The 72,089-nt window shown below is 38.4% G+C and overlaps 5 protein-coding genes across 6 annotated transcripts in view; 3 read left to right on the top strand and 2 right to left on the bottom strand.

Annotated features, from left to right (window-relative positions):
• ikbkg (inhibitor of nuclear factor kappa B kinase regulatory subunit gamma) overlaps positions 1–5,007 on the top strand; it is a 13,861-nt gene extending 8,854 nt beyond the window's left edge. The window contains exons 10-13 of the mRNA XM_017487130.2: positions 415–505; positions 679–822; positions 3,422–3,590; positions 4,269–5,007. Of these exons, the coding sequence (XP_017342619.1) occupies positions 415–505; positions 679–822; positions 3,422–3,590; positions 4,269–4,408 (544 nt within the window). The 3' untranslated portion in view covers positions 4,409–5,007. The remainder of the gene's footprint in view (positions 1–414; positions 506–678; positions 823–3,421; positions 3,591–4,268) is intronic.
• A 1,821-nt stretch (positions 5,008–6,828) lies between these two features.
• ssr4 (signal sequence receptor, delta) lies at positions 6,829–9,761 on the top strand. Its single transcript, XM_017487134.3, has 6 exons — positions 6,829–6,986; positions 7,322–7,440; positions 8,803–8,877; positions 8,970–9,059; positions 9,203–9,268; positions 9,373–9,761. The coding sequence occupies exons 1-6, from the start codon at positions 6,935–6,937 to the stop codon at positions 9,475–9,477; spliced, it is 507 nt and encodes a 168-aa protein (XP_017342623.1). The 5' UTR covers positions 6,829–6,934; the 3' UTR covers positions 9,478–9,761.
• Positions 9,762–11,732: 1,971 nt separating this feature from the next.
• Positions 11,733–19,197, top strand: sephs3 (selenophosphate synthetase 3). The gene is made up of 8 exons (XM_017487131.3): positions 11,733–12,119; positions 13,448–13,551; positions 14,041–14,148; positions 15,610–15,764; positions 16,176–16,266; positions 16,377–16,476; positions 16,999–17,211; positions 17,308–19,197. The coding sequence occupies exons 1-8, from the start codon at positions 11,837–11,839 to the stop codon at positions 17,586–17,588; spliced, it is 1,335 nt and encodes a 444-aa protein (XP_017342620.2). The 5' UTR covers positions 11,733–11,836; the 3' UTR covers positions 17,589–19,197.
• A 9,381-nt stretch (positions 19,198–28,578) lies between these two features.
• avpr2ab (arginine vasopressin receptor 2a, duplicate b) lies at positions 28,579–49,289 on the bottom strand. 2 transcript variants are annotated; one of them, XM_017486376.3, is made up of 6 exons: positions 48,858–49,289; positions 41,157–42,961; positions 37,986–38,231; positions 37,533–37,679; positions 36,140–36,779; positions 28,579–31,718 (listed from the first exon to the last, which is right to left on the bottom strand). In XM_017486376.3, exons 2-6 carry the CDS (start codon positions 41,496–41,498, stop codon positions 31,516–31,518), a joined length of 1,578 nt encoding a protein of 525 aa, XP_017341865.2. In that variant the 5' UTR covers positions 41,499–42,961; positions 48,858–49,289; the 3' UTR covers positions 28,579–31,515. The 2 variants fall into 2 exon arrangements, with proteins under 2 accessions (XP_017341865.2, XP_017341863.2); XM_017486374.3 differs by having other exon boundaries at positions 41,157–41,507; positions 48,858–49,288.
• A 20,836-nt stretch (positions 49,290–70,125) lies between these two features.
• Positions 70,126–72,089, bottom strand: part of LOC108275983 (isocitrate dehydrogenase [NAD] subunit gamma, mitochondrial) — a 15,705-nt gene continuing 13,741 nt past the window's right edge. Inside the window, exon 13 of the mRNA XM_017487208.3 lies at positions 70,126–72,089. This exon is cut by the window's right edge and continues 658 nt beyond it. The gene's annotated coding sequence lies outside the window, so the exon portion shown is untranslated.

Genomic DNA, 72,089 nt, shown 5'->3' with positions numbered 1-72,089 from the left:
AGAAGCAGCATAAATGGCTAAAACGTTGTTGACATTCATGCTTGTGTAAGAATGAATGTCGAGGTCAACAAAAATGATTGAGGTCTTGTCCATATATCGTACAATAAATTGATGTAATTATTGTGACATGTCTAACTGTGAGTAACAAAATTGCTGGATGTGCTTTCAAAATCTGGTAATAGATTTCATATTGTCAGCCAATTAAATAAAAAGGAATTTGGTCCCTTTTTTGGCAAATCTGTCAAATCCGATCATCCCAATACTGGTCCAGTACTGACTCAGTGTTGAATCAGTGCATTATTTCAAGCATTTTGCATGCTGTCCTTCCACTAGGAATAGCATCTGTTCATATCCACCTTGATGAATATTGACTAGTTTAATCTTAATTCCATCTTTTTGTTTATTCCCTTCTAGGAGGAAGCTAGCTCAACTCCAGCACGCTTACACCTGTCTCTTCCAGGATTATGACTCCAAACTGAAAAATGAAAAGTTAGCCAATCACAGGGTGTGTGAAATAAGTTGGCCATTAATTTGAATCCTTTTTAAACTAGTTGTGGTTGGCATGGTTAAATGTAAGGAAACTGGTTAGCTCAGATGGTCTGAGTGCCAGGCAGGAGAAGGAAGTGTTTAAAAATGTTCTTCTCTCTGTATATGTATACGTGTTTCTTTCTGTATTAGAGTGGAGAAACAGAGACGCTTACTCATAGACTAGAGGAAGCTGAGAAAGCTCTGGCCTTGAAACAAGCTCACATCGACAAACTCAAAGAAGAAGTGGAGCAGCAGAGGACCTTACAGGAGACCAATGAAGTGCTCACAGCACAGGTGTGTATCTTACACAAATACACATGCATTCCTCATTGGTAACTGTAATGTTTTTGTTTTTTCATGTCATCTGCTTTCCTCTACCTTGATTTGTGGGAGAGAAAGCCTCATGTGCTCATTTAAATATTTTTAAAGTCTCTCACAACTTATGAGAGACATTTAATAAGCATTTACCAGAGGTAGATTCAGGAACTTTTGAGCTAGCAACTACAATTTAAGCATGCTGCTAAAGCTTCTTTTCCCATCTGCTCTATGCTGGAACAGATACACTTCTGTATAATCTGCCCTGGAACTTAAAAAACAAAAACAAAAATAATTTTAGACCTAACAAGAAATCTGAAACCCACCCAAATGACTTCCAACAACAACTCCTCTACATTAGAGAAATATATCCGTCACACACACACATATATATATATATATATATATATATATATATATATATATATATATATATATATATATATATATATAACACACACACACACACACACAGATGGATCAAAATCTGAAGACCATGTATGATCTGCATTCATGAGCAGATCGTCTTAGCACTGGACTTCATAAAGACTATGCAACAGGAAAACTTTCTGAAAATACAGATTCAAAATCATCCCTCAAAAAAGACCACCCAACGCTTGTAAAGAGTCTTTGTATATTGCTGGATCTGGAGGCCCAAAATTTTAATATCTACATCTGCTGGGTACCAAGACACTGTGGAATCCTGGGAAATGAAGAAGCAGACACTGCTTCAAAAGAAGTATTATCAGCGGATTTCATGAAAGTGTCCAATACCTCCCACTGACATAAAACCCATAATAAACTTGTATATTAATAAAAATGACAAACTGAGTGGGACCAATGCACCATGAACGAACTCCATGAAATCAGCCCTATTGTTGGCGAAAGAAACGTTTCTCTGTTTTCAAATCGCTGGGACCAGATCGTCTACACCCGCTGTCGAGTTCATTCCAGGGTGACACACAAGTTTTTAATATATGGAGAAGACTCACCAACATGTACCTTCTGCCAGAATCCATTATCCTTGAAACATGTTTTATTGGACTGTTCTGGTCTTAACCCCGTGAGAAACCTTTTTTATTCAGTCAACACTCTGAAAGAAATTTTTAACAAAGTCAAAACCTATTGCAGTTTTAGAGTTTTTAGGAAAATTGGATTTTAAAAAACTTACATAGAATTCCTTAGACATTTCTCGCCATGAAAATAGCCATAGAAGCTGGCATTGCATTAAAAAAACTAACAAATGTTCATCTGCTCCCCAGCAACATAAACACACTCAACAGCAGTGGCGGAGTCTGAATAATAAAGTGGACTCTTTTTGCAGTGCTGTTTTTACCCAAGCTGGGAGGCAAAGCTGCACGGTGTACTTGTATGTCTTTCTAGGGGTGTGGTGCAAACGGTAAAAATAGTAAGATTGTGGTTTGCCCTTGCTTGTCTCCTGCTGCACTGCTACCGGCTAGTTTGATGGAAAGTTACACTGATTAAGGCTTTAGCAGTTCTACAGTCATGAAAAATGTTTGCAGGCACAAATAGTGTGCGCTTATGTCTCAGTGATACAGAAATGTCACAAAGTGCAAAGCTAAGCCAGACCACAAAGAGAAGGTATGTCCTAAAACAGGTGCTAATAGTGACACAGTTTTAAAAAAATGTTATGTGGGTTATTAGGTACATGCATGTATTGGGACTTTAGGTTTTGATGCGTAGTGTGAAGTACTGTGTAGACTATCTTTAACTATCTTTAGAACTGTTTGCTAGACACTTTAGTATAACTTGTAAGAAATAATATGCAAAATGTTCGTATTTGAGTCAAAGGCTAGCTGGTAGGGCGTAAGACTTGGGCTCCTGTGCTTTTGTGCTGTCTTGGGGAGAAGTTCAAATCTCACTGATGAGGGCAATGGTGAGAGTGGGGAGAATGTTCCTCTGCCTTGGCAATCTGACGGTCCTGGCTGTCTGTGAACTAATAGACAATAGTCATATTGTAAACTGGTGTTGTAATCATCATATTCAAGCTCAACTCTATGTAGCTGATATGTAGTGATATTCATCTTCTGCCTGAAACTCCCAGCTAATAACAGGATCCTGGAAACAACCAAGTATAGACATATCAATCATAGTTGAGGTCATAAGTTTATATGTAGTATCTGCAAAATGTTAATAAGAAAAAAATAAATAACCGGGATCATAAAAATTGCATTTTGTTTTTTAATTAACCCTCCTATTATGTTATGGGTCTATTTGACCCTTTACCACATTTGAGATGTCTGAAATGCTGGTTACTTTCATTTTCTCTTTGAAATGTTTTGACCTCATTTAGGGTCATGGACTTATGCTTGTCCCAGACAAGCCATGATAAAGGTTTACTGTTTTAAGCTGTTATTTGCTGTTTTTGTGTGTATTTAAACTGTGGAAGTCATTTTGACCCATAACATAATGGATGTAACTCCCTTTTTTCCCCACTTTTAATTAGCTCCATTGAGTAATATACACCCTTCAATAACAGCTGATTCATGGGATGTTTGTGAGACAGCAATACATCCAAAATACTTCAAGCTCTTCATACACATGTCCTCTTTCTCAGGCGGAGATCTTCAAGTCAGACTTCCTTGCAGAGAGACGAGCACGGGAGGAGCTCAACCAAAAGAAGGAGGAGCTGCAGGAAAAACTGAACCAAACACTGACTGAACTCAATCTCCTCAAGCAGGAGAAGATGCAGCAAAGACACATGGACAGCTACAGACCAGCACCTGGTATGCATTTTAATATCTCATCTGCCATCTCCCTCTAACCCTATGCAAGCGACAAGCCCCTCGTCTCACTTGGAGTTATTGATATATACATACATACACACATACACACACACACACACACACACACACACACACACACACACACACACACACACACACACACACATATATATATATATATATATATATATATATATATATATATATATATATATATATATATATATATATATATATATATATATATATAAACTGTTTCTCATTTTAACTAAAAGACACTAGACAAGTAACAACATGCCTAAAAGTGACTATAGTATCAGTTGCTACCTAGGGTAGTCTTAGGCAGCCTATTTTGTTTAGTACAAACTTTGTTGTAGATTTTTATTTGATGACTTCTACATTATCGAGTCAGTACAGCAACATTTTAGATTTCCAAATGTGTGTGTATGTATATTTATATATGATGTGTATATATAGAGCTATTAATACCATGGTCTGTCTGAATACTCGATTCTGATTGGCTGAAAGGTGTACCTTAAAAGCATATAATACATCAGTAGTTCCAGTCAGTTTAATCACCGTTTTAAATGAATGTGCTGCCTATAAACAACTATTCCCATAGTAACATACAGTTACAGTTGCAAACTGGCCTATTTTTTTCTTCTTCTTCTGTGGTAGCAATATTGCCAGGCCCTGGGATACCACAGCCGAATCGCAATGCCCCCGAGATGCAGCCTGAATACCAATGCCCTAAGTGTCAGTACAATGCTCCGGACATGGACACCCTGCAGATTCACGTCATGGACTGTATCCAGTGAGAAGAGGAGAGCCGCAGACGGAAAAATAATGAGCATGATCTACAGAGATGGAATCCTATCACAGCAACTTCAGCATAAACAATCTAAGCACAGATGAATCAATGAACAGAAAATTTTGTAAAAGAACAGGCCTTGGCAACTGACCAAGAAAGAAGAAACCAGGCAGTTGCAACAGACATTTTATTTCCTGGCGCCAGAACTGTCCGCAGTGTACTATTTGACATAGTATATTAGTTATCCTTTAGAAAAGATGTGTACTGCCTCTCTGTGACAGTGTAGTGTAATGTACTGCACGCGTTTTTGATGTACGGCACAAGTCTATCAGTGACAACAGTCCTTTTATAAATGTGCTATTTGTCTCTCTGAATGTATGGGTTCTGAATGTATGGATTCATATCTTCGTGTGTTAATATTGTCTATAATCTTGCTTGAATGTATTAAATACTTTGTACAGACTATTATGGAGAGATTTAAAGATTAAAAACAGAAGTTGAAATTGCTTTCTGCAGGAATATTACTTTTAATGCAGCTGAACAAATTTGCTGCAGATTTAATCTGATTTATTGTAAATAAAATAGGTCCCTGACCTAAAAACTGCACGCAAGCCTCCCTTGAAGTCGTAACGACAAGTGGGAGCTTTGGAAATACTTTTGATACCAGAGTTTCAGTCTTATTGCTGACATTTACCCTTTCATCATGTTAGAGGAACATCATTGTCGATGGTAATATAAATACAACTTACTCAGTAGTCACTGCTGTGGCCAGTGGTGTCCATCTGTGAACATCGGTTGCATTATGCCCATACTTAGAAAAAAAAAAAGGGGGGGGTGGGTGATAAGAAGATCCCAAAAAATATCAGCTAAATAACTAGCTAACAAGGGCAGTTACAATGAAAAAAAAAAAAACTAATTAAGGCTCCTTAAAGGGAAAATACAAACATCTGAAGAATGTGTCTCTGTCTCTTTCTCCTTGTATGTGTGTGCCTTTCTAGGTCTATCACTTTGTCTTCAATTCAGATCAGTGTGCTGTACTGGCATGACTGTTACAGCTGTGAACGATATTGCCAAAGTATTGAAATGAAAATGAAGTTGTTGGGGTTTTTTTTGTTTGTTTGTTTTTTAATAAATAGGGGAAAAATTAAAATAGTGCAATAAATAAATAAATATATAAATAATCAATCAATGCAAAGGTCAATCAGGTGTGTGTGTCACTTGTCCTTCAGATCCTTACAGCCTGAGACGCTCCTCTGTCTATTCTGAGTAGTCTCTCTCTCACTCGCTCTCTGTTTTCAGTTTTCATGTGCTTTACTGGCATGACAAATAATTGTACATTTGTATTGCTAAAGCAAGTACAAAGGATGCATAGTGCAAAAACAGGAGAAATAAAATAAGATACTAATAGATTAAAATAAACAAACAAGCAAAAATAATATAAATGTACATAAATTAAGGACAAAAAACTATAGAGGATCATTGGATAAAAGATGAGTAAAATTACTGAATAATAAGTGAATTTACTAATAAATGTAAGACTCTCTCTCTCTCTCTCTCTCTCTCTCTCTCTCTCTCTATATATATATATATATATATATATATATATATATATATATATATATATATATATATATATACTAAAGAAGACAATCATAACAACTACAAGGAGACACAAGGGCGAGACAGATCACTCACTGTCCCTCATATTATGGCAGGCCAAAACATATTGTGGAAGGGAAGTTTCACTTCCCTGATAGCGGTGTTCCGTGTTGCCAGCTCTCGCGAGACAAATAATCAACTGCAGCTTCAAAAACAAGCCCAATATTTTTATAGCCTGTTGAGCCTGCAACATATTACACTGAAACCACTCGCAGTTTAAAAAACAAATACAGAATTTATTTTATTTAGAAATAAAATCATCAAACGGCAGCAAAGTTTATAGTGAGGACAAGCACTTTGAACTCATCTCTGATCACCTGCCAGCAGAATATGATTGGAGAGGTGGTAAAGGAGATTGCATTAGAACCATGACTAGTTTACTATTAGTATATATGAGAATGTTATGCTTGGATTATTTATGTATGTATTTATTTATTTATGTTTATAACATGTAAGAACTGTGGGAGGGAGCACTGTTATTATTGGGAGGCTGTGAGCAGACAATGTCAAATAGCGACCATAAATGTAAGACAAAATGAATAAATAAATAACTCGCTGTCAGATTTTCCTAACAGGCATATTTTTTAAAAATGCAACCTGTGACCCGTGATTTTTTTTTTTTTCAAGCGACTTCAGAAAAAATACTCCGAAAGTCGTGTGTTATAAGCGGACTTGGCAACTCTGGCGGTGTTCGCGTGATTAGCGGTGTCTCTGCAGTAGCGGCAGGTTCCGGAAGAGGGCGCTCTCTAAACGCGCTCCACTCCATTCACAGAAACATGACGTGTCTGTGTGGATTTGATTGGCTGATCCTCTAGCTGCTCTTTCCTGTCTGAAGTTGCTCGCTTTGGGTTCTCGCGACCAACTAAGAAGCAAAATGAGGCGAATAATTGCAGCTGTTATGGTTCTTTGTCTGACTCTTTGTGCAGGTGGGTATTATTCATGTTGGTTAATTTTTGTGTGGGAGGTTAGTGCGCTGTTTAGTTTGACTTTTAAACAAGCCATGGCCATAACTGTTAAAGTTTTAATGTTTTTATGTTTAAAGTTTTAATTAACAGTCTGTTTAATAAAGATGTTTATATTATATATTACCTGTAGTGTATAGTACAGTTCACTAAACGTCCTGGATGGTTGTAATCTGGATTACAGTCTCGTGAGTTTTTGATCAAACAGGCTAGATAATTAGAGTAGGGAAATGCTAGGCTTACTAAATCTGAGGTCTTCCATGGCTTGGATAAATCATTCAGTGTCTCTCTCCTCCCAGCTGACACTTGCACAGAGCCGGTGATCTCCACCTCTTCATACACAACAGCTGATGCAGTGATCTCCTCTGAGACCGTCTTCATTGTTGAGCTGAGCCTGGCATGTGGAAATGGAGCACAGGTAAAAAGCTTCACCATGTTGAAAACAGCTGTACACATGACTAGGAGTTAACAATTCATCTGAATTTGGTTTACAGTATTAATAATGAGTCTTTGTTGGTCACATATACACAGGAGATTTAAGTCAGAGCGCAGGGTCAGCCTTGATATGGCGTCCCTGGAGCAGAGAGCGTTAAGGGCCTTGCTAAAGGGCCCAACAGTGGCAGATTGGCGGTGCTGGGGCCTGAACCCCCGACCTTCTGATCAGTAACCCAGAGCCTTAACTGTCAAGCCACCACTGCACCACGCACCCCTAAACAAACATTTCTCCAATTTGTTTATAATATTAGGTTTCCTTAAACCAGTGGTTACCAACCCTTTTCCTGGAGATCTCCCCTCCTGAAGGCTTTAGTGCCAACCATAATTGTGTCCACCTGACCATCTAATCATTGGCAGTAGAAGTTGGGTGATAGATTTTGGTTGTAGATGAAACCTGCAGGAAAGTAGAGCTCAAGGAAGAAGGTTGGTGACTACTGCCTTAAACAGTGCACTTCCAGGCTTCATTGTGAGAATCCCAGCTGACATTTGAATGATTTTCTCTTATGTTCATGAAGTTCTTCCCCTCAGGTTCTATGGTGGCCTGTAGAGTGTCTGTCAAATGACTGACAGGAGGTGCATCCCAAACATAAACAAGCATTTTCCAATCGTGTTTTCTCAGCAACTTAATACACTTTTGCTGAACCCACTGTTTTTTGTTTTGTTTTTTTTTTGTATATGAAGAACCATGTTCTTCATATCCAGATTATTTGTATGAGTAAGGAATAAATAAATTTTAAAAATCTCCTATTGTACCTTTTTACTTCCAAGTGCATTAAATCTGCTTACATGAAGTGTTGTCCAGAAAATCATAGGTTAAATATTATACATGGTGTATCAAAAGTCTCCATATTTAGGGGATTATGTTTACCCGCACCACATCCGTTGTGCCTTCATCAGTGGATGTTCGTGGACGTCGACTTCTTGGTTGGTCTGTGACACTTCGTCCTTTTGAATTTGTTAATAAGTTTGGCAACAATGTCTTGTGAGATTTGCTTGCCTTGTTTCCTGTTAGTCCATCACAACCTTGCGACAGAATCCCGATCCAGTCGTGAGAATGATTTCAATACATTGTTTTGTCAAAGGCATGCTTAAAGGATATCTGAAAAAAAGAATATACAATATATAAAATAGACTTAAGTATGAAACATTTTGGAAGATGTTTCGCTAAAATTTTTTAATTTCCCCTATATATGGAGACTTTTGGGACACCATATAGTCAACATTGCCTAAGCAAACACTTCATTCATGGTCTCGCTTTCTCTCTCTCTCTCTCTCTCGCTACTAGAGTGTTGCCCTCTACGCAGATGTTAATGGCAAACAGTTTCCTGTGACCAGAGGTCAGGATGTTGGAAAATATCAGGTACATAATACCATATTTATGTTCACATTAAACCCATTTAAACATGACTGTTGCCTGATGCACATACAGTTCACCTGACTGTTTTCTCGCAGGTTTCCTGGAGTGTTCCCCACAACCAAGCCAGCTCAGGCACTCATCAAGTGAAGTTCTTTGATGAGGAGGCTTACAGCACCCTGCGGAAGGTGTGGCAAAATGATTTGAATCTTTATTTTCAATATGTGACGTATGAAAGTGTTTTGCTATGCTAGAAAGAATTGCTAAGAAAATGTACAAGGCCACCATTTGCATAAATAGTGCTTATGACAACCATTTTGTATTATTTCAGGCCCAGAGAAATAATGAAGATGTAGAAGCCATCAAGCCTCTGTTTTCTGTCAATGTAGAGCACAGGGTGAGTAATGTACCTCATTTGAAGACACAAAGTACCACAAGTGTAGTTGTATTGACATTTGAAAGATGTCTTTCAATTCAAACTCTGCTTCATGTGTATTTCAGGGTGCATGGAACGGTCCTTGGGTGTCCTCCGAGATCTTAGCAGCTGTCATCGGCATTGTTCTGTACTATTTTGCTTACAGCACCAAAAGTTCAATTCAGGCATAAATATCTCAAGTGCAAAAATTGTGAAAAAGCAACTCAGTAATGTAAACATACTTTATAACCAGGTTTTAAGCATTTCTTGTACCAGCAAGTGCTCACGTCTTAAGTTTTATAAGTAATTTGTTCCAGCCAGGAGAATTTTTTTTTTTTTAATGATGTAGTTGGGAGAAGCCTGAGTAATAACCTGTGTTATTAGATGTGTACTAAATGTACTGAGGACACATTCTGGCTTTTGGAATGTCTGCTTGTCAATGAAATTCATTGAATAAAAAGAAACATTTTTAACAGTCAGAATTATTTTTTCTCCTGCACATGACCACAACCTTGAAAGCAGTCCTGCATATTTTAGATTATAAAGTAATAAAGCTTTATGTAAACTCATGTTCAACTGCTTTTATTTCCAGCAAATATTTTAACATGTGTAAATACTTGTATTAACATACAGATTCAACAACCGAGACATAAACTGAAAAAGTTTCACAGACATTAGAAGAACAGAAATGGAAAAATGAGTCCCTGAACAAAGGGGGGGGGGTCAATATTAAAAGTAACAGTCAGTATGTGGTGGCCTCCAGCTGCTTTAAGTACTACACTGCATCTCATCCTCATGGACCGCACCAGATTTGTCAGTTCTTGCTGTGAAATGTTACTCCACTTTTCCACCAAGGCATTTGCAAGTTCCTGGACATTCCTAGGAGGAATAACCCTAGCCCTCCAATACAACAGGTCCCAGACGTGCTCAATAGGATTGAGATCTGGGCTCTTCCCTGGCCATGGCATAACACTGATATTACTCTCTTACAGTACGAGTCATATGGCTGCTGGCATTGTCATGCTGGAGGGTCATGTCAGGATGAGCCTGCAGGAAGGGTATCACATGAGGGAGGAGGATATCTTCCCAGTAACACACAGCGTTGAGATTACCTGCAATGACAACAAGCTCAGTGCGATGATGTTGTGACACACCACCCCAGACCATGACGGATCCTCCACCTCCAAATCGATCCTGCTCCAGAGTACAGGCTTCGGTGTAACTTGCGTTCCTTCCGTAATAAACGTGAGTCTGACCATCACCCCTGGTGAGACAAAACCACAACTTGTCAATGAAGAGCACTTTTCACCAGTCCTGTCTGGTCCAGCAAAGGTGGGTTTGTGCCCATAGGTGACATTGTTGCCAGTGATGACTGGTAAGGACCTGCCTTACAACAGGCCTACATGCCTATTGAGGACAGTCCGAGCACTGATGGAGTTCCTGGTGTAACTCGGGCAGTTGTTGCTGCCATCCTGTACCTGTCCATCAGGTGTGACATTCGGATGTATGCTCCTGAGCAGGTGTTGTTACAGGTGGTTTGACACTGCAAGGACGACCATCTGTCCTTCCTGTCTCCCTGTAGCACTGTCTTAGGCATCTTACATTGCAGTTTATTTGTCTGGCCACATCTGCAGTCCTCATGCCTCCCTGCAGCAGGTCTATGGCATGTTCACGGAGGTGAGCAGGAACCCTAGGCATCTTTCTTCTGGTGTTTTTTGGAGTCAGTAGAAAGGTCTCTTTAGTGTCCTAAGTTATTGTAACTGTGACCTTAATTGCCTACCGATTGTAAACTATTCTTGTCTTAAGGACTGTTCTACAGGTGCATGTGCAATAATTGTTTATGGTTCATTGAATAAGCATGAAAACATCGTTTAAACCCTTTCCAATAAAGAGCTGTAAAGTTATTAGGGTTTTTACAGAATTATATTTAAAATACAGTCTCCTGAAAAGGCACGTTTCTTCTTCTTCTTTTTTTCTTTTCTTTTTTTGCTGGGTTTATTTTCTTCTCCCTCGGTCCAACTGGCAAGTGGTATGGCGTCCGAAATAGATGGACCATACCATTTTGAAAAAAGATGAGAGGGTGGGGCAATATCAAACATGTTCAAACATGTACCAATTATGTTCTGTTTTGTCTGATGTTATTTTGTCAAGTGGGTTTTTCCGACGAGTTTCGCTAACAAGGAAAAAACCACTTGTGCTGAATACATTGTTTGCTAATTTAAAAAACCGCAATCGCATGTTAACTACCTGTCTCAGGCTTGAAATGGTATCGACCCAAAATGGTTTCTGATTCAATCCCAAATGGCTACTTACTCCCTAGATAAGTACTCTACATAGGGTTTTAAATAATGGTTTGTACGCCCTTTGTAGTAAACTAAGTTCCATATAAAAGGCCATTTGGAATACAAGCTTATACACAACAGCCAATATGCTGCAACCGTTTTTACATCATCCATATTCACTTCCTTGTAGGAAACGACATTTGTTAGTCCACGCCGTTTCGTTATTTTGCCGTGTGAATGAGAGGCGACTAACAGGCGAGAGCTAGCCATGTCCGGTTCGTCACCGTCGTCTGTTTCGGCAGGACACTCGGCCTTTTACCCGGCCGGCTACCAGGCTCCAGAAACTCGTGGCCTGGACCGCAATTTTCGGCTCACGGCCTTTTCCGATATGAAAGGATGAGGGTGCAAAGTCCCGCAGGAGACACTGCTCAAACTCCTGCAGGGACTGGAGCCCGAGGTTCAGCCGGAACAGGACGGAATGGGGACAGGAGCCGGGGACGAGGCCTCGGAGTTCGGTCAGCTAGCTCCGGTCTCACATGGTCCCCGGTTAGGTGAGTCAGGCCACACAACACCCCGCTGCACGGACAGTGTGAGGAACTACCTAGCTAACTGTACTGTAGCAAGGGACTCAGTTGTAATGTAGGTCCTCTAAATAACCATTTATCCGTTTATTGTACTAGACTGCCAGTTTACTTACTAGAATAAAAATATAAATCTAGTTATCCTGCTATCAGTGTTGTATTGTAGCAGAGGCTGCTTTATTATTCCTCCAGGTAATTATGACCGGAGATAAGTTCTTGAATATCATAGTCTTTATTTACTTTTTACCAAACTACTTAAACAACAACAACAACAACAACAAAACATCCAGAGGCGAAACCTGGAATTCATTTGTTAATTTTTTCCCCTGCTGGAAAAAAAAACCCCAATTGAAACCATCACAGAAATTCTAATGGTTTCCACTACAAACCATCAGCTAACCATTGAAACTATTACCATTATTGGTTCTTAATGGTATCCATAGACATAACATGCCACGAGTAGAAGGCAACAAATTACCAGTAGAGACCCACAGTGACCACTACAGTTTCCAATACACTTCCCGTTAAAACCATTACAAATTCTGAGAGGTTGTCTTGTTGTTGTTGATTTCAATGAAAAGAAAATACAGAAAATCACCTCTCCCTTCCATAATAGCAACTTTTAAATGCAAAGTTATTCCTGTTTTTTTCCCCTTTTAAATATTATGTATGTATTTGTTTATTGTCCCTTTTTTGTGTTATTTGTTTTGTTTTGTATTCTTAATGGACATGAGAAAGCTCATGTCCTGTAGTTAAACTGCCATGTGATTGTGGAATATAGTCAGATAATGTGTTTAGTGAAGCCTCTCAGCTTAATGAAATACAAAAAATTGACATGTCTTGTGCATGGACTAACTTTAAGTCTCACATGTAGGTTTTTGGGATTACTTGTAGTCCAGTTGGGGGGGGGTGTTTAATGTCAGAAAATAACAAGATTTAAACTGGATCTGTATTCTTTCTAAATGCAATTATATCTATCTACAAAAGCAAGGCCATCATTTATGTTAGTTTTGTGCATGAATATATGAATATTTTGTTCTTGTTTGTGCTGACTAGTACGATCCAGCATACCTGAACCATGCCCGGTCGAAGAAATAAATCTAACACTCAGCTGGACAGCAGCTTGCTTTATCTAAGCAAATCCACTTGTTGTTACTTCTTGCAGCTTGTAGGAAAAAGCTTATGACTATCATTATCAGGAAGTCACGACATTTCAGAAGACGTTAATGAGTAACCAGGGTGTAGCATATCTATGATGCAAACGTGTTGTTTCATGTTCGGTCATGTTTACATTGTAGGCATTGGGATGGATTCTTGTGTCATTCCCTTGAGGCATGGAGGTTTGTCCCTGATCCAGACTACAGATTTCTTCTATCCGTTAGTTGAAGATCCTTATATGATGGTAAGTGAAATCTGCTGCTTTTGCCGTGTTTGTTCGACTATGCACGTTCTCTTCCATCATCTATTAACATTGGTTACTTATTTAACCCTTTCTCTCAGTACACTGGTGTTCTGACGTTTTCAAACAAATCAGTTTAAACAAATTAATTATTTTATCGCCATTACAGCTTTTTTTGGAAGTAAAACATACAACTGCCACAATACAATTATAACATTTAAACCTAGTAGGTTGGGGGGGAAAATATTTATGAAAAAAAACTGCAAATTCTTTAAGCGCTGTGTGTCTGCTTTCATATGAGCCATTGATCACTACTGTGGAGTGTGACATCACAAATAATTTCAATACTGAACACGGGCACCACCGAAACAGGTGGAAATTCCTGTTTTTGGGCCTTTCGCTGAAAAGATTTGATGTTGACACTTGCATCGTGCCGTTTTCTGCACTGAATATAGTAGTCAGTGCTAATAATGCTTTACGATTCTTTTACAGGGTCGTATAGCTTGTGCAAATGTGTTGAGCGATCTGTACGCCATGGGAATTACTGATTGTGACAACATGCTGATGCTATTGAGTGTCAGTCAGCGGATGAGCGAGAAGGTGAGCCCTCCGTCCAACCAACACACACCACCTGATACATCCATACATCCGGATTATTTTCCAGGCGAAGGCACAGATGAGATTGTTATCCATAGACAATAATCAGAGTAATATAAGATCTTGTTGGTGGTGGAAACCATGATGCTTTGCATAATGCTTCTGCACGGTGGTTATTTGCGAATGCAAAAAGAAATCCCCCACTATGTTCTGTGTTAGGTGCTCATAGTTAACAGTCAGTAGTACTGTGCTAAATCCAGGCAACATAACCATTTGTTGGAAGGGCCTGTGGTGTAACAGCTGTGTTTCATGAATACGTGACTGATTCAGTTACATCACATGACTCTGGAGGCTTTTACTTGTACTTATGACACATCCTGCTGTTTGCATGTAATTGCCTTCAAAACACTATTTTTTCAGCTATTCAAATTGGGAAAAATAATACTGAATAATAATAAAAATATTAATAACAATAATAGGTAAATAATGTCTCATTTTAATAGGTTGAACTAGTGTATTTGTTACTTTTTATTTAAGTTAAACTAAATTAAATTAATTGACTAATATAATTGTAGTTTAAGGGAAATTTATATAAACTGACAAACAGCAGTGCCGTCTTGCACAATCTCAATAGATTGCACACCTGGATGAATGTAACTAACTTTCATATGGAATAAAAACACATATGTAAATAAAAACCATATGGGCATAACTCCAAAAAAAGAAAAAAAAAAACCTCTTTAAAAGAAAAAACTGAGTCTAATCCTGTTTTTGTGCGGGTTTGATTCCAAAATCTGCAATCACAATATAACTTTAGCACTGCTGAGTTACGAGCGCAAAGTCTTGCCTACGAGTATGATTCAAGAAGCACTAATCGACTGTCAAAATTATGTCACCGTGGTCATGAGTATTACTAGATGAGTGACCGATAAATCGATCACAAACTGCATGCATGGTCCTGACAGTTTTTTGAGGGTTCAATGAATTTTTGTTCACTTCTAGAAGTTATTTGTCTAAACTTTGAATCCATTTGACATTCTTCTGTAATTCTATCACAGTGCAGTGTAATGCAATGCAATGGTACTGTTAAGGAAGCTGAGGAGCAAACTTCTCATTTTTATGCTTTTTAAATTTAAAATGTTATATAGGTTAAAGGTAAATGAAGCCATTGGATATTTTATAGCTTATAGATATTTTTAGTGTTAAAATATACTTGAAAATGTTAAAAGTTTTACATTTTTTACATTTGGTTCAGTGTTTCTTAATTATGAGGCACCATAAAATTGTATCCCCAAAATATATATTTAATTTGAAAATTGTTTTAATTTATTTGAATTATTTTATGACAATAAAGCATTATAATTTTTTAAAAAATTTTTTTAATGCATCATATATCAGTGACATCGTAAGCAAGGCTGAGCAAAGTACCACGTGAAATCTATTTTTGTGGTCGTTTTGTCACAGGAGAGAGAGCAGGTGATGCCCTTATTGATGAAGGGTTTCCGTGATGCAGCTGAAGAGGGCGGGACTTCCGTGACAGGCGGACAGACAGTTGTGAACCCTTGGATCATCATAGGGGGTGTGGCCACAGTAGTGTGCCAGCCTACTGACTTCATTATGTGAGTGTTTTAATTGGAATATAGCTGATTATTTTTTATATATATATATATATATATATATATATATATATATATATATATATATATATATATATATATATATATATACACACACACACACACACACACACACACACACACACACACACACACACACACACACACACACACTTTGGTTTCCAACACATCAACTATGAGAACTAGCTGACTCCCTTCCTGCTTAATATACCCCACCCCTTGCCAGGTGCCACTGTAACAAGATAATCAATGTTATTCACGTCACCTGCCAGTGGTTTTCATGTCATAGCTGATCGGTGTATGAATCCCCTGAATGAAACACAAGCGATTGATTTGGTATTTGAAATAACCATGTAACAATGGTGTCTCTTTTCCTCTATGCATTATACACAGGCCAGATGGTGCAGTACCAGGTGACGTTCTCGTTCTGACAAAACCTCTTGGAACCCAAGTAGCCGTCAACGCTCATCAGTGGCTGAATATAGTATGAGCTTTTTCCCCCCACCTGTATGCCATTGCCATGGTCTGTGGAAGCATTTGTGGTTGTTTTCACAGCCTCTAGTTATTTCCTAATTTTCTGTCTTCCATTTTCAGCCTGAAAAATGGAACAAGATCAAGTTGGTGATCTCAAAGGAGGAGGTGGAGCATGCATATCAAGAGGCCATGCTCAACATGGCTACCCTTAACCGCACTGGTAATATGGCTGAGAATGATTTCATGTAAACGATTCTCACAATGACGTATTTGTACAACATTTCGCTACAGCCAAGCCGACTGCTTGTACTGCATTTGATGGGAGAATTTAATGTTCATACCACACCGTTTTGAATAATGCCTCCCATCATGTCTTGGCAGCGCAACACCTTTTTTTCACAAATGTTACTGTTAATGTTAGTTACTTTAAATCAGCTCGACTCGTTTGGAAAAGTTTAAACTTTACATACGTGACACTCCATCCTTGTTTAATCATTTTTTTCATGATTCCCTGCAGTGCAGTGGAATTCAGTTCATTTAATGTTTCTCACACGCTCGATGGTTAATTAAAAGATTGAGCTGAATTAAATGTGTTGGCACAAAGATGTGCAATTCAGGCATATTCCAGGACTGCTTGAGAGAGGTTTTTAATTATCTTTCCTAATTACAGTTGATGGATTCTAAGTCACTCAGCTAAAAGCAGTGCACTGGGTTCATTTTCACTGATAATATTTCAATTTAGCTGCTGCTCTGATGCACAAGTTCAATGCACATGCTGCCACGGACATCACCGGCTTCGGGATCATTGGGCATGCACGGAACCTGGCCAAGCAGCAGTGCAACGAAGTGGCCTTTGTTATCCACAACCTGCCAATCCTTGCTAAGATGGCTGCTGTCAGCAAAGCCGGGGGGAACCTCTTCGGCCTTCTGCACGGCACCTCCTCCGAGACTTCAGGTCAGGGTTAGACACAGGAAAAGGTTGTGCTGAAACGAAAAATACAGTGAATCAAAAAGTAGTCTATAGGCTTCAAGTCATTTGTGTGTCTCTCAGGTGGTTTGCTGATCTGTCTTCCGCGGGAGCAGGCAGCACGTTTCTGTGCCGAGATGAAAGCGAGCCGGACGAGCTCTGTGGGCGATGGACAGCAGGCCTGGATAATTGGAATCGTGGAGAAGGGTAGCCGCTGTGCACGCATCATCGACAAGCCCCGCATCATTGAGGTGCCCTATCGTGGTCTCGCAGCAGGAAACGCACAGGAGGGTGCAAACACGGTCACCACTCCTACCAACACCAACAGCAGCCCCGCTGAAGTTCAGCCCAGCCTGGCACAGTGACACAGCCTCTAACACAAGAGTGTAATAGGAATGTTCATTGTACATATTTGTGCTTCATACATTCTCTCTCTCTCTCTCTCTCTCTCTCTCTCTCTCTCTCTCTCTCTCTCTCTCTCTCTCTCTCTCTCTCTCTCTCTCTCTCGTCGTGTGAGTCTTGAAGGGTGTGTACTTTTGAAATGTGTGGTATGTAGTTCCTGCTGGTAAGACTGGAAGTGTGTGTGAGCGAATGCATGCATGTAGTGAGATCGAGTGTGATAGTGTGTGTGAGTCCGAGGGAATATGAGCGAAGGGATTTATGCATTCACTCCGCTTTTCATTTCATCTCCCTGTTCAGCCGATGGGTTGAGAGCAACAGACCAAAAATTTTCTTTTTACCTGGTGGGAGGTGGAATGGATTGCTTGTCTTTTTTATTATTTTCTTTCTTTTTCATCCACCTTACTCGGTCAGTCAAGTGATAGAAAAGCTCTTGTTACTTAGGATCATGTTTATTAAGTCTTGTAAATGCCCCCTCCCCTTTCAGCCCTTGGGTATATTTTTGCTGAAAAGAATCTTCACTCAGCATAGCAGTTCAAGTGTTATAGTTAAAGAGCTGGCATAAGTCACAAAACTCAAACTGATAGCTTTGTTGGAAGCACTAACATTTTTCAGTTTTCACTGAATCACATTTCTGAACAATTCCAGATTCTTTCGATCAAATGCATGCTTTTTTTTTTCTCTCTCTCTCTCTGTATTTTTTTAAAAAAATGACAATCAAAGTTAATTAAATCCAGTAGAAAACATTCAGCAAACCTTGGCGAATTCAAATACAATCAAATGATAGATGAAAATGATATTTAATATGGGCATATTTAATTTATTTGATATTTAATTATGTAATTTGTTTTTGCATCTTCATAGATTCGAATTCAATCAATGAAATTAGGGAAGGTTAATTAACTGATTATTCTGGTGCTGTTGTTTTTAGTTCTGATCAGCTTGACTTTCTCATATGGTTGCTTAGCTATCTGAGATGGTTGAATGACTTGTTAGATGTTTACATTCTTTAAAGTCTCTGGAATGTGTGCATTAGAATTAATTTGTGAAACATTTTGCCTTTGATCATGTGCTATGTGTGTCTGTACTGAGGTTAGCATTGGGGTCTTATGTATTTAGGCTGCAGTAGCTTTTGGGAGACCTATTTTTGTGATTAGAATTATGGCAAGCCTGTTTTCCTTTTAATGCTGAGGTGTATGTCACTCTTCTCTCTCTCTCTCTCTCTCTCTCCCTCCCTCCCTCCCTCCCTGTGCTAGTGTTAATTTTAGTGGGTAAATGGATGTCTGACTCCTCCCTGTGTATCAAAGAGAGGATTGAGCAGCTCTCTTTGATTCTGTGGGTGAGACTGGAATCCTAGAGGCATCAGCTGAATGGCTGCAGTGGATTAGAAGCACTCACCCTTCCTTATCATGATGCGTTTCCCATTAAACCCCAGCCAATGGGGGTGGGAGAAGTTGATGTTACTTGTAAGGATGGGTGGGAACTGGTCTGTTTGGTCTATTCAGCTGACTCGGGCTTTGTCCAGATTTACTTGTCATCTTAAGACAATAAAACAGATAAAGTGATTTGTGTAAATGGTCTCGGTTTTGTTTATTCTCTCGGCGATGTATTGAGTGCTTTCAGTATCAGGTGTGTGCTATAAATGTAACTAACGTGTTTACCACAAGGTGGCGGCAGAATGCAGAAGCCTATCACACACACTGCTATGTGAGTTACGAGCTGCATGGTTTCCCAGCACACATTTGGTTCAGACCTGGCCCATGTCTGCATAAGCAGATGACCTTGAGCTTTGAAGTAGTGACATTGAAGCTATGGATTAAACTAATATTTATAGCTGTCAGGTATATTCAGCAACTTATATCAATTGTATAAATGTCGAACACAAAACATTTTTATATATATAACATACATACGTGTATGTGTGTGTGTGTGTGTGTGTGTGTGTGTGTGTGTGTGTGTGTATGTATGTATATATATATATATATATATATATATATATATATATATATATATATATATATATATATATATATATATATATATATATATATAAGTGTATGTATGTATATATATATAAGTGTATGTATGTATATATAATATTAGTGTGTGTATATATGTGTGTGTGTGTACAGTATCTCACAAAAGTGAGTACACCTCTCACATTTTTGTAAATATTTGATTGTATCTTTTTATGTGACAACACTGAAGAAATGACACTTTGCTACAATATAAAGTAGTGAGTGTACAGCTTATATAACAGTGTAAATTTGCTATCCCCTCAAAATAACTCAACACACAGCCATTAATGTCTAAACTGCTGGCAACAAAAGTGAGTACACCCCTAAGTGAAAGTCCAAATTGGGCCCCAAGTGTCAATATTTTGTGTGGCCACCATTATTTTCCAGCACTGCCTTAACCCTCTTGGGCATGGAGTTCACTCCTCCATGATGACATCACTGAGCTGGTGGATGTTAGAGATCTTGTGCTTCTCCACCTTCCGTTTGAGGATGTCCCACAGATGCTCAATAGGGTTTCGTCTGGAGACATGCTTGGCCAGTCCATCACCTTCACTCTCAGCTTCTTTAGTAAGGCAGTGGTCGTCTTGGAGGTGTGTTTGGGATCGTTATCATGCTGGAATACTGCATACTGATCATGCTCTGCTTCAGTATGTCACAGTACGTGTTGGCATTCATGGTTCCCTCAATGAACTGTAGCTCCCCAGTGCTGGCAGCACTCATGCAGCCCCAGACCATGACACTCCCACCACCATGCTTGACTGTGGGCAAGACACACTTGTCTTTGTACTCCTCACCTGGTTGCCGCGACACACGCTTGACTCCATCTGAACCAAATAAGTTTATCTTGTTCTCATCAGACCACAGGACATGGTTCCAGTAATCCATGTCCTTAGTCTGCTTGTCTTCAGCAAACTGTTTGCGGTCTTTCTTGTGCATCATCTTTAGAAGAGGCTTCCTTCTGGGACGACAGCCATGCAGACCAATTTGATGCAATGTGCAGCGTATGGTCTAAGCACTGACAGGCTGACCCCCCACCCCTTCAACCTCTGCAGCAATGCTGGCAGCACTCATACGTCCATTTCCCAAAGACAACCTCTGGATATGACACTGAGCACGTGCACTCAACTTCTTTGGTCGACCATGGCGAGGCTTGTTCTGAGTAGAACCTGTCCTGTTAAACCGCTGTATGGTCTTGGCCACCGTGCGGCAGCTCAGTGTCAGGGTCTTGGCCATCTTCTTATAGCCTAGGCCATCTTTATGTAGAGCAACAATTCTTTTTTTTTTCAGATCCTCAGAGAGTTCTTTGCTATGAGGTGCCATGTTGAACTTCCAGTGACCAGTATGAGGGACTGTGAGAGCGATGACACCAAATTTAACACACCTGCTCCCCATTCACACCTGAGACCTTGTAACACTAACAAGTCACATGACACCGAGGAGGGAAAATGGCTAATTGGGCCCAATTTGAACTTTCACTTAGGGGTGTATTCACTTTTGTTGCCAGTGGTTTAAACATTAATGGCTGTGTGTTGTTATTTTGAGGGAACAGCAAATTTACACTGTTACACAATAGCTGTACACTCACTACTTTACATTGTAGCAAAGTTTCATTTCTTCAGTGTTGTCACATGAAAAGATATAATCAAATATTTACAAAAATGTGAGGTGTGTACTCACTTTTGTGAGATACTGTATATATGTGTGTGTATATGTATGTATGTATGTGTGTGTGTGTGTGTGTGTGCGTATATATATATATATATATGTATTTATGAAAGAGCCCACTGCCATTAGGGAATACCTCTGTCATGAAGGGGTGTCCTTGGTCTGTACAATGTTTCAGTAAGTGGTACATGTCAAAGTAACATCCACATGAATGTCAGGACCAAAGGTTTCCCAGCAAAACATTGCCCAGAGCATCATACTGCCTCCTTGGGCTTGCCTTCACATAGTGCCTCCTGGTGCCATCTCTTCCTCAAAAATTCTACACACCCCTGTTAAAATGGCAGGATTTTATGATGTAAAAAAAAAAGTGAAACTAATATAGATAAATCATGTTGGTTCTTTTCTCACCTTTAATGTACAATTGCAAAGTATACAATTAAAGTTAAAAACAACCAAAAACATTTCTAAGGAGAAAAAAACAAATAAACTTAAAATAATCTAACCATGGTTACATAAGTGTGCACACCTCTAAACTAATACTTTGTTGATGCACCTTTTGGTGGGAAATGAAGAAGCAGACACTGCTGCAAAAGAAGTATTATCAGCGGATTTCATGAAGTGTCCAATACCTCCCACTGACATAAAACCCATAATAAACTCATATATTAATAAAAATGACAAACTGAGTGGGACCAATGCACCATGAACGAACTCCATGAAATCAGCCCTATTGTTGGCGAAAGAAACATTTCTCTGTTTTCAAATCGCTGGGACCAGATCGTCTACACCCGCTGTCAAATAGGATGACACACAAGTTTTTAATATTAGGAGAAGACTCACCAACATGTACCTTCTGCCAGAATCCATTATCCTTGAAACATGTTTTATTATACTGTACTGGTCTTAAACCTATGAGAAACCTTTTTTATTCAGTCAACACTCTGAAAGAAATGTATAAGTCAAACCTAATGCATTTTGAGAGTTTTTAGGAAAAATTGAGTTAAAAAAAGTTAGAGTTTCTTAAACATTTCACGCCATGAAAATAGCAGGTATTGCAGCTATTTTTTTTTTTTTTTACAGAGTCCCTCCATTTTCAAAGGCTCAAACATAATTGGACAATTGACTGATAAGCAGTTTCATGGCCATGTGTGGCCTGTTTCATGACAAATTAAGGAGATAAAAGGTCTGGAGTTGATTACAAGTGTTGAATTTGCATGTTGTAGCTGTTCAAGGGAACTTTCTATATGCAGTCCAAAGAGGTGTTGATGCAAGTGAAGAAGGCCATCATAGCAGAAACATTAGGAGTGACCAAAAAAAAACAATTTGGTACATTCTTAAACAAGAAAGCACTGGCGAGCTCAGCAACACCTAAAGAATTCTTTCCCTGTTGAAGAAAAACCCCTTCACAATATCTAGCCAAGTCAAGAACACTCTTCAGGAGGTAGGTGTATCATTGACAATGTCTACAATCAAGAGACTCTATAAATTAATGAATGTAAATACAGAGGGTTTATCTCAAGATGCAAACCACTAGTGACACTCAAGAACAGAAAGACAAGATTACACTTGCCACAAAAAAAAAAAAAAAAAAAAAAAAAAAAAACGCTTTAAAAAAAAGCCTAACCAGGTCTGGTGCAAGATGAACCAGAATTAAGAGAAGAGTATGGAGAAGCAAAGGAAGGGCTCATGTTCAAAAGCATACCACATCATCTGTCAAACATGGTGGAGGAAGTATTATGGCATGGGCATGTATGGCTGCCAGTGGAACGGGGTGACTGGTGTGTACTGATGATGTGACAGCCGATACAAGTAGCACGATGAATTCTGAAGTGTACAGACCTACACTGATTTCTGCTCATATTCAGTCACTTTTGGCACTTCATAATACACATGGATAATGACCCAAAACATACCGCAAAAGCAACCCAAAAGCTTCTTAAGACAAAGAAATAAAATCTTCTTAAATGTCCGACAAGTTTTTCACTTACTGAAGGCAAAACTGCAGGCAGAAAAATCTAAATATAGTGTATTTTCAGGTTCCAGTAACACTGGACTTTCTTTAGTCGTGATGTAGTGATGGTCATAAATCTAGAGATCATTTAGTCCTTTATAAGTTTAAATCCTAGTTATTAAAAAAATATGCTGGATCATTACTGATTTGAGGAGAGTAGTGCATGCTTCTTTGTGGTTGGAACTGTATTGAAATAATTTGCCAAGTTGGATAAGAAGCTATAAAGACACGTCCTGCTGAGATCTAGAGTATTTGGCGTATATTTGTATGGTCCCTTTGTTATTTGTAACTGCTCTTGGAAAAAATGAAACCTTGAAAATGGCCCTAAATCATGGAGTTGTTTATGTAAAAAAAAATATATGATGTCCTCATAGAAGATATGGGGGTTCAGAGGGATATAAATAATTAAAAGAAACTTTTTATGACCACAGTATGATTCAAGTGCATTGTCATTTTCATTATGTCTGTAATAAAATGGCAATGGCAAAACCCTGTGACAGGCCTGCAGAGTTCTCTTGCCTTTCCTCGTCACATTCCTTTCATATTTTACTCGTGCGCAGCAGTAAAAGTGACCGTAATGAAAACAGGATAAGCAATAACCAATAAAAAATTTTGCAGCATTGTAAATGAATGCTCTCCACATGACATCTTGGCAGCTCGCATATCAAAAGTTTCCAACGAATATTTTAGTGCAGCACTGAATTTATCCTGGACAAAAAGTCTATTGGCCATTGCAAAGTTGCTAAATCCTACTATCTGGCCACATGTGTGTGTGTGTGTGTGTGTGTGTGTGTGTGTGTGTGTGTGTGTGTGTGTGTGTGTGTGTGTGTGTGTGTGTGTGTGTGTGTGTGTGTGTGTGTGTGTGTGTGTGTGTGTGTGTGTGTGTGTGTGTGTGATGAGCTCTGGAACCACTGCAACCCTGACCAGGATAAAGCACTTACTAAAGAAGAACAAATGTATGGATGACTTCAAAGTAAACTTGAAAATACGGTTTCTGATGAAATATACTCTCTCCCTCTAGAACACAAAGACTGAGAGAACGAGGATTCCTTCTTCACGATTTGTGAAACCGCCATGTTGTTTTTTTGTTTTGTTTTTAAAGCTAAGAGCAGACGCTATGGCATGGATTGGTTTGCACTCTTGTGATTTTCCCACCACAGGCCACTTTACCATGTAACTCTCCAGAAGCTCACAAACGAATTAAAATGTGACATTTGTTTGACTTCTGTTGTTGTTCTATGATTCAATCCATGCAATTGTTTATGTATAATCACACTTTTGAAGATGACAAGTGTCAGACAAAGTACTGCACAGTAAAATCAGGGTAATGTGAATCGGAGAGAAATGGTTTTAAAATCCCTCCACAAATTTCAGTTCGCTGCTGCAAATAAGTGGGTAGCATGTAGTAGTTGATTTTGGCATACTGCTAAAAGAATGGCTTTGGTGTCACATGATCTGCATATGATCTGCTGCTTAATTCATCTTCCAGAATTCACATCGCTGGAGCTGCACACACTGTATGTACGCCTTTGCCAAACAGATGGGTAATTCATTTAACACTTTTCTTTCCTTTTTCATACTGTGAATATTCTCCCTGTTTCTCCTCTGCAGTCATACAGGCTGGCCCACTGTGCATTTAAAAAGGGTCCTCCAAGGAAACACACACACACACACACACACACACACACACACACACACACACACACACACACACACACACACACACAAAGGTTAGATGTAAAAGTCTTCCATTTTTCTTTTTTCTTTTCTTTTCTGTGTACCTTACATATACTCACTGTCCTCTTTATTAGGAACACCTGTACGCCTACACATATGCGATTATCCAATCAGCCGATCATGTTGCAGTGGCAAAATGCATAAAATCATGCAGATACATGTCAATAGCTTCAGTTAATGCTCATATCAAACATCAGAATGGGGAAAAATTGTGATCCCTGTGACTTTAACCGTGGCATGGTTGTCGGTGCAAGTTGGGCTGGTTTGAGTATTTCAGAAACTGAGTTTACACAGAATGGTGTGAAAAAACAAAACAAAAACACTATCCTGTGTGTGGAGGGTCTGCAGGCTGAAACACCTTGTTGATGAGAGAGATCAGAGGAGAATGAACAGACTGGTGTGAGCTGACAGGAAGTCTACAGTAACTCAAATAAGCACACTTTACAACCGTGGTGAGCAGAAAACCATCTCAGAATGCACAACACATCAAACCTTGAGGAGGATGGGCTACAACATCAGAGGAGCACATCAGGTTCCACTGCTGTCAGCCAAGAACAGGAATCCGAGACTATCATGGGCACAGACGCGCCCAAACTGCAGAGCTGAAGACTGGAAAAAGATCAGTTTTTTTCCTTCTCTAATCTACAACTGTCCAGTTTATGTGAGTCTATACCTATGATAGCCTCAGATTCAGGTTCTTGGCTGACAGGAGTGGAGTCTAATATGATCTTCTGCAGTTGTAACCCATTTACCTCAAGGTTCGATGTGTTGTGCATTCTGGGATGCGTTTCTGCTCATCACGGTTGTAAAGAGGGATTATTTGCGTCACTGTATATTTCCTGGCAGCTCAAACCAAACCGACTATTTTCCTCTGACCTCTGTCATCAATAAGGTGTTCCCACCCCCAGAACTGTCACTCACTCACTCTGTTAACTCTAGAGAGCGGTGTGTGGAACCCCCAGGAGATCAGCAGTTTCTGAAATATTCAAACCAGCCCATCTGGCACCATCGACTATGCCACTATGTATTTCATTTACAGCTACAACTATGCAACAACTATGCATTTCAGATGAAATTGTTATGCATATCAATGGACTACTAAACCCTCCTGGGGCCCAGTGCATCTTGAACCTGGGGCAACTTCCCTGGTTGTCTCCCAACCATTAATGCAGCCCAACATGGAGAATAACTCTAAAAGAGAGGAGAAGGAAATTTATCTATGAACTTACCATTGCAAATATGGCTGAAAACAATTACATCCCCACAATAGCTAGTGTACAATATGTCCAATATGAGCAATTTGGGAGTTCTGCCAGTGACAGGTCTTCTTCTGATCTGTTATTAACTAAAAGCACATTTGAAACCTGTTTTGTTTCTCTTAGTCTGTTCATCTGCTGCCTCCTTTTCTTTTTCATTTGGCAGGTTTTCCATTCCTGAAGAAATACGTTCTTAATTGCAGACATGTGTTGCTCTCCTTCCTTACACTCCATTCTCTCCCTACCCATTTTTTCACCTAAAAAAGGTTGTTTTTTTTTTTTTTTTGGAGCTCTTCACGCATTCTCTCACACATAGTCCAATATGGCCTTCCCAATATCTCAACCTGCCGGGCCTCCAGAGTCTACTTGCCCGTGTTTGTTATCAATACTAACAATTGGCTTTAAGGGAAAAGCTCATTAGCACTAACCAGACAAACAATGACTCATCTTATAATAGTGTGTCAGCAGAGACTTTAAAATTGCTTCATGCCACCTTTGCTTTGCTTTACTTTCTTTAGATTAAAATACCAGATTTTATTTATTATAGGTGACCTGGTCACTTAACGATATGAGTGTGTGATGTAACTGTGAATATGAGAGTGTGTCAAAAGACTGATAAGGACTCTTGTGGTTTGGAATCAGTATCAGATGTTGCAACTAATTTATTTCCTTATTCTCCAAAGCTTACCCTTGCAGCTGTTCTCAGAACTCTGAACCGCCATATGGACCAGGAGCCAGATTAATCTTGTGATGTCGTTCTCATTTTTGATTAGAATGATTCCTTTATTTCAAGATTTTCTAATCTACACACAAGGCCAATTCTTTTGTTTTTGCTATACATTTAGGTTTGAGATCAAAAGACGAATATGAGACAATAGATCAGATCGATGTGTTAAACAACTCAGAACTGTTGCATTCTTCTTTTGTGATACTTTTCCAGGCTTTTAGCGCAACTTCTTTCAGCTGTTGTTTGTTTCGGGGGGTTTCTCCCTTCAGTCTCCTCTTCAGGAGGTGAAATGCGGCTCATTTGGGTTAAGGTCTGGTGATTGACTTGGCCAGTCCAAATTCCCCCCTGATGAAGTCCTTTGTTGAGTTGGCAGTGTGTTTTGGATCACTGTCTTGAATTCATTCTGCTGCTACCATCATCTTACTGCTGATAGGTGATTTGCATCTTGTGGTATGGCCTCTATTTATGCTCTCAATGTCTTCTTCAAAATGTGGATTGTGATACTGTCACACCTGCCCTGTGGAGGTTGTTGGTGATGTCACTGACTGTTGTTTTTGGGGTTTTCTTCACAGCTCTCACAACGTTTCTGTCATCAACTGCTGTTGTTTTCCTTGGCCGACCTGTTAGTACACCAGTGGTTTCTTTCTTGTGCAGTGGCTCTTAACATTTCTAAGTTGTTTAACACAGCTGGATGTAAATTTCAGGAAACGAAAGCTGAAAATGTCCCATGTCAAACCCAAATGTCAAACCCAAATGTCCACAATGTAAAGAATTGTCCTTGCAGTGCCAATACTTTCAGAGGGTACTGTATGTCACTAACTTGGCTTAGAGCAGTGTAAGGATGACAGTAACTGCATTTCCCTGTGGGCTGGCCGTGCCAGTGTTAATTGATGATGATGGTGTGTTAAAATGGCAGCTGGTGTGTTCAAGCTGACACAATGTTGTTTGCTGTCCTGTCTCACTGGTTTCTGTAGAAGATAGCTGAATTGAGTGAGAGGAAACACAGCTATGGTGTCTTATAGTCTTCTGAGGCCAGGACACAATTTGAACTAAAATGCAGCAGGATAATTGTGTTGTTATTTGGTGAGAGAGGGACAGGAGACAGACTCCTTTCTCCTCTCATATCTTTTCCTTTCCTCCTATTGTGGTTTCTTTCTTCATGTTTTATTTTGTTTCCCCTCTCTTCTTTTTTCTTTCTTCCTTTACTTCCTTCCCTTTCCTTTTCGTTCCTTTCCCATTTCACTTTTCCTTTCCTCTCCCAACTCATTTTTCCTTTCCTTTTCTACCGTATCCTACCATATGCGCTCTCATTCTTTTTTTTCTGCATGTCTCAGAATAGATATGTAAACCATACAGTATAATTTTTGCACTCATCTTTGCTCTCTGCTGTGCTGTATTGTCACAATTTTTGTGCATGTATGAAAGAATAATGGTAACCCTGTGGGTCTGATTATGAAACATTTGATGTTTTTCTTCTATTTTTTGCCACATTATTTTATTTTCTATTTAGTTCATTATTTAAATGAAACCAGTGAACTTCCGTAGGTATTTAAAACATTTATTACAATATTTAGTATAATGCAGATACCATACATCAGGTACATATTTTAAATAAATTTTCTTTCTGTGGAAAAAACAAGTTTATATTTATTATTATGAAAAATGCTGTATAGATGTTCAAAATATAGACACGAAAGCTTCTTAAGTAGATGTTAAATTGCACAATGACCTGCTCTCACTATCTCATATTGAGTAGTTTAGGATATCAACAAAATATTGACACAAGTCAGCTGCTTGACATTACAGATTTCCTATGTAAGCTTAGAAAAAAAATGTTAGTCACTATTAATCACCATTAAGTGAAAGTGTTGTTTTTATCTTTCATCCTCTGAGGTCAAATATGCAAAATTTATAATATAGTGACAATCCACACGATGCTACAAGTTTGAGGATAAAACTAAACATATAATATGGGCACTTTGCAGGGGTACGTTTTTGTCAGTACGATATATTAACCTATGCATATTTTCAATCCTTGAACATACTGTTAAATTAGGACATTTGTAATATCTTTTATACAAATAAGTTATTCTAAAATCTGAACAGGATATAAATGGTCCCCTAATTCCATCTATAAAACGCATTTGTGGGAGCAGAAACTGGCTGGAGGTAGAGCTGAAACTGTGGTATAATAGAACTGGTGTATAATACTATAAGACTTTATATTATACACTATGGTACCAAAGGTGAGCAGAAATTCAAAAAGTTACACTGTCCGTAGAAATTCATCATCACGAAAGGCAATAATTAGAGTGCTGTTATAAATATGGGTGGGTTTTGATTTATTTTTGGAGTGTTGTTTTGTATTAAGTCCTACACAAAACTGTAAAATAGAACTGTTCAGCTACAAGTACACTAGTTTGAGAAAGTGGAGGCTGCACTAGCCTCTTTCATAAACACAAACTACATTGTGCTGCACCTCAGTATTGTCACACAATGCTTTGGGTTCACCTTGGCGTTGTTGCCATGCAGGTGCTTGATTGTCTGTTGATTATAAATGGAGTGATCCTGATGTGTGCTTTTCATATTTTGAACACCTTGCCATTGGTGGTATGTACTTCACTTAAACACAAAAAAAGCCTAGTAATAAGGCTCCCTTTCACACAGTTAATTAGTGTTTTTACTGGGATATATTATAATTGAATTCTTTGATTTCAAAGTAATTTGTAACTGTGGTTCTACAACAGGGCAGTTTCCTTAAGAACTAGTGATGAATTCCCATTTGCTCCTTTCCTCGATGAGTACCAAAAGCAATATCATCACCTCATAACCATGATCATAACAGCATGTGGGTAGGCTATAAAAGATCCCCCTGCTATGCCATGCTTGTCCTCAGGCCATTCTCAACCTGAGACTCAGGTGGCCTGGTGGTCCTCGATTCTGTCATGATGATTTATGCGCAGGGCTTCATCAGCCAGTAACATTCATGAGCCCATCAGTGTCTGTATCTAAGTTATTAACCTAAACCACCACACTGCCATTGCAGTCAGTATGCATTCTCTTTTCTTGGGTCGCAGCTTCAATTCACTTTTGAAGTTGAAGCATTATGGGAAATCCTGGTAACTTGTTTGGGTGACCATACCACAAAATGAGCTACACATTCAATCTGCTGTTGTGAGTGGAAGACCCGTCTTCAGTTTCACTAAGACAGCCTTAATATCAGGCTGCGGTGCATTTGCCGCTCCTGAGCCACGCTCCTGCATTGCACACTAATCATCAGAAGACTCTGATGGCGGACTGTCAGCACAGCTGGGGTAGGCTCATTATTTATGCTTAGACAATGAGACTTAGTCATTGAGAGTATATATGTGACTGTTTCTGTATGCAAGGCAGCTGTAATAAGCTCTTCCAAGTGCTGCACTTCATTGTGCTGTTGCATTGAAGCTCTTGCATTTGTCTCATGCTTGCTACCATCTTCATATCCTGTTCATTCCAACCTTATAAAGGTGCTCACTCTTCCTGTTTGAGGGGGCTGAGCAGCTGAGCTTTTTGCCTGCAGCTGAGCTTTTCTGTGTCTTTTACTTTCCGAGGGGATTCATGTCTGTTGTTCAATTTACTCCATGCTGCAGACATGCAGTGTCAAAGGAAAGATATACAACAGCCAGTAGTATTTACATAGCACTTTGAATCCACTTCCTCAACTACACAAACAAGATGAGGATGGAAAAAAGGATGAGAGTGATGTGAGGGTAACAGTCATGTGCACAGGGTCACAACTTTGGTATCAGTACCAAGCGAGGGAACTCATATAAACAAGTAATGGGTATACTCCACTAGTTCTGAAATAAATTGCCCTGGCAGTCCAGAATAAATGGATGTAGAACCTTTTTTTTTTTTTCTTTTCAAATAACAATATCCACCTCTTGAGTTAAAGTCCATCATTCTCAAGATGTAATTTTTCAGTTTTGAGAAGATTTTCGTCTCTCACTGCAGTAATGAATACTCAGCTCTAGTTTTTTATCCATTCCAGCATTTCTTTTAAAGTAAATACTGACATAATGAAATAATTTGACACAATCCTGAAATAATCTGTTTGGCAATGTTGGATGCGCCTGCTTCTACAATATTCTCAACCATGGTTCCGTTCCAAACATTGGTATCTGCTCTTTGGCTGGTCCTCAACCAGACTGGAGTAGTCTTCCTGTTTAGCAATCTGGCAATGTCTCACATTCTCACAGCTTATTCTTGACCTGTCTCCCAACACACACACACACACACACATATACATACACATGTATATTCACACACATACATACACAAAAGTCTGTTCCACTGCGAACATTCACATTACTGAGCTTATAATGTTCCTACTTCATGATGCTTGCTGCCCATGGGGTACTGCTCTTTCAAGCATTGTGGGCACTGGAAAGGGTGATGGATTTGAATCTGGTGGTTAATCCATGTGTGCTTGTGTGCATGTTAGTAGATACTGTCCTTGGTGGTCGTTGAGGTGTGTGTGGTGGTGGAGTCGTCGGGCAGTGAGCCACGGCGTGGAGTGGGCACGTAGCAGCGCAGCAGAGCAAGCAACTCGCGTGACACACTACTGGAAAAAGCTGTGTAGATCCAGGGATTTGTGCATGAGTTCAAGCTAGCCAGCAGCATCAGAATGGTGAATGCTACTCCTACAAAACAGAATACATATGTTAGTGGAAGAGGACAATGTTAGCTTTTGTTTTGAATTAAGTTTAATTTGAAATCATTTCTGATAACTGATTAGTTCTAGAAACAAAAAGTTTCAAATAGAAGTGGTGTAAGAAAGCTGCAAGAGCTAAGGCAGACAGTATTTTTGTATATTTACCACACTCTAGGTTGATCTTGCAGCATACAGTGTTGTTATACCAGCTTTACCGTTTTCTCATTCTCTACTCATTCTAAAGTAGGTTTGGGGTATAATTTACTTCTCTCAGGTTGCCAAATCATATTTTTAGGTCCTGGCTCATTCTCTCATGCCATCCAGATATAGAGTATCTCATGCATGGACCCCAATAAAACTGCCTCCAGATCTGGGCTGCCAGATAGAAATATTGTAAACCTGCCATAAAATATAAATCTGACCCAATTACAAGCCATTAAAACAGCCTGGCAGCACTGTCGTTACTTAAGCATAATGTTTGACTTGTTTCTGTGGTAAACTGATATTGGTTAGTAAAAGAAGTAAATTGGCTATCTATCTTTGACAACACAAATCAAATTTTGTTCCTGTTTACCAGGAAAACTTGCTACTGCTCAAGATTACACAGCTTGAGCCAAATTATGCAAAATGGTAATCAAAGGAAAGTAAATTATTTTCCCACAAAACCATTAGATGAAACAAGACAGCTGTATGTGATCAATTAAGGGAGGTTTTAGATGACGGCAATGAGGATTTGGTAGCAAATGAAATTTAGGGTTGGTAATTATCTTCACAAAGCTTTGAGGGTACACACTAAATTTGATAGACTTTAAGATTTAAAGATTAGCTACTCTGCAGCTAAAGCTCCCGCACTGCTAAATCTACCATGTTCAGCAACACAGTCAGCCTCAGACCAAATAATAAGATACCAAGTAATAAGATAAACATCAGAAATGCCTTCACCTACGGAAATGATCAAAAAACAATTTAATCAAAGGGTTAGTGCACTGCACTCAGTGTCTTGAATCTATGTACTCAGTTCCTTGACAAGACAAGAAAATGAAAGAGGAAAGCATGGCGTACTGGGGACCTTTTATGGACTACCCAGTCACAGTCATAAGATGGGGACTATTTGTAAGTAAACGAGGAAATGGAAAAACTACGAAATTAAAGGAAGTAAAACTTTATTCTACTGTAGCTTTGACCACACTCTGTTAGCTAGTCTTTGAGCATACATTATTGTTTTACTGATTTACTATGCTCTCTGTTAGCTAGTCTTATGTCATTCAAGATTTTTCTTGTAGAACCGCCAAGCTCTTTAGCTAAGCCATGGCACTTCCAGCTCTCTGGGCCCTGATTAATTCAGATATATTTTAAGTAGGAACTCTACATGTAGGCATTAAACACTACTCTAGGACAGCTGAGCAAAAATTTGTCACTGAATAATTTGGAATAATAGGTCATAGTGCAATATGAGAACATGGGCATATGGGACCAGTCTGACTGGCAACTCAGAGGCCATATGTTTGGTGAGGCTTGGTTACTTGGCAACCAACTGGGCAAACTGCAAGAAGCCCACTTTTATTTAGACATGGAAATGCTGTACAGGGCCAGTTAGATTACAGTGCACCTAGGTGGGGTTACATCTGTGCATGTGCATGTGTACACACAGTTGACTACAAAATTGTTTGCAACCTTTATGACAATGACCAAAAAATAAATGCAATGAGAAGTACAAAGCTCAAGAACTGCATTTTGTGTGGATACACTTGCATTATTATTCAATATTTGTAACGGTTTGTGTATATAATATATATACATTTTCTGTCTTGTGCAGGTCAGTCCTTTTTGTGCAGGAAGCTTGTTTTTTTTCACCCCATGATGATGGATAGCAAAGAAGTTTCATATGTGTGCAACCTCGTAGTTATTCCCCAAGAAATCAAGACCACAATTGAGATTTTGAAAACTAAGGATAAACTGGAAATTTTCAAAGGTAACAATTTATTTTATTTTAAGAATTCTCCAGTGTTCCTAATAATTTCCCACATAAATTGTGAGAGAAATTATCTTTATAGTGGCTTATAATGATAAAATAAATTCTATGTAACGATGTATGTGCAATACTAAAGATCTGTCATTTGATAAACATTTTACCAGTGGGAGATTCTAGATATGGGCCCAATCTCATACCTAGTATCTGTATTGGGTTGATACCAGCATACCAAATGGTGTATTGGATATTGGAGAAAACACATCAGATATTTTATCCTGTAACAAATGGCAAAGATTAGAATTGGATTTGGAAAAATAATGTACTTTTGGAACTAGACATTTTTACATATAATAAGACTTGGCTTTTTCTTTTGTTAAGACTGGTTTTATTATATGTATACCTTATAGTTCATTATACATACAATGCAAGTGATTGTTGTGTGAAGGAGGTTAACTGTGAAGTGCTTCAGTTAACATTTTAAAGCTTAGTACTTTTTAAAGAAAACCATATAGGATGGTTTTCGGTATTGGCTGAATCGAAATGTTTCAGTATTGATATTGGAAAAGGAAAAATGGTATTGTGCCATCTCTAGTAAATTCAAATAATATACATTCACCATTCACTTTAATAGGAACACATGTACACCTGCTCATTTATGCAGTTATCCAATCAGCCAATCATGTGGCAGCAGAACAATGCATAAAATCATGTAGGTCAAGAGCTTCAGTTCATATCAAATATCAGTATGGGGAAAAGTGTGATCTATGTGACTTGCACTGTGGCATGGTTGTTGGTGCCAAATGGTCTGGTTTGAGTATTTCAGAAACTGCTGATCTCCTTGGAATTTCACACACAACAGTCTCTAGAGTTTACACACAAAAAAAAAACACGGAGTGAGTGACAGCTCTGTGGGTGGAAACACTTTGGTTCGTGCTGACAGGAAGGATATAGTAGCTCCCTCTTTACAACCACAATGAGCAGAAAATCATCTCAGCATGCACAAAACATTAAAGCTTGAGGTGGATGAGCTACAACAGCAGAAGACCACATTGGGTTCCACTCCTGTCAGCCAAGAACAGGACTCTGAGGCTATCGTAGGCACAGACTCATGCAAACTGGACAGTTGAAGATTAGAAAAAATATATATATATTTTTCCAGTCTTCAACTGTCCAGTGGGCACACGGTGGCTTAGTGGTTAGCACATACGCCTCACACCTCCAGGGTTGGGTTCAATTCCCGCCGTGGCCCTGTGTGTGCAGAGTTTGTATGTTCTCCTCCGGGTTTCCTCCGGGTATGTCCGGTTTCCTCCCCCAGTCCAAAGACATGCATGGTAGGCTGATTGACATATTCAAAGTGTTCATAGTGTGTGAATGTGTATGTGATTGTGCCCTGTGATGGATTGGCACCCTGTCCAGGCTATACCCCGCCTTGTGCCCGAAGCTCCTTGGGATAGGCTCCAGGTTCCCTGCAACCCAGTAGGATAAGAAGTATAGAAAATGGACAGATGGATGAAACTGTCCAGTTTGGATGAGCCAAGATGGCCTCAGATAGCACATCTTCCTTAAGGTTTGATGTGTTGTGCTTTCCGAGATGTTTTTCTGCTCATTACGGTTGTAAAGAGGTTTTATTTGAATTACTATAGACTTCCTGTCAGCTCAGCCCAATCTGGTCATTCTCCTCTAAGCTCGTTTAAAGTCATAGGGATCACAATTGTTCCTCGTTCTGACATTTGATCTGACCATTAACTGATTCTCTTCACCTGTACCTGCATACTTTTATGCATTGTGCTGCTATCACAAGATTGCATTGCATAACTGCATGAATGTGCAGGTGTACAGTGGATGGTGAGGGTATATTTCTGACTGTTTAGTTATTACTAAAAGCTACAAGCAGATACAATAGGATGCAAACAGTTTCAAATATCAATACATTATTATATTATTATATACCACAAAATTGAACAATAAATAATCTACATTTGAGATTGATGTGTTCTGTACTATTTACATGCCACTTTTTATATTGATGGGATCATTTTACATGTGTAACAGAATTGTGTGTATATCATACAAAGTGTTTTTATATCATAAAGAGAAAGAGTGCTTTAATGGTCCAGTTCTTGTGAATAGGATAAGGGCATCTGCCAAATGCTATAAATGTAAAATGTAAATGTTCTGAACATCTCCTAGTGTGCACTGAAATTGTTGAAATGTGCTGTCTGTTTACAGAGCACTTGACAGGGATGGAAACAAACACCGGGAATGCAGCAAGCTATTTATTACAGGCCATGACCTGTAACATGAGCACAGTGCTGAAGAAAGCAGATGAGCACAAGGAACAAACAGACCTCTTCTGTTTTCTATAACTGGGAGATTGCAGGTGCATTGATCAACCATGTAATGAATTTGATTCACATAAGGAGACTCTCCATTCTAACCTTGGTCTGGAGGGTTTGGGTCCCAGGCTGCCCACAGCTGGACGATGAAGAAAGGAGACCAGCAGATAGTGTAGACCAACACTATGACCAAAGTCATCCTCACTGTCTTTGACATGGCCTTAGAAATGCCAGGGGGAGGCGGCGGGGGAAGATCTGGTAACACATCTGGCCAGAGTTCAGGAGTTCCTGAAAGCTGGCCAGCCAGTGAGGATGAGGCTCTGGACTGAGAACATACGTTATTTGCTGTCAGGGTATGTGCGTGAGATGGATCACAGGAATCAGGAGTGAATTTCTCTAAGGGGGGACTGGTACATGTGGAGAATTCTGTGGGCGGGAGGGGCACAGAACAGGGGTCACAGGGATCACAGGGGTTATATGAGGAGTTTCCGAATGGCTCAGGGCTGGATAGATCATCATATGAATTCTGAAGGTCTGTAGGGGCGGAGTTACTGCAATGACATCCGTGGATGTCCGTCTGATGATTATGGCTGCCTTGGGAGTCTCTGTGTCTCCTAGACCTCCCATGATGTCCTTCTCTCTGAGGGAAATGGAAGACCACGGAGTTCCTCTTAAACTCTGCTGTCACCATTTTCTCTGACTTCAGGTAGATATTGTCGTGGATCTCTCTGAATATACGCACCTGAGATGGAGGGATGAAACAGTTATTCAAATTATGAGTACAATGGAATACTGGCATAATGAGCAAAGTGACTCTTTGATGTATTTACTTTAAATAGAACTGATGGCTGTAACTGCAAAAAAAAAGTTGAAGAGTTAAACGACCGCTGATTCCATTACTTTACTGTGGTTACAATCATCTGTAGTGTATTTGCTATAATAACAATGAAAGTTTTAATATTGAGACTCTTGGTAGAACGTCATCTGATCATATGGATCGTATGGATGTTCATGGATCGTATGATAATGTAAAGAGACCCAAAATGAAATACTGTGTTGGGTTTTCTCTATGTAAACAGTTAAGACGTGGCTTAGAAACACGTCCTCTAGCACTGCCGGAGAGCGATCGAAACTGCAGCAATGGAAGCTCCAGCTGCAGCATGTAACTGCTGACATTGACAAAGCAGACTGATGTAATAAGCTCTTTCAGGCTCATTAGTCTGGCTTGGTAAATAGTTGACCTTGACTTCATGCTGTCACATAGGTCATGGTACATACTGTACATTTACATGCAAGCCATGAGAGGAAGGTCCTGCATTAATCCAGCCAATCTGGGAGATACAGACATGGGGAGAAGTCTGATTGCAGATAAAACACAGCAAAGAGGAAAATAGAAAATGTGCTACTAGCCAATAGAGCCAGGATAAAGAGTGTTATGATGCTCCTTAGACAAATAAGAAAGAAGACATTGTAAGGAAGGCATTGGCCAAATTACCTGACAGACTGTGATGATGAGGGCTGGTAGAATGAAGACAGCTATAGTCATCCAGGTGACATAGGCTTTGAGGCCCCATGGCTCAATAAAGTGGCCCCAGCACTCAAACTCTCCCGGCAACACTTCAGTCCGTGAGAAGATGAACATCTATGAAGCAGAGTTGAGTCATGGATATCACAACATCCCTCGTATACCTCAAATATAATATGCTATCATCCTTCATTTAGAGAAAATATAACCCTATATCACTCATCATATACCCCAAATATAATCCTCTCTATCACTCCTCATGTACCCCAAATATAACCTGTTATTACACCTAATATACCCCAAATATAACCCCTCATCAACGCATATACACGCCAAATATAACTTGCTATCACTTGCCAGCTTTATTTCAATCAAGGTGGGACTTCAAAGTCAAATATGCTCATCATATCCTGCCCTTCACACCTGTGGTAAACTGAGTACCAGGGCCAGGCCCCAGGCCACCATGATGGGTGTGTTCCAGCGCGATGGTTTGCCTCCACGGTATGCTTGAAGAGGGCAGCAGATGGCATAGTGGCGGTCCACTGTCATGGCCACAATCATGTACGAAGAAGCAAACATGCCCACAATCTGCAAGTACTTGACAAAGCGGCACAGAGCGTCGGGGCCCTGGAAGCGCTCTGTGATATCCCACAGCAGCTGTGGCAGCACCTGTGGGAGTAACAAAGATGGAACTGACTAGATGAATGGCACACCTTGAAGCCCACTGCCAATTTATTGTCCAAGGCTTCCAACTGTGACTCTGAGAAAGGGAGGGAACAAATGGCAAGTTCTCCAATATGTTCCCGGATAGGGGCAATTACTTCCTGCATAGTGCAGTAAATATAGAATGATATAATGGCTTTTATATCTAACAAAATTCAGCTAACCAAGTTAACAAACAATGTTATTAGAACACCCATTAAGTATATAACAGGTTCTACAAACTTGCAGGAACATTGTTCCTGATTAACCTTCCTGCATTATTCTAAAAACATCTCCCGTAGTAATGTTTCGCTTCACAGACTTATCAGAACATTTCTGACACATCCTTGTGAGTTGCATAACAACTAACATTAAACCTAGAATGTATATATGCTCTAAAATTTACCTGATCGAGTGTGGTTTTTGGTACAAAACATAAAAAATTTATATGGTACAAAACATAAAAACGTATGTGTTCAAAATGAATGAATTTTTATTAATTAATCAAAAATGGTGGTGACAAAGTCAATTTCATATTTATGGGAAAAAAGACATTTGTATATGACCACTAGTGTTTGTAAAAGAGTTCATTCATTTACTACAGGATTTTGTTCTGAATTCATGCTTAAAATAATGTTCTATCTTTATCAAACATTTCATTTTTAAGAACATTTCAGCACTTCATATGCCTCTTCCATATACTGTATATCTAATTTTGTCCCATATCAATTGTTGTCATAGCAACAGTTTTTAACACTTAACTGTCAACTCACTATAAGCATGGACCTACTGTGCATGTGACAGTGGAAAGTAGGTTTTATCTCTACTGTTTGTACTGTAGTTTTTAAATCAGAAAGTACATCAACACTTGAAGGGGAACACAGTGGCTTAGTGTTTAGCATGTTTGCCTCACACCTTGGGGGTTGGGGGTTCAAAACACCACACTTAGAGGATGCTCACCCGGCTTTTTTTTTTTTTTTTTACTTCGTAGCAAATAAATAAATCACAGATATGACATTAAACATACCTCAAATAATGACATTATATTTTGTAATTAATGGCATATTTTTTTTCCAGATCAAGTAGAGGAAAAAAATCATGGAATCATCAGCAACAACAAAAAAATCACAATTAGTACTTTGTTGCTCTACCTCAGGCTTTTATGACGGCCTGAATTCTTTGAGGCATGGACTTCACTAATGAAAAACAATAATCTCCATCAAGCTGTTTCCAACTTTCTCGAAGGCGGTTGACAGATCAGCTTTGCAGGATGGAGCCTTGTCATGGACCAATTTTCTTAACTTCCACCATAAATTTTTTGTGCTGTTTGCTGACCATTGCATTGAGCTGATCTGCCTTTCCTGAAGAAAAGCTTTAACACTCTTTGCTCTATGGCAAGATGCATTATCATCCTGAACAATGACTTAGTCATCACCAAACCTATTGTCTATCGATGGAATGAGAAAAGTGTCCAAAATTTCAATGTACACCTGTGCATTGATGTTGAGGTCTCCCCTGGTCCTTTATCTGACAGATGAGTGGGGAAATTTGACTGTTTTCTTTAGGTGGTCCTCTTTATATGTTTCATTAGAGCAGCACCAGGCAAAGGTTCCAGCATTATCTCCTTGGCCAATGCAGATTCGTGATTCATCCGTGATCAGTTCACATCACACTCTGTGTCAGATTTTCTTCTTGAAGGAGCTTTATAATCCTTTGCATTATTTCAACTGACAACTCTCTTGTTGGAGCAATGTTTCCTTTTAATAAGTCCAAGATTAAGGTCTGTGATCACTCTCTTTTAACTGCAAACTAATGAGCATTTTTAGGCTTGTGCTGGAATTTGTTTTAGAAATGCAAATTACAAGGTGATTCCATAATTTTTTCCTCAACATTGAGTGATTCCATAATTTTTACCTCTGCTTGGTCTGGAAAAAATAAAATGTGCCATTGATGAAAAACAATTTCATTTAACTTGTTTAAGGTATTGGTTTCATGAAGCCAGAATGTTCAGCTATTAACCAAAAATTGTTTTGTGTCATATCTGTGATTTGTTTATTTGGTATTAAGTAAAAAATCTGAGTGAACATCCTCTAAGTGTGGTGATTCCATAATTGTTGCCAGGGGTTGTAGTGCGTGAATGTGTGCAATTGTGCCCTGCAATGGATTGGCACCCTGTTCAGGGTGTCCCCTGCGACCCTATGCAGCATAAGCGGTATGGAAAATGGATGGATATCACAGTTTGATATTCTGAATCATCTAGCTTCCAAACTCACACAGATATTTAACACATTGCGTGATGTGTACCCAATCTTCAGATGTCCAGTTGCCTCACATTTGATGTGTTGTGCATTCCGAAATGCTTTTCTGCTTACCAAGGTTGTGTATAGTGATTATTGTGTGGGACTGTATATTTCCTTTGGAAGTGAACAAATCATCATGTTCGAAGCATGAAAACATTTTTCGTATCATCAAATCCTCAAATAATCTCATTAACTTGAAGATAAATATTATAACAGGATACCTTTTCTTTGAAGTAAACAATCGATACAGGTCATTTGACCCCCTTAAAGCATTTGCATAGGTTTTGTTTGGGTCATGGATTCTAGGGTTAAAGAATGTTAGCGTTAACAGTCATACAACTATCAATGTTACAGCAGCATTGTAGGAATGTTTCTAAATAATTTTGTGTCTCAAAGAACTGCAAAAGCTCTGAAAATATTCTGCTGAGTTGTTAGCTGGAAAGAAGCCCATTCTGACTTAAATGAGAAGATAAAGCAGAAACAAAACACAGCAGATGCTTACATTGATGTGTAATTATTCTGCTCTAAATGTATCCTCCTTTTCATCTTCTTTATTTATACTACCCATTTCTTCACTTAAACAAGTAAATACCTGGAAGAAGGCCACAACAAGGTCAGCCACACACAGGTTGATCATGAATAGGTGCATGGGTGCGTGGTTCTTTCTCTTGCGCAGCAGCACCCACAGCACAAAACTGTTTCCCAGAGTGGTAAGTGCCAGCACCAGGCTAAGCACTCCAATCTCAGCCTGTGCCAGAGCCTGGTCCCGTACCCTGGCTGTGCCCGGCTGAGGGGTGGGGCTCCATGTCACCTCGGTGCTGTTCTGGGAGGGCAGAAGCCACAGGACGGTCTCAGTGCTACTGAAGCTACCGCTAAAGTTAAACAGAGAATGATTGGACTGAGCTGAATCCACTTCCCAAGAGGCTGCTGTCATGCCTGTGTCCTAGAAACAAACATCAACAAGGTTAGCGGCAAAAACAATGGGGCGCATACCTGCACCAATTAAGATACACTGTTTTCACAAACAGGCCTAAATCCTTTCAAGTCCAATCGGATTTCAGTTGTCAGATTGCTATTCTCTTCAATTGCTGTCATTTGGAGGGATATGTACAGAGGCAACAATGAAGAAAAACAGACTGCATATATGAAATGAGCTCATTAAAAAAGTACATCTCCATCCTACTCAGCAGATTAACTGCGCAACCTCAGCTTTTGTTTTAGCAATGTTACACAGAAAGTGCTTAAGGCTCTCATTAAATCCAATCCGTCTTTTCAACCAAAACATGAATGCAATTAAATCTCCATCATGTCTAGTGGATCACTTTTGAGGCATTTTCACTTCGTACATCAAAGTCAACATGAGAGATGGAGTACATAATGAAAATAAACTTAAAATGCTATAGTGGCCTTCTGAGAATGCGAGATCTGTTCTGTGTGTTCTTTCTCACGACTTTATTGTCCGTTGCACCTTTGTTGTCTAACCTTATGGATTACTTGCTTTGTCTTTCGTTCTTTGGTGTAGAGCAGGGGTATTCAACTAAAACTTAAAACGTAAAGGTCCTGTTACATAAAATTCCTTGCTTACAGAGGTCCCAGACAAGCAACTAACACGACTGGTGACCATTTAATGCTTAATCACTAATGATTAGTTTGTGGATATACTGTAAGTAATTAATTTGAAGTGAAGAATAAACCCTACAGCTTTGTCCTTTCCTATTTGAACATTCTGTTTTCCTCATCACCTTTTAAACAAACCATGTTGTCAGTTTGCTAATAGGAGCCGGTAGGGTAAATCTGTGAAAGTCTGTGAAAAGTCTCCACTGACCTAGTGCCTGTAGCCCTGTAGCTAGTCTCTGGCTCGGTGAGCTTCCTTCAGCTAAATAATTTACATGTTTGCATATGACTCTGTGAGCAAAAGCAGATCTGCTACAGAAACCAAGCTGGTTCATTACAAAAAAAAAAAAAAAAATTTAAAAAAAAGAAAAAAAAGAAAAAAAAGAAAAAAAAATAGCCATGGTTCAGCAACTCTATTTTTTTAAAATTATTATTTATTTATTAATATGTTGATCAGCTCTGCTATAGTCCTTTTACAAATTCTAGATCTGATGGAGCATATCAGTGACTTAGTGGTTAGCGCTGTTGCCTCACACTTCCAGGGTTAGGGGTTCTAATCCTGCCTCTGCCCTGTGTGTGTGGAGTTTGCATGTTCTCCCTGTGTTTTCGGGGTTTCCTCCAGTTTCCTCCCCAGTATAAAGGCATGCACTGTAGGCTGATTGGCATTTCCAAATTGTATGTTGTGTGTGAATAGGTGTGAGTTTGTGCCCTGCGATGGGTCCAGGATGTCCCCCGGCTTGTGCCCCGAGTTCCCTGGAATAGGTTCCAGGCTTCCCCACGACCCTGTGTAGAATAAGCGGTACGGAAACATGACACTCGGTATAGAGTAGCAATAGTTGTTGTCATTATACTCATGAAGATGAAAAGGAAAATAAATGCATGCCTTTTTAAAAAACAAAACAAACTTCTACGACTTACTTAAGTGCTCTCTAAAGTAAGCTCTCAAGAGACATTGATGAGTAAATGAATGATGTAAGGTGAAGTGCAGTGGATAGCGTTCAAGTGGGAGATTTAAAGAAACAATCAGTAAGTGCTGACCGAACACTGCAGCTGTTCCTGGACTTGTTCAGAATTTACTAACAGGGTACGGTAAATGCACATCTTTAACAGTTTAGTGTGTGGTCTTATTAATGTTGTTGTTGTTGTTGTTCCTCTTTCAGCGCCAAAATCTGGCTTGCTGGCTGCAGATTCACGGAAAGGATATTAAGAAATCTGCGGCAATATCAAAACGCAGATGATGCAAATGTATATTATATACCTTTGAAATATAAAAATTAGAAGAATGGGGTATCACATTTGCAGACAGAAGTTTGCATGTACTGTTTCTGTCATCTATTTCAGCATTGTTTGCCAGAAGCACAGCTTGTGTTTGTATTTTTCAGTCATTATTTATTCCTGTTTATGTGTCTGGGTTTTCTTTTCCCCGGGGTGTACACTATATCCTTGTTCGTCCGTGTTGTGTGTGAAGCAATACAAGAACAGCAAATTGTGTGTCAGACCAATTTGTATTCTTATTTGTTAAACACAACAGCCACTTTAATAGGAACACCTGTGCCCCATGCGATTATCCAATCAGCCAATCATGTGGCAGTGCATAATGACATGCAGATACAGGTCAAGAGCTTCAGTTAATGTTCACATCAAACATTAGAAAAATGTGATCTCAGTGACTGACCATTTTATGGTTGTTGGTGTCAGATGGGCTGGTGTGAGTATTTTAGAAACGGCTGATATCCTTGGACTTTCAAGTACAACACTCGCTACGGCAGTGGTCACCCACCCTGTTCCTGGAAATCTACCTTTCTAAAGACTTTAGCTCCAACCATAATCGTGCCCATTTGACCATCTAATCATTGCCTTAAGAAGTTCTTGAACAACTAAAAGAGGTGTGTTGGATTTTGGTTGGAGATGAAGCCTGCAGGAATGTAGATCTCGAGGAAGAGGGTTGGTGACCAGTGCTCTAGGGTATATGCGGAATGGTGTGAGCCTATGCCCACTGTAGCTTCAGATTGATGTTCTTGGCTGACAAAGGGTTTGGTGTGTTGTACATACTGAGATGCTTTTCTGCACACCATGGTTGCAAAGAATGGTTATTTGAGTTACTGTAGCTTTCCTGTCAGCTCAAACCATCTAGCTATTCTCCTCTCACCTTTCTTGTCAACAAGGCATTTCTGCCCACAGAACTGACACTCATTGGATGTTTTTTTTTAACACCATTCAGTGTAAACTCTAGAGACTATTGTATCTGAAAATCACAGGAGATCGTTTCTGACATACTCAAAACCAGCCTGTCTGACACCAACAACAGTTACCAATGGTGAGAGTCACTGAGATCACATTTTCCCCATTCTGATGTTTGATATGTTTGACAGATCTGAAGCTCTTGACATGATTGGCTGGATAATTGTATAAATAAGCAGGGGCACAGGTGTTCTTTTTAACGTGGCCAGTGAGTGTATTCTCAACTCTCACTCACAGATTTGTCCTCTTTCTTGTGTCTGTTTTCTTTTTTGTATTAAGCTAGCAGAGTCCCGTGAGTGATTTTTCTTTTTTCTTGTACAAAAAATATAAATAGGTTGCATGATCAGTTCACCTACATTGCAGTCGACTTTGTACATTCCAAATACTTAAAATCACAAGTAATGAAACTGATAACCAGCTGATATGCAACCCCCAATTCTATCTTTACATACAGTACTCCCAAACAGACGTCATACTTTCCTTCATGCCTACATGTAAATTCCCACCATGCCACTAGCCAAATGCTTCCTGGGAAATAGATCCCTCTATTCAATCAACTTCCTGAAAGAAAGCTTCACAGGTGCTAACACTATGTGCATTGGGTATCTCAAGAGGCATCTACAGCAAATAGCACAATGAAGTATGGTAGAAATTGAAGAAGCCACCAACTGAGCTCCAAAAATCTGCGACATGTCTAGCTTTATGCCAGTATCTATTCCATTAGAAACTAGTTTTTCATTTTTTACAGCGCCGCTTTCTCTTTCTTGCTTAGCGTTCTCTCTTGCTTTTTCTCTACGGCCCGCTCAGAGAACAGGAGCAGCCAACGATAACTTTCTAAATATATTTCAAAATCCCTGTTGCGCTCCTCCTCAAGGTCAAAGGGGTGAAAGATAAAAAGGACATGGTGAGTAGGAAAATCTGGGCCAACCACTGAGACCAGCATTTTCGTCTGCTGCTCATATGTTTATCTGCTGCCACCAATCTGCTCTGTCTCTCTCCATCTTAATTTCCCACACTGGACCTTGTTACTTGTGCTGTGCTGTGTTCTCTCTAAAAATTTTTTTAAAAAAGACTATATATTACCAAGTAATCTCCATTTTTCTTAAAGCAGAGCTGAATAATGTATTTGGGAAGATGAAGAGATCTGGATGATGTGGTGAGGAAGCAATACTGTGCGTGTGTGTGTTGGGGGGGGGTGTTGTAGGGTGAAGATGAAGCTGTTTAGTTAATACAGTTTTGCTCATTTAATACAATTTTTACAGCTAAAAAGCCGAGGAGACAAGCTTCTAAACCTTGACAGAGAAGTTTAATTTCACACTTCCTAGTTCTATTCCTAAAGTAATACAATCCCCCCACCTCATGTTTTGCGTGTCTCTTGAGAAAGAAAAATCTCAATGGCAAATGAAAATCTAGTGCACGTGTTTCGCCCCTCAGCGTCTGGTTGGCTTTTCTGTTTGGCTAAACCACTTTTCTCCTTCAGCATTCAACCTCAGTGGCCAGTGACCCTCATGGCTTATTTGGCTCCCTCCTATAGTCCTATAGGCAGACACTCCATCATTCCTCTCCCAGTATTCCAGAATTGTGTTTAGTGACCGTGAGAGTCTGTTTTTCTTTTGAATAACAACATTTTATGCAGCTCGATGGCTAAATTGATTTTCTTGAGTTTTGAATGAGGACTAAAAGAAAAGACGACCACTTCTTTTTGTAATGTTGTCATGCCAATGAAGCAAGCAAGGAAGGTAAGTGTGTGTGAGTCAGATGGAGAGAGAGGTTAGTGGCTCAGGCGCAAACATACGTTTGCTTTCATCTCTGAAATAGGCCCTAATATGCACTACTAACCAGGGCATACACATTTTAACCTCTCATAAACTGCCTTGTTCAAACACAAAATCTGCTGCATAATGCGTTACACTCCACATACAGCAAAACCATATAATCTTCTTCTTAATAAGTCCCCCAACACACACACACAAACACACACACACACACACAATACTGCAGCAACATTCACTGACTCAAGAGACCTAGAGTGACTTTGAAACCACTTTTAGCCGAAAATCGTTGTCTCAAAGTTCTCCATAATGTTGAACATCACCTTTAAAGTGTTTTCATACTTCCTTTAAGCAGATGGACATGGACTAGCACTCTGAAAAATCTGTGGATGAAGGTTAACGGCATAAAAATAAAAGTTTTTTTAGTGAGGTAAATGAGTTGTCATTGGTTTATGTTACATTACATTATTTGTACTTGCTGTATCTGCCCACTGGACTTTAGTCTAATTTACAAGCTTGAAACCAGTTTTATAAAATTAAGACTATTGGGGTTTTTTAAATTTATTATTTATTTATTTATTTAAATTTTATTTAATGGGAAGCATGCTGGTGCAACAAGTAACATTGCCGCCTTGCAGCTCCAGGTGCCCCAGTTTGATCCTGAGCTCTGGTTACTGTCTGTATGGAGTTTCTGTGCATTTTATCCTCATGTCCGTGCAGGTTTCCTCTAGGTTCTCTGGTTCCATGCTTCCTCCCAAGAACATGCTGCTAGGTAGATATACAAATTGGTCTAAGGTGTGAATGTGTGTGTGCTGGCATCCCATCCAGCATGTATTCCTGCCTTACACCCAGCATAACTTGAATAAGGGGACTCAGCATGACCCTGAGCAGGATAAAACAGCTTCTGAAGACAAAAGAATGAATGATGTTTAAAAAAATATGCTAATACTGTATATTAGAAGGGGATAGAAATGCCATTGGACATTTGTATCTGTCTACTGCACAACCACAACAGTCGAAAAATGTTTATGCAGTAGCAGTGGCCAAAACCCCCCCACATATGAACCCACAGCCATTTGTATGTAGGACAATATCTCTGCATTCACCCAGGGAGAGAGCAGCACTCAACATCTGTACCATTGCACAAGGAGTCAGCATGATCTATCGACTAATCCACTGAGGCATTGATGCACTGCACTTTTCTTTTAGCAATCAAATAGAAATTCACCAGCAATTTTAGAGTGCCTCTTGTCTTTATTCACATGTTTATTTTGCCTACTGAAAAATAAGATCTTGTGTTCCATTTTCATTTTTTTTTTTTTTTTTTAAATTTCCAGAATAATGCTCAACTTCACTACCTCAGTAATCTTTTAAACATTTTATTTCCTTTTGATACCCAGCAGAGACTCAGCAGAGGTAACGGTTCTTCCACACACTCTAGTCACACACCCTAGCAATGTGTTTCTCTTAATAAAACAATAGATCATAACATAATGTGCTTCAAAAGTTCCTGTATACCTGACCTTATACAGAATGTCTAAAGGACCAGCTCAGCTCCTATGCCAACACAAAGCTGACAAAAACAAGTCACGGAACATAACCTCCAAACAAATGTGCTATGAATGACTACAGAATATTATAATTACACATGACATAACCAACACATAGGTCACTAATGTACAAGCTTAACTTAGAATAGGGCAACCAATGAACCTAAAAGATAAGGCTCAATTCAAATGTTCATTTCACTGACATCACTGGATTTAGAGCAAGAATAAGAGAAAGCTCTGTAGCAATGACTGTAGAAACAATACAGCAACCTGGATGGTTGTGCTAATTTTTTCATTAGTGTTTGTCTGCTAAATAGTAACGCTGCTTTCTTTAATTATGCAAAAAACAAACAACAAAAAAAAAAACTCTGAAGACTGTAGTGTGAATATCCTTTTCAACCTGCTGATTAATTTTCTACTTGTTTTCATTTCGGATTTGTTTACTTAAGAGTTGCCAATAAATTGAGAGCTGTCATATTTTTTTATTGCACTTTTCTGGATTTTTTGTTTTAACTCACCTAGGCATTCAATAAATAATGTGAATTCAAGCTATTTGTTTTAGTAAACATCAATATCAGCAATGATAATATGCCTAATGATACAATCTAGTTACAAAACAACGACAACAACAATAACAACAAAATGACAACTACAACAACAAGAACAACAACTATACTAATAATAAAGGTGTAATAATAGTTCTATTTTATTACTATATTACTACTTTGTTGGTCTTATTATCATCCTTGTTGTTTACCATTACTTAATTTAAAAGTGGCTGTTATTTACCACTTTCTACATCCTCAAGCATGAACTGTGTAAACAGAGAGCGTGGGAATATCTGGGCTACTACACCAGAACATCTGCAGAGCATCAAACTACACCACTACAGGTTTTGACAATATTTCTGAATATTTCTTATACACATGCATCTTAACTGACATAAGTATTCCAGGTATAAGATTACTCAACATGCCAGTGCAATCTTCTCTGTAACAGCAGCTAGAGTACACTCACGACAGCCTTATCAGAGTAATCTTATTCAATCCTGGCGAGAGTAAACGGACTAAAGTAGGGTAAGCTTGAGTATTACCCTAAACCGTGTTTCTTACTGACCTGATCAGTCACTGGACTGGTGCAGCTCTGTCCCAACGCTCAGTGCCGCTGTTTAATCCACACTGATGTCCTCATCGACACCGAGTCCGTTTTCTTCATAATTCTCAGCGCCTGACCTGCACTTACATTTCACTTTGCCGTCAGTCGCTTACCCGTCCAAGTTTCATTCACAATTTCGCAGAAGTATACTAAACGCCCGAGATGCCAAATCATTCTAGTGCTTGGACCTTGAGATAAAAGTTCTCTAGAGTATTATTCATGGACTATAACATCACACTGTGACGTTAAAGAGCAGTAATATTTGACTTCATCTGAACTCCGGAATAAAGAAAGGAACAGGACCACGCTTCCATGAGCTATCGATTGTTTGCGTTTCCCCTCCTCTATTTATGCTTTCTACCTAAACGCCAATGGCTCCTGCGTCTCCTCCCTCCAGTGCTCTCTCTCTCTCTCTCTCTCTCTCTCTCTCGCTCTCTCTCGCTTTCATTCTCTCTCTCTCTTTCATTCTTTCTCTCTCACTTTTTAATTCTCTCTCTCTCTCTCTCTCTCTCTCTCTCTCTCTCTCTCTCTCTCTCTCTCTCTATGAATGGGAAGATTACAGTATTACAGTTTAGAATCAATATTCCGTCAGTAATTTGATTGATCTAAATCGATTAATATGATGTCAGTATTTTAATTAGAGTCACTATTATGTCAGTAATTTGATTGATCAGTGTCAGTATTAAGTCATTAGTTTCATTAGAATCAATCTAATCTTAGAAATTTGATTGATCAGTATCACTATTAAGTCAGTAAAGTAATTAATCAGAATCCATATTCTGTCTGGTTTAATTATTTAAAATCCATTTTACATGAGCAAGTTTGTATTGTGGGAGCACAACACGTGACAGGTAACATTTGAGAAATACAAATTCGCAGTAGATGCAGTAATAACTTTAATTAATGTTTACCTACTTTTTTGGCTCCTGTGAAAAAGTACTGTTAGCACACAGAATGACTGATTTGTGGTGCTGATTCTGAATTTGTCACAAGTCATTTGCACTGAATGTCAAGTGTGACCTTATTGGTGAGTCTGTGATTATCATTTTGTTTATATATATATATATATATATATATATATATATATATATATATATATATATATATATATATATATATATATATATATGGTGTCACCACATATCTTTGTTTTTAGTAAATTGTTAATATATGACAACATTTTCTGTGTTACTCACATGCAAGGTCAATCACAATGGCTTCTCCCCTTAATTATAGTCGACTATGGCAGAATTAGACTCTGAGAAAGAGCCTGAGAAACATGACCTGATTCTCACAATTAATCTGCCAATCTCCTGAGGTTTAACCAGCCCACATAAGAGATGCCAAGTCGAGATTTAGAGTTGAAATAAGTACATTAGTTTTGACAGCTTCATTTGGCAGTAGAATTAATTATATTTCATAGAAAGGTGAACATATGGCAATATTAAGACTTGTAACTTGAATATCCAAACACAACTCATATTATGTTTCTGAACATGATTTAAACACCTGCTCTTCTGACAGGAATCGGGCAGGGGAAAAAATTCAATTCACCAGCTGTGTTTTTCCTTCACTTTGCATGAGCTTAAAACACCTTTGTGTCAGCCAACAAAAACAGAGATCTCCACCAAGCTCTGTTCTTCCTCCCACTAGGTCCTCATAATCTATCGGTCCATATGAGAGCTCAGTAACAAAAGGAAACAAATGGGGAAAGAGCAGCATTGTTTTAGATGTTGAAATTGTATTGTACTGCAGCAGGAGAGCTGGCGTGAATAAGTGGGAGATCTGTGATGTTTGGATAAGTACTGACCCACAGTGGTGGATTTATGTGAACTTTGTACCCCTCACCCTGACCACAGAGACCCTGGCGTGGTTTGGCTGAACTGCTGCATGCAGCCTCCTGTCTTTTGTCAGTGTGTAACAGACTTCTTTCACACTTCAAAGGCTGAGTGTGTGTCCATTATGTGTTATGCATGCTCCGGTGTTATGTGTGCCCTTTCTAAGTGGGCTTTGGCATTTCCTCCCAGTCTCTTCTTCTCTTTTCACTCCCCTCTTTTTCTATGAACATAGTTATTAATCAGTATTAAAGGAAAAATCCACTCTAAATGAATCTGTATAATTAACATGTGATCCTCAGTGGCATTCAAGATGTATTTTGTAATAAAATTCTGACTTGACTTTTTCATCAATTCTTTTCATTGACATGTTGGATCATTTTCATGTCTATTAACAGTTACATTACCCACAATTAGGAACAGTGAGGGGTAATTTATTCATTTTTTTACAGGCCACTCAGAATTTCTACCAGCCACCTCACAAAAACAGAAACTAACAACGTTGTTTTAAATTATATAATTAATATAAACAAAACTCTTTAAAAAATATATATTTTAAAGTAAACATAAAAAGTCATCTGCACACATGTATTCATTAAATTCAAATAAGTTTAAAACACTCAACTATTTAATCATACATAAGAACACACCAATCCTTTCCCAATACTTTGCATGTATGCACTTATTTTAACTGACAGTTCAACCAAAATTAAAATTCTGACATTATTTACTCATTCTCAAGCCATATGACTTTCTTTCTTCAGTGGAACACAAAAGTAGACGTTAGGCAGAATATTAGCCTCAGTCATTATTTACTTTCATTGTATGAAGAAAAAAAAATGCAATGAAAGTGAATGGTGACTGAGGCAAACATTCTGCTAACCATCTCTTTTTGTGTTCTACAGAAGAAAGAAAGTCATGAGGCTGAGTAAATGATGACACAGTTTTCATTTTTGGTCATTTTCATTTCGGATCTCTTTAACAACAGCACAATTCAAACAACAGCATACTGTGCTCTACAGATAACTGAAACAGAGAACTTGAGAACATTTAACTAGTTCTGCTCTGGCTCTAAAGTTGTTAAAAATGAACAAAGTTTTACAAACTTCCAGTAAAACATGAACATGATGCTAATAACTCTTTTCACAAGCCATTAGGCGGGAGTTATTTCACGAACGCAACAGACAATTAGCCAACTTCACACTTCCAGGTTTTTGCTTTTTCTTCGTGTCCACTTTCAGAGTGATGCTTAATGTTTGTACAGCCAGTGGTAATCACGAACAATGAGGGAGGAACGACTACAACTCAGTTACATAAATTTAGATATCTATTTTTGTAAGCCATACTTGTGAAAAATGTACCGGCGGGTGACTAGACAATTTTACATGCCACTGCCTACAGTTCAGATAAATTTGGTGGGTGGCAGGTGCTAATTTCATACCCTGCCCACAGTGCTGAATAGTGGCAGCAAGACCTACTGATAGTGGCACCAGTGGAATTTAATCCTTGCTTCATCTCTACTTAGTTATTTAGTCTGTTCAGCTCGCTCACCACTTCATGTGCACACTCTGCTCAAACAGATAAAGTTCTAAATCTTCATCTTTCATGCTAACACCACCGTCAACATCGTAGCGCTTGTTGTCTCTTAGATCAGTGCTTTTCAAAGTGGGGGCCACGGCCCCCTTGGGGGCCACCAGGGGGCGCCCGGAGGGCCTCAACAATTTGGTCGGAGCCACTAAGCCCATCCCTCCCACTAGTATGTTTCCTCTTTCTCACTCTCAGGCAACCACACACACACTCACACACACACACACACACACACTCAATTCCTAATGTAATGTAATGTAAAGATGTAAGATGTAATTATTAATAAAAGGGGGGATATATTCAGAAGTCTGTATTTTTAATGTGTTTTAAAGACATCCTGCAAAAGGAGGGCCTCTGTCAAATGTTAATGCCATTTGGGGGTACTTGCCCTGGAAAAGTTTGGGAACCCCTGTCTTAGATCACTAAACACCTGAGCTGAGTCAGCGCAATTGTGTCGTATAGCTGCATTGCATTCTGGAACTTTGAGTCTGACGTTTGCTGTGTGCACCTACTTATACATTGTATTTCTCATTAATGTCACATAGAACATCGCTGAAAATTGGTGAATGAGAAAAGAAGCACTTTTTCTCCTAATAAATGCCATTGGAACTGTTCTTGCAATGTCCCCCTGTGGCACCAGCGCATCAGACCTTTGCTAAAATTAGTGAAAATACAGCACCAAACAGCACGTCTTAGCATCAATGAATACATGACAAATAGTTTAATATAAACATGTTTATATATTGTGTTTCAGGGTGGACTTTACCTTTAAGTCAGTAGTTTGAGGGGTTCTTTTCTGTTTTATGCCCCATGTGTGTAAACCCATTAAACTCTTAGGACTAGTCCGTGTATCCAGACCTACATCCCTGTTTTTAGATACCTTTTCTATTAGTTTCACTATACTTACAAAATGATAAGCTTTACGATAAATACCTAAATATTGAGCCGAGAGGTTAAGGGGTCATCAATTGCAGAGTGCTTACCTCAACAGAAGTAACCTTTTTTTTAAAAAAATTTTTTTATGTATGTCTGGTGTTGCAGGCTTTCTTTAGGCAATAGGCATGCCTGGCTTTATAAAAACACACTTTTCATCAGCACTCAAAAGGTTGAGTGGGAGTCGGTTTACACACCAGCACAGCTAGAAGAACCGTGCGGAACCCTGTACAGCTACAGACATGTACTGCTGACCGAAACAAGAGAGAGAAACAAAAAGAGAATCTACAAGTTACGTTAGATGATTTTGGATGTTTATGAAGAGCGTTATGTTACTTCTCAGCATTCCTGTTTTTAAGCGTTAAACCTGTCTCTATCCAAGACAGAGTTTGTCCTCTCCTAGTCGGCGGTGTGTTATCATTATCATTGTTATTCAAATCAGCTCTGCCTCCATCCTCTCCAAATATTATTCTACATTTAGATGAACTATACACTAAGGACTCTGTGCAAACACACATTTGGCACACACATGGTTGGAACTCGTGTAAATCAGATGACAAATGAGCAACCCTTCTGAGTTTACTCAAACTGTTGCCAGTGGTATGATTCTTCTCTAGGAGGGGTGCACGTCTGTCTTCAGCCCCCCAAAAAACTACTCTCAACATGGGCCATTTCCCCAACTCTCTGCTGAGCTTCTCACTCAACACTGTGTGAGAGTGTGTTCTGAAGATGGGCTTTAGATTTACACTAACATTCCTGTTGCTCTGTATTTATGTTAAGTTTTTTATGCACTGTCAGTGAGGTAATGCTTTTGTTTGACTCTTTACACATTAGTATTTGTTCAGTATGTGTAGACATCCTGAAGACGTCCTGAAGTACATGAAGCCGGGGCAGATCACATAATGCGGAGCCTACAGATATGATATATTCTCTCCAGAATCCTTACTCTTATTTCTTTGCCGCCAATTTCCTCTTGGCCATTATATTCTGTCATTAATATTTTATTAACCTCAGCTTAGATTTCTTCTGCAAGAAGGAAAAAAATATTGAAATGAGTAAATTGATTAAATTATAGGCCACTTAAACATGTTATTTTGTATTCCTTTGTGATGTACAGGTGTCGAACAGTTCGAGTGTTACATAAGTAACACAATCAGAAATGATCACATTCAACCAAAGGGGATTTCATAAGCCTATTTGGCAACATTTAGCAGTGAAAGATTTGCAGGCATTTTCTAATGAGTAGGGTTAAACGATGCATAAAACGATGCATAAGCCAGACACACAAAACAGGAAACTCAACAGGAAAGAATGCATTAGAATGAGTTATAGATCAATTTTGGGTTACAGCCATTTACATTTTGGGGGCTATTTGTATGTGTGTGTGTGTTTTTCCTTGGGGGTCTTTTTTTTTAATGGTTTGTCCCGGGCTTGAGCAACATGCACAGTGAGTCTGATGGTGAGTGTCTGTTATGTATGGAGGATGAAAGTAAGGTTTAAAGGTTCAGGTTTGTAAGAGTGTATGGAAGCCAGGTTTTGCAACAGGCATGACATCGACTAAATGTTTAGGGAGTTGATGGTTATAACAGTGTTTGATGTTTTGGAAGATCTAGAAGGCTTTCATGGCTGGTTCTTCTAAAATCTATAAATGAATAATATAAATGACTGATATGTGCATTGCAGTTCTTATGGGAAAACACAAGTATGAAGTTATGGAAGCAAGACTAATGGCTCAGTTTCAAGTGAAATGTCATTCCCAAGTTGGGCCTCAGGCTATGCTTACACTGACAGTGTATTAGAAATCACATTTTAAGCAAACAATAGATAAAAAAAATAGTAAAGAAGGCTTATTACTCCTTGCAATACAATACAAAGAAACCCCCCCCAAAAAACGATATGTACACACATTCCGATTGATCAAGCAAGGTCCTGAAAGCATGCACGCTCCATTTATTCAGTGACAAAGTAAGAGCTTTTTTATTTTTCATACTACATATCTGTTCTCTATGTCCTCTATCACACACACACCAATTCCCTTTCAGTCTTTTATTTCTCACAGCAGTGCATCCCCATGAGCTTTATTATTCATCATTTGATTAATATATTGTGGGTTAATTAAAAGAGTTTGCATCTTTATCATCTTCACCCCACTTCAATGCTGCTTCATTATGCTTCATTATTTTTCATGGGTGCCTTAGTGACTAATCCTGTCCTTATTCTGTGAGTGCTGTAATTATTACAGCCAGTATCTACCTAGGCTTATCTAAGAGAACAGTATAATGAAGCTCTACATATCAGATTAATAGAGTGCATTGCATAAGTATTCACCCCCTTCAGCTTTTCCACATCTTGTAGTGTTACAACCTGGAATTGAAATGGGCTTAATTGGGCTTATTACTGGGTCATGAATTTGCACATGGTCTTATCACTGGGCCATGAAGTAGCCCATAATATGGAATAAGTTAGCCCATAATTTGTATAAATATATTATACAAAATTATTTACACGCACAGGCACTCACCGTCCCGTCCACTTTATTAGGAACACCTGTACGCCTGCACATTCATGCAGTTATCTTATAATTTCCTCATGTGGTAGCAGCACAATGAAGTTCACATCAAACAACAGAATGGGCTGGTTTGAATATTTCAGAGACTGCTGATCTCCTCGGATGTTTTTTTTTGTTGCAAAAAACAAAAAACATTCTGTGAGCAGAGTCTCTCTCTCTCTATATATATCTATATCTAGACAGAGACAGACAGACAGACAGAGAGAGAGAGAGAGAGAGAGAGAGAGAAAATCATTAATTAAATCCGTTATTACACCAACAAAAGTTGGTTTGCACATCAAATTGTGAAAATTCCAATTAATTCAATGAAATTAATGATTTAATTTGTTTCAAAAGTTGTAACACTATATAATATTAAAAAGTCCAATGGGGATGAATACTTATGCAAGGCACTGTGCAAGCCTGTCTCAGTCCTCCACCAGCAAATAGCATTGGATGTTTGCCTGCAACACTGTTTATTCATAGATTTACATGGTTTCTCTGTAAGCCAGTCATGCACTGGAACACATGACAGTAAGGTTACACCAGGTGGACAGGCAGTTGTGCTCCTTCTAGGGAATGCACTGGAATGTGCATCCATAGTCATAACTAGCATACAGTGGAGCAAAATCAGACCAATACTACAGCATGAGAGGTAAGTTAGACACAGGGCATGCATCTGCATAATTACGCTGCTGAGAAGTGTGTCAAGTATGTCATTTACTTTACACTGCCCGCCATCTTGAACTGAGAGGAATCACATTGTCATAAAATGCCATCTATTGTGACTGTAACAGACAATATAGGATAGGATTGATAAAGGTGATTCAAAGATTAAGGTGCAATTAAGCTCTTGCAACTCTTAATTATTAAACTTTTTTTTTGGATTGACATTGAAATTTTTTTCTACCCTTGATCGCTGGAAAATTTGACTGCTGCAACTTCATCTTGAACATTTATGGAATATTCCAAATACTTCATAGGGGTGAAGGTGTTCAGGTAACAGGGTTGAGAGAATATTTATTTAACATTCAAATATTAAATGTAATATTAGAGGGAAACAAATGGTACCCCAAACATGGAGTCATCCATAAAATGAATGAACACTTATGTATCTTAGTGTAGTGAAAATTTGCCTATTGAGTAAGGCTGTTTCTTTGGATTTTCTAGCAATAGAATTATAAAATTTGATCATAAATTGCCCAATGTGTCTTCATCTTAGAGCAATATACTGGGTGTGTTTAAGCAGGTGTGGGTACAAATACTTTCCACAAAGCTAGACTGCAAATAATTGACCGGAAATTTTACAGGAATTTTCCTGCCAACTGGGTGCTAAAAATAATTACAGTAAACAACTGTAAACATATTTTCAGTAAAGTATTGTACTATCTTACATAATATAAAATAACACATAATCCAGTACATTTGCTCATTTGGCTGATGCTTTTAAAAAACTTACAGTTGAGGCAGGATGCAACTGAACTGAAACTTAAGGGTCTTGCTCAAGGACACAGCCATGTGTTTGGCAGTACTGGGGTTTGAACACACAACCTTCTGCTCTGTAACTCAGAGTTTTAACTTTTGAACCACCACAACTAGCTCCACTGACTTACATTGATTCAATGCAATCTTTGAGTGCGAGGTAATTCTGTGGTAGAAGTGCTTTATTACAATATTGATTTTCACCCTTATCCCTTGCGTGCAGAGATTTCTCCAGATTCTCTGAATCTTTTGATGATATTATGTACTATAGATGATGAGATATTCATAGTCTTCACAATTTTACATTGAGGAAGAATATTATGAAATTATTCCACAAATTGTAGATGCAGTTTTTCACAGATTGGTGATCCTCTGCCCATCTTTAATTCTGAAAAACTCTCCCTCTATAAGATTAACCTCCAGCTGTTTCTTTTTAGTAACATGTACTTTTCCAGCCTTTTGTTGTCCCGTCCCAACTTTTTTTGAGTCGTGTTGCGACCATTAAACTCCAAATTACCTTATTTCTTAAAATGGTACATTTACGCAGTTTAAACTCGATATGTTCTCTATATTCTATTGTGAATACATCTGGGTTTATGAGATTTGCAAATCATTTCATTCTGTTTTTACATTTGTAAATATTGTGTATTTACATTTTACACCATTACAATAGGTTTTAGTAATCTCACATTTGGTTTGTGGTAATCTTGTAATAGGAAATCCTAGAAATATTTGACTATAGCCAGTATGTTTTCATTTGCACTGCATTTTTCCAAACAGATCACCAGGATGAGCTGGGTTTATGAGATGTGCAAATCATTGCATTCTGTTTTTATTTACCTTGTACACAGCATCCCAACTTTTTGGGGTTGGGGTTGTAATATGAATGTAATTTTTAATGTGATTTTACATGTTTGTTGGATGTATTGAGCCAAGACGTTAAGGTTTCACACTACGAAATATGACATCTTAGCAAGTGAATATATCTTGAATATAGCCAGATTTACCTAATATTTCCTATTATAAGATTACAATTTACCAAATATAAGATTATTAATCCTATTTCTAGACATTTTTACTCATTTCAAGCTAAATATTTTTCTGCTTTTGGCAGATTCTTTAGCTTCTTTCTATAAATAAATGCTTAAAATTAGTAAAATAATCTAGCAATAGAACAAGAATATTTCAACCTCGGAATTATTACAAATGTCTAACAATAGGTTTTAGTAATCTTACATTTGGTTTGTGGAAATCTTGTAACAGGAAATCCTAGATACATTTGACTCTGTTCAATATATTTTCATTTTCTAAGACATCTTTTTTTTGCAGTGCATTTTCCCAAACAGATCACCAGGATGAACAATTCTTGCTTCTTTTTAATCATATGTTTAAATGAGCACATACTGTATGATGTTTTCAAATGAATATCAAATGCTATAGTAGAAGCAATATTTGATTTGTTCACATTTTTGTTGATATAAGAGCAAAATAAATAGGATAATTAGTGAAAGATGCCTTGCTTCACCAGACAATGTGGTGAGACAAGGCAATACTTTTGTCATTAGCATTGAGCCAGTTTATACAAAATATTATGCTACATTATATACCTCTAAGTAGGTCAACTGTCATTTTGGATTGGACTCAGGTCTATGAACATTCGCGTTTAATTAAAACAGTGGTAAAGGTGGCAGATGGTTCACTCAGCAGGTGTATAAATCCAGAGAGAGAGGCATAAGGGCAGAGAGATGAATGGAGATGATGATGATCAGTAGATTAATTGTTACGAAGAGAAGTGTGATCGCTCTTCACATACAACGCCTAAGAAAAACATGTAAGCTTCACGGCATGCATTCAAACCATTCTGGCTGAGAAAACACAGCTGCTATAGAGGCTGCATGCTACACCAAGCTATAGATAGACCAACTTTTTAAGAGTGATAAAGACACTTTTCCCATGAGTCCCGTGAATAGACTGTGGTCCTAATATCAGCTGACTTAATTTTAATGAATGAGCCTTCAGTTATCGTCATTAGCAGCAATCAGTATGGGTGGAGATCCATCCTAATCATTCAGTTCCCTGGAAGCCTTTGGAGGTTTAACTAAATGACCCAGGCTGTGTGCGCTGTTGTTTTCGTGTGAGGCCGTCTGCTGGGTGTGATTGGGTTGAGTGGAGCATTGGAAGTGCTTCATTAAGAGAGTCCGCTGTTTGCATCTGCAGCATTCATTGAAAAAGGGAGAGATGATTTCCTTCATTTCCTTCACTTTGTCTTGCTGTGTCATGTCATGATTATTGTCTGTTACTTGGGTCTTTGCAGTTCATGGCCCAAAGTGGAGATTTACATCAAAATATGGGACATGCTACACTGTATAGCCTTTTCAACCACCAGTCTGCAAAGGCGCTGTCAATTAATCAGTTCCACATTGACCATTCTATTATGTCCAGCCATGTTGTCTTGGCAACATATGAAATGCAAGCTGGGTTACAAGAGAAAACATGTAAATTGGTAGTATAGAGACTGGATAGCAGTTCTCTCTCTAATAGAAAGAACCTGAGCCTCTTTGGTTTGGTTACAAGAAATCTTTTTGTTTGGAAATCAAATAGCAGGATTTGGTTGGTTACAATGCCTTCCATTAATATTAAACATAAATCTAATGTCCTCTTCTAGGTTTGTCACATGATTCAGTGCTTAAGGTTGGTGAACATGTGTATTTTGTAGATTATGGTCCAAGCTTGACCTATCAGGCTTGACCCATGATGTGGTTCTACTGTGGTTTCACACTGGAGAGCTATTTATCAAATATTCGTGAATTCCGGTTTAAATGAATGCCTCATTTTTCAACAATGCCCTATTTAGCTGTGATTCACTAGAGCAGTTTCTCTCGGTCAAGGTTTTGGCTAAGTTCACATAAATGGTTTTATGAATTCACTGTATGTATCCAGCCAATATCACATGGAATTATAGGATAGAAGCTTACACATCTTTATTTTTGCCCCTAATTGGGAAAGAAAGTGGATGCCAGAACTGTTTGGGAGGTTTAAACGCATTTGTGCATCTCTGTGATAAATATTCATTTAATAAAAGCCTTTTCAGTACCGCAAATAATTGGACTGAGGAATAAATTCTCTGACTGAAAGCATCAAAGGAGGGGGAGAAGAGGCAAACATCAACACCACACACGCTATTTGTTTCTTTCTGGTAATTGGCTTAGGTCCATCAGGACACACATATTCCCGTTCAGGGACAGCTTTTTAAAAAAACAAAAATAATAAGACTCTTAAACGTCCGCTGATTGAACTGTACAGTGTATATACATAATTATAATATACATGATATAATATACACTTTATTAGGAACACTTTATACTTGCTCATTCATGCAATATCCACCAATCATGTAGCAGGAGTGAAGCGCATAAAATCATCTACAGCTACAAGTCTAGGGCTTCAGTTAATGTTCAGATCAAACATCAGAATGGGGAAAAATGTGATCTCAGTGACTTTGATTATGGTATGGTTGTTGGTGGAAGATGGGTTGATTTGAGTATTTCATAAACTGCTGATTTTCACACACAACATCTCTAGAGTTTACACAGAATGGAATGGAAAAGAAATGCATCCAGTGAGTGGCAGTTCGGTCAGAGGAGAATGGCCAGACTGTTTTGAACTGATATAAAGGCTATACAGTAACTCCAATAACCACTCTTTACAGCCATGGTGAGCAGAAAAGTATAACAGAATGCACAACACACCAAATCTTGAGGTAGATTGGCTACAACAACAGAAGACCACATTGGGTTCAACTCCTGTCAGCCAAGAGCAGGAATCGAGACGGGATGCCAGAGACTGGAAAAACATTGCCTGGTCATGACAAAATAAAAAGTCACTAAGATCACATTTTTTACTAAACACACATTAACTGAAGCACTTGCACTGTATATCACTTCCTATTCATAGCACTTTGCTTTTTCATACACTTCTTATTCATAGCACTTCATGATCTGTTGTAATTCTGTACATACTCACCACTTTAAAGCAGTGGCACTAATGTAGATAATGTAGATAATAATAATGTACTTTGAGTTTATTGTTGTAATGTAGTTACTGGACATGTAGGTATAATTTTTCATTGCATATTTTACACTATACTAGTGCACATGACTGTAAAACTTGATGTTTGAAACTTCTTCTAAAGCCACCTGCACACTTGGTTAATGGCAACAGTGCTGAATAACCTCATTGCTAGTCAGAAAAATATAATACTCTTGAGAACAAGGGTCCTGTCATGAAGCAATGTAAAAGTCTTGTAGGACATATTGCTGCTGTTGTTCACAGATGTTAAGCCATCATGTTTCAACACAACCAGGTCCAGAAATTATGTTTGGGTTACTGTGACAGTAATGATTGAAAATACTCTCTATCTCTTATTAGTTGCTTGATTCAACCAGAACAGTTGTTTCCAAATTTAAAGCTCGGCCAGAAACTGAAGTGAGTAAAACAACTATGACAGTCCCACTCACCACACTCATTAAAGGGTTATCAAACATCCAATCAGAAGAGAAATTCAGGTTTAAAATATATATATATATATATATATATATATATATATATATATATATATATATATATATATATATATATATATATATATATATAATTATTATTATTATTATTTAACTCGCCAGAGTGAAGGCCAGAAAGAACTGGTATCATGAGCGATGTTATGTAATTTTTATACTGCAGACATACAGAAACGAATCTCATTTCGAAGTAGTTGAATGCCAGCAATACACTGTGTTTGGGAGAAACTCCGAAGGAGCTAGGGAAGAACAATTTGATATTGTGTTCCAGACCCGGTCACCAGCTGTCCGTAATAAACAGTTGGAGATGATAGCAGTTTGTCTTCACCACAAATGAAGAATCAGTCCATAAAACGGGAATTTAATGAAGAATTAAAATCTTCCAGACTGAAACAAGTGAGTTTAAGTAATGTCCTGTGCGTGTAGAAGGCACACTTGCATGAAATTCAGGAGAATGCACAGGATGTGCAAATGAAGTCTGTAATGGACAACAGATGAGTGGAAAACAGACCCAGATAAGGAAAGAAAATGAAGCGAAGAAGGGTGTGATGATGAGGAACTAAATAATCCCAGAGGAAGCATATTATCCGAATGCTTTCCTTTATGAAACAATTGTTATTAATGGAGGAAATGGAGGAAAAGATTCCAGCATTACTGAAGGAAGGAATTCTTATAATAATGAAGGAAGGAAAAAAGTGTTAAGTACATGTGTTTGTGTATGTGTGTGTGTGTGTGCGTGCGTGTGTGCGTGCGTGCGTGTGTGTGTGTGTGAGAGAGAGAGACAGAGAGGGTGTGGGTGTAGGTGTAGGTGTGTGTGCATATCATAAAGATGGCTAATGTGTGAAGACGTGTCATGGTCTGAGAATGTTTTTGAAATGACTTTAGCCTGCAGCAAGTACAAGCAACCTGCATAAAGAATGTACTTGAGCTACACTCACACACACACTCACACACACACACACACAGTAAAAAAGTAATCCACTATTTATGTGCATGCCAAGCTCATGATTAGAATCGGATCTTGAAACACTTTCTTGAACTTGCTGCATCAAAGACATGGGGTAACAGGTGTCTGCTCTTTTTGCCAGCACATAGCTACAGCTGGATTCTTCCAACATAACTAATGAGACACACATACCCATGAAATCCCTCGCCATCAGCCTCACACACAGACACAGACGCATAACCATTTGCATGTAGTATATGGCTTACATTCTGTCATCTACCCCCTGAAACCTATTTATACAAGCATGAGCAATAACTTTAAACTGTGTTTCAATTCAAACACAAATGAAAATAGCCCTTTGGAAATTCCTGGAAGAGGACAGATTGCTTGTCAGATGGAATAACGGCAGGCATTTTGAGAGGGCGCAAGAAAGAAGAAGCTGTGCAAGTAGGGAAGAGGGATGGAAAAGGCAGCAGCTGTTTAGGGAAAGAGGGGGGGCCTGGGAGAGGGCCAGGATGTGCAAAAGTCAAACCACACACTCTAATCTTGCTCTCAGGGTGACTGGACTGATGAGTTCACACTGATCTTGTGTGAATCCCTGAAATCAGAATCAGAAATAGTTTTGCTCGCCAAGTGTACCAGCACACACAAGGAATTGTTTTTCTGGTGTACAGGTGCTCCCAGTACAATGCAACACACAACACACATATATTGCAGCATATTGCAACACACAACACACATAAAGAAAAAAAATATTAAAGTAGAAAAAGTAGGGGAAAAAATGTGAAAAAGTAGAACAATGCTTAAAAAAAAGCACCCAGGCTGAAGATCCTGAGCCCTACTGCTCATGGGACGATGGGACGATGGGACATTGCAGAAGGTCCTAAGCTGGGTGTCACATGTCCAGTAAGCGTGACACGATTATCATTGGGCTAGGTGGCATGATAGCACACAAGCAGCTGTGTGTGTATGTGTGCACACATTAAAGTGCTCAGAAGACAGATAAAGCAGAGGAAGAAGAAGGTGACGCCTGGCACAGTGTAGAAACACACTATACAGTCCCTCCAGGATGTTGCGATTTTGAGATCGCACAAAGAATCACGAAATCAAGGAACCCGCTGAAATATTCGGAGGAGCTTGCAATTTTTCAAAATTTACACAGATTTTCCGCAGGTTTGGGCCAAGATGCATCATGTGACATCATCACAACATGTCACGTGACGTCATGACAACGTGCCTTCAGCTGAAGCCCTCTTTAATTCACGTGCATTGAACATAAGTTGAACATTTACCTCATCAAATAACACACAAATCACAAAAACGGTGAGGACTAAATAACAGTACAAATGACTGAAAATGACAAAAACAAAAAAAAGCAAAAAAAAACCCATTAGTATAACAAAAAGCAGAACACATTAGAAAAATACACAGTATCACAGTAATTTGCATCATTTATTCACACAGCGATGGATTGAGAGGAACTCAAGTACTGTAATTATTCGTATTCCATGCTTTGCTCCAAAATGCTCATTGCTCACATTTGACATAAATGTTACATTTTAGTCTTTGCCGCTGCTTATTCCTTATGAATACATAGCACTAAGCATAAGCATACGTTAAATGCATGACAGAAAAGACATTCTGTAAAAAAAAAAAAAAAGTCTCATAATTCTTGTAAAAAAACCCCCTCATAATTCTTGATTGGAAAGTTTCCAATATTGTCATGAATATGGTAATAGCATCTTCGCTGAGTGATTCGCATTTCATAACACCATAGCATCTCATCACATGTTACATCGAAAGATGCGATTCATTTTAATTAAATTAATAGAAAAAAGAAAGAATGCTACAGAGATTATAGTTGTGGTATAACATGGCACCTAAACGGTATCTTTTGGGAGCCGAACAAATGAAAAAAAGAAGAAAAAAAGAAAAGCAGATGAAGAAAAGCTATGTTCTGCTTGACATTATTTATTGTTGTATTATTAATACTCCTGTTTTAATAAATGATAATTATACCCATCCCCCTCTAAGGCCTAATGCGATAAAGTTTTGTGCTGTGCTTATTTTAAAGCCATTAAACTAGGTGAAATGCTTAATGTAGCATACATTTCTACATGTTGTTTATGCATGTTTGAATGTTATACACTTAGAATGACAGCTTTGCTTACATGCTTTATTTATGTAGCCTACGAACTAGGGGCTATGCGGAAATACTTGAGATCCAAAATGGCCCAGGAGCACTTAACTGGACTTGTTGTTCTGAGTGTAAGTCATGAAACATGTGAGACAAATGGACAACAATAATCCGATATTAACCCGATTAAGACAATACTCTGATTAAGAAACTACCATGTAAACAACAATTATTGATGACCTTAATCTGACTAAAGTCATACTTGAAGTAAACACAAATCGAATTAAGACGTGTGGAGTATTCCTTTTTTAATCACATTATGGAAGTGCATTATAGACATGTACACACCTTAATCACACTATTAACCTTGTGTGGGAGTTTTCACCGCATTTTGGGACAGGACACGTACACACACGGCGTTTGACGGCAAACAAGAGAGCACGGCTGCATCCGAAACCGTGTACTTACCTGCTATATAGTAGGAGAAATACATGTATTTCTATATAAGTACGAGGTTTCGGACGCAGCCCACGGCTTCAAGCAGTCGTCTATTTGCGCACACAGCAGGATAAATAATTAACTGCACTTGAAACTTTCGTAAAATGAAAAATAAAAACACCCAAAAGTGTATACAGTACCATAACGAAGATGAACTGTATGTCGATATGTGAAATTCTGGAGGGAACGTCGGACGGCGTGGCGTGGGGACGTAATGACGTGTGCTGTTAATCAATCGATGTTCTATAACATGTAAAACCTGAAGATCAAAGGAATATTTTAAAAGCAACTCATGTAAACACCTTAATCACAATATTGTCCAATTCAGAATAAGATCAGTAATTAGATTATTGCCATGTAAACGAGTGTCATATAATGAGGTGATTGATGACTTTGCAGCAAAGAAGTCACTCAAAGTAAAAATCTAGAGAAGAGAAGAGATCTAGAAGAGATCTGTAGCCTTTCTGATAATATCTGTTGTCTGTGTGAATCACACTTATATTTCAAAAATTTATATTTTATTTATATTTACATTTTATTTTATTGAGCTGTGTTTTATGTATATTTCTGTTGTATTTTTCTAGTTCAGATAGAATTTCATATATTTGTTTAGATCTTTGCATTTTCTACATATAGTTCTGATACAATTGTTGTATTATTACATTGAATATGTTGCACTTAATAAACATCTATGTGGATGATAAATATGGAAAATGTAATTGTGCTCTTCACTTACCAAATTCCAGTGCTATGAGAGTTTTTACATCAGTGGGTCCATATTCATGATCTTGCCTAGGGTCCCACGACCCCTCAGGCCGGCCCTGACCGTACGTGCTGACTGTATGACACACATCAAAATACTTTTGACTTATTTGTACGAGTACATATTTTTAAAACGAGTGCGACAAGAATAAATGAATGAAATTGACACTGTCGGCCTTTACAACATGCTGAACAATGAGCTACAACTAAGACGAGTGAGAAACTAAGTGTCTTTATGCATCCCCAAAGATTTTGTTTCAATTTCCAAAGAGAGCTGTTGTAATGGATTTCATTCCCTGCAATCTGATATAGGTAAGGATAAAGCTGGAAAAACAACCTATTTAGGTCGTATCTGGTATGGATATGTACTCAGAGAACAGGAATTTTCATCAACTCCAGCATTTAGTGGGTGAGAGAAAGCTGGAAAAGATAGCAGTGGTTGTGATGGCTCATGTGGGAGTTACACATTACATTTAGCCCATGGAATGTAAACGAACTACCTTCATCACCATGTTGCACTTGGCACCCGGCACACACAAGCACACCATCCATATGCTATAACATATTTAGAAATGCCTACTGTTCTGGAGATTCCGTCTATATAGAAATACCAGCTGTATTCTGATAGGATTATTAAAGAAAAAAACAGCTTTTTTGTGCAATTTCTTATGTATTGCTGTATGGGTAACTCTGTATTCTACTTCGCTCAATTTCTCCTCATGTCATCTTTAAGTACTAAGTGTTTTTCCTGTTCTGATCCCTATAAAGTGGCTGTCTCATACTCAGGTGTGCAATGCTCCCAGGACATCCCAGCCCCTATCTCCTGGGACACATAAATCCTGAGTTTTGATTGGACAAAGACATCCAAATATATGCTAAACGAGCCAAACATGCAAGAATGTGTGAGAAACTATAAGGATAATAAAAATCCTTACAATGACAACAAACTCCACAGGTCCTTTCTCTTTAAGTACTCGGTCCTTTATCCAGCAAACTATTTTTCCTTTATTTCCACACTTTTTTCTCTGGCATTCCCTCACTGGCAAAGACAAAGTGTCTTTTCCCACCACCCAATTGCTTTCTCATTAGCAGAAAGCACTCAAATTAACTTGCTGAACACTCTGTTCATTAAAAGACTCCACTTTCTCTCTGTGGCATTGTCTCATGTGCTTTTTTATATATAGTAGTTTAAACCTTAGCAGCTCCAAACCCAATGCTGTCAAATAAATCAAAGTCTCACACAGGCTTAAGATGTTTAATTACATCACATTCACTTTAGATACTTGATTGCTCTGATTTATTTGGTCAGATCCTATCCTCTGTCCTAAAATGACACAATATCTACATGGATATGATCTACAGGCACCATGAAAAACAAACAAAAAAAATGTCATAATTGTATGATAATCTGTCACTGAAATAATGATATGAATGACCATTAAAAAAAAAAAAACTAATATCAGGCACATCAGCTCTAAACTACATTCAGTGTTTTTAATTTTTTATTTTTATTATCGTGGGCCAGTATTATTTGATCGCAATGTTACAAATGGGACAATTGCTTTTTCTTTCCAGATTGAAATGAATTTAGAATAGATTATATTGAAAATATACGCTCAGCGTTCACTTAAAGAAGACTTCTAAAACTGGACATATTTTCGACTATCCGATCAGCCAATCATGTGACAGCAGACCAATACATAAACTCAGTGTTAGGTAGGCAGCAACAGGTCACAAGCTTAAGTTAGTGCTCACATCAAACATTTGAATGGGGAAAAAGTGTGATCTCTGTGACTTTAACCATGTCATGGTTTTTGGTACCAGATGGGCTGGTTTGAGTGTTTCATAAACTGCTGATCTCTTGGGATTTCCCACATAACAGTCTCTAGAGTTTACACAGAATGGTGTGAAAAGCAAAAAAACATTGAGCCAGTTCTGTGGGTGGAAGCACGTTGTTTAACGCCTTAATTAATAACTATATACAATCAGGTCTATAAGTATTTGAACACTGATACAATTTTGGAAATTTTGCCTCTGTACATCACCACAATGGATTTGAAATGAAGCAATCGAGATTTGATTGAAGTGTAGACTTTCAGCTTTAATTCAAGGGGTTTAACAGAAATATTGCATTAACCGTTTAGGAATTATATTCATTTATTACAGAGTCCCTCCATTTTCACAGGCTTGAAAATAATTGGACAAACTAAAATGATCATAAACATTAGGATTATTTTTAACACTTGGATGCAAATCTTTTGCAATCAGTGACTGCCGGAAGTCTGGAGCCCATATACATCACCAAATACTGAGTCCACAGGTTTTTCTTCCACTAGGAAAGAATTCTGCGATTATCCACTTTAGTTGTCTTTCGTGGCGTTCCAGGACTTCTGGTATTTCTGAAGTCGCCAGTGTATTTCTTCTTTTTAAAAATGTACCAAATTGTTGCTTTGGCCACTCGTAAAGTTTCTGCTATCTCTCCGATAGGTCCGTTTTGTATTGCTTTTTACATCTAATGATGGACTCATTCACTTGCACTGACACCTCTTTGGACCAAATATTTAGAGTTTCTGTAAACAGCTACCAAATGCAAAATCAACGCCTGGAAACAGGCCAAACTTGGCCGTGAAACTGCCAATCAGTCAACTGTCAAATTACTTTTGGGCCTGTGGAAATGGAGGTACATGAAAATGGCTGTAATTCCTAAATGATTAATGCAATATTTCTGTTAAACCTCTTGAATTAAAGCCGAATGTCTACACTTCAATCACATCTTGACGATGTCATTTCAAATCCATTCTGGTGGTGTGCATAGGCAAAATTATGTCACTGTCCAAATACTTATGGACCTGACCATATTTAATAAACATAAGGAGACAGACAGACACAGTATGATCACGGTTGTTGCCTTCCATTGTTTTCCCAATTTGGCCACTGCAGACATGCTTCAACACTGGATGATTGCAACATCATCAGCTCATACAGTAGATTGCTAATTGTTACATTTAAGCAGAAAAAAACAAGATGATGTGTGCCACTCCTATCCTAGAACATCTACATAGTTTTTAGATTTACTTATTTGGCAGATGCTTAAATGTGACTCACTTGTAAAGCAGAATAAAAATTCAAGCATATATCTGCACAGATAATTGGCTAATGGCTTCTCTCAAGACAAAAAAATGCTCCATTTCTGCAAACCATTGCATGGACTTTGGCTAAATGGTAACGTTCCATCTCCTATAATAATATCTAACACTGATCTTTGACTCTGCACAAAGCCAGAGCTTATAAAAAGCTTATAAAAGCTTACTATCTTAAAAGTTTAAGTGCAATGCTTTCTTCCTTGCTTTATTTTAATTTTTTTAATGTTTCAAATTTGATACCTGCAGCTATTTACCAAATCTATTTTATAATGGAAAGTAAGCATAATCAACCATACTTTTAATAGCATTCTGCTGTGGACCATAAATACAACAGTTTGAACTCTATTTAAAATACCCTAGATGTGAGATCATTTTGAACTTTAGTCTTTAATCTTCAGTTCAACTGCTTTAACATAGAATTTTATTGAAAAGTGCTTTTAAATAGCAATTTTATGGAAGATGTTCTCATCGAGTTTTGGGCAGGCATCATGATGTTTCCAACACGTAAAACACTGCCCAGTGATGAATATGCAGTGTTCATGCCTGCGGACCAGAGCATATTTTGTCCATATGTATGTACAGATGTATGCATTTATAATGCTACGTAATCTTTTGGATGTTTTGTTAAGCTTGCTTTAGTGTGATGATTGGATTTCAGCACCATCTATTGGCAATGAATAATCTGTGAAAAACAGGAATACTTTTAATCAAATGGTTCTTGTTCTTCTTTGTCTTCAAAAAAGCAAACATTTTAATGAAAAAGTACATACTGTACAATAAGTATTTTTTGAGGTGAGAAGTATTTATTGCACAATATCTCAATGGTTTATATTTGATCCATAGCACTACATTCGTAAAAAAAACAACAAAAAAACAACAACAATGATACAAGTTATGACATACAATTCTATATGCTATTAGTAGTGTAGATTCCTGACAGGAGCTTTTATGCATTTTCCTGAACATTAACACACAATGAACGTCGGTTTCCAGTAACAGCATTATGTAAGTCAAAAGGCAGAGTAGCCACAGTCTATCTGATATCCCCATGCAGGAAACATCACTCATCACAGTAACTGGTTCTATCTTTTCCCACTAGTTTACTCCTGCTTGTGTAACAGACCCATGCCATTAGGTGCAAATTTACAGAATTATCTATATTTCTGCCTAAATGACCTCAAACATCATCAGATTTTCATCAGAAGTCCTGAGAGTAGATAAAGAGAACTGAATTTAAAAAATGAGACAAAATATTACACTTGTTCATTTATTTATTGAGGAACATGGTCCAATATTACATATCTGTGAGTGATAAAAGTATGTGAACCTCTAGCATTAGCAGTTTAATTTGAAGGTGAAATTAGAGTCAGGTGTTTTCAGTCGATGGGATGACAATCAGGTGCGAGTGAGTCCATGAACTGAATCCCAAGGCAACGACCCTAAACACACAAATTGTTCTACTAAAGAATGGTTAAAGAAGAATAAAGTTAATGTTTTGGAATGGCCAAATCAAAGTCCTGAGCTTAATCCAATATTAAGTCCTGAGGAAAATGATCCAGTATTACATATCTGTGAGTAGCAAAAGTATGTGAACCTTTGCTTTCAGTATCTGCTGTGACCCCCTTGTGCAGCAATAACTGCAACTAAACATTTTCAGTAAGTGTTGATCAGTCCTGCACATCGACTTGGAGGAATTTTAGCCCATTCCTCAGTTCATAAAAGCTTCATCTCTGGGTTTGGTGGGTTTCCTCATATGAACTGCTTACTTCAGCTCCTTCCACAGCATTTCTATTGGATTAAGCTCAGGACTTTGACTTGACCATTCCAAAACATTAACTTTATTCTTCTTTAACCATTCTTTAGTATAACAAATTGTATGCTTAGGGTCGTTGCCTTGGGATTCAGTTCATGGACTCACTCACACCTGACTCTAATTTACCTTCAAATTAAACTGCTAGTCCTACAGGTTTGCATACTTCTGCCACTCACAGATATGTAATATTGGATCATCTTCCTCAATAAATAATTGACCAAGTATAATATTTTTGTCTCATTTGTTTAATTGGGTTCTCTTTATCTACTTTTAGGACTTGTGTGAAAATCTGATGATGTTTAAGGTCATATTTATTCACAAATATAGAAAATTCTTTCAACAAACACAAACTTTAAAGCACCACTGTATTTTTCTTAAAGATTAATTAGTGTTCGAGTGTTATCCGTGTTCAAGTATTGCAGTGTTTGTTGGTCCACAATTTATGCACCGTTATGTCAAGAGAACAGCCTACCCATAAATCACACATCAAGTTATGAACACAGTAATCCTCTGTTCCATGTATCTGTAATAAACCTAATAACAAACCTCGGATTTTTCTGTTGTCAGAGGAAGCTTTTAAAAAAACCTGGATAACTCTGAGAGGTATGTCAGTAACAATTATATCCCTGGAGGTTTATGAAATTTCTGCACGTCTAATCAGCACATATCCATCACCCGCATATGGGTGATTGAATTACATATTAATGCAAAACAACAGCCTTAGTCTAGTGTTGTGTAAATGTACAATATGGAACATTCGCATAATTAATACAGACAAATGTGTCCATGAATCCCTTTGATAAAGATCTGTTAAAGAGTGCATGTAACAGGCGTGTTGCCATATTTCATGCTTCAGTGTCTTGAATATGTATTTAGGCTCATACTGAGGTGTGCTTAACAGTGTCTGTGTTTTGCTAAAAAATGGTCACTTG

This window comes from Ictalurus punctatus, chromosome 15 (assembly GCF_001660625.3).
Source record: "Ictalurus punctatus breed USDA103 chromosome 15, Coco_2.0, whole genome shotgun sequence".
Lineage (NCBI taxonomy): Eukaryota > Metazoa > Chordata > Actinopteri > Siluriformes > Ictaluridae > Ictalurus > Ictalurus punctatus.
Note: the sequence above shows the minus strand (reverse complement) of the source record. Positions and strands in the feature narration are given on the sequence as shown.

What these genes read in the sequence shown, in the direction of transcription:
- avpr2ab (XM_017486376.3), bottom strand. Translation starts at nt 41,498, where the DNA reads ATGACAGCAGCCTCTTGGGAAGTGGATTCAGCTCAGTCCAATCATTCT. An exon ending in TGGTACTCAGTTTACCACAG is followed by an intron (nt 37,680 to 37,985) that starts GTGTGAAGGGCA and finishes TCTGCTTCATAG; the next exon opens with ATGTTCATCTTCTCACGGAC. An exon ending in CCCAAACCCTCCAGACCAAG is followed by an intron (nt 31,719 to 36,139) that starts GTTAGAATGGAG and finishes TCTGTTTTGTAG; the next exon opens with GAGTAGCATTCACCATTCTG.
- ssr4 (XM_017487134.3), top strand. Translation starts at nt 6,935, where the DNA reads ATGAGGCGAATAATTGCAGCTGTTATGGTTCTTTGTCTGACTCTTTGT. An exon ending in CATGTGGAAATGGAGCACAG is followed by an intron (nt 7,441 to 8,802) that starts GTAAAAAGCTTC and finishes TCTCGCTACTAG; the next exon opens with AGTGTTGCCCTCTACGCAGA. An exon ending in AGGATGTTGGAAAATATCAG is followed by an intron (nt 8,878 to 8,969) that starts GTACATAATACC and finishes GTTTTCTCGCAG; the next exon opens with GTTTCCTGGAGTGTTCCCCA.